The sequence below is a fragment of the Pantherophis guttatus genome, chromosome 1, assembly GCF_059756535.1.
Source record: "Pantherophis guttatus breed Tessera chromosome 1, ASM5975653v1, whole genome shotgun sequence".
In the NCBI taxonomy this organism is placed as follows: domain Eukaryota; kingdom Metazoa; phylum Chordata; class Lepidosauria; order Squamata; family Colubridae; genus Pantherophis; species Pantherophis guttatus.
Window position 1 is genome coordinate 46,933,677 of NC_142063.1, and position 72,089 is coordinate 47,005,765.

General features: G+C 37.9%; 3 protein-coding genes and 1 long non-coding RNA gene across 4 annotated transcripts in view; 2 read left to right on the forward strand and 2 right to left on the reverse strand.

Annotated features, from left to right (window-relative positions):
- The first annotated feature begins 5,627 nt into the window (after nt 1–5,627).
- Nucleotides 5,628–28,221, forward strand: NRDE2 (NRDE-2, necessary for RNA interference, domain containing). Its single transcript, XM_060687347.2, has 14 exons — nt 5,628–5,912; nt 7,652–7,751; nt 8,530–8,736; nt 11,600–11,746; nt 13,529–13,991; nt 15,415–15,820; nt 17,788–17,921; nt 20,633–20,756; nt 22,036–22,208; nt 22,632–23,018; nt 24,049–24,959; nt 25,689–25,827; nt 27,275–27,346; nt 27,578–28,221. Exons 1-14 carry the CDS (start codon nt 5,840–5,842, stop codon nt 27,701–27,703), a joined length of 3,462 nt encoding a protein of 1,153 aa, XP_060543330.2. The 5' UTR covers nt 5,628–5,839; the 3' UTR covers nt 27,704–28,221.
- Nucleotides 28,222–32,460: 4,239 nt separating this feature from the next.
- On the reverse strand, nt 32,461–46,017 carry PSMC1 (proteasome 26S subunit, ATPase 1). Its single transcript, XM_034418310.2, has 11 exons — nt 45,732–46,017; nt 44,152–44,205; nt 43,127–43,223; nt 42,401–42,525; nt 41,141–41,326; nt 39,950–40,078; nt 38,931–39,027; nt 37,077–37,266; nt 35,380–35,531; nt 33,910–34,064; nt 32,461–32,815 (listed from the first exon to the last, which is right to left on the reverse strand). Exons 1-11 carry the CDS (start codon nt 45,732–45,734, stop codon nt 32,681–32,683), a joined length of 1,323 nt encoding a protein of 440 aa, XP_034274201.1. The 5' UTR covers nt 45,735–46,017; the 3' UTR covers nt 32,461–32,680.
- Nucleotides 45,940–47,690, forward strand: LOC117665907 (uncharacterized). Its single transcript, XR_004591518.3, has 2 exons — nt 45,940–46,054; nt 47,579–47,690. It is a non-coding gene; the product is annotated as an uncharacterized LOC117665907 (long non-coding RNA).
- A 24,295-nt stretch (nt 47,691–71,985) lies between these two features.
- Nucleotides 71,986–72,089, reverse strand: part of KCNK13 (potassium two pore domain channel subfamily K member 13) — a 26,330-nt gene continuing 26,226 nt past the window's right edge. Inside the window, exon 2 of the mRNA XM_034418308.2 lies at nt 71,986–72,089. This exon is cut by the window's right edge and continues 2,656 nt beyond it. The gene's annotated coding sequence lies outside the window, so the exon portion shown is untranslated.

A 72,089-nucleotide genomic window follows, 5' to 3' on the forward strand; every position in this document is an offset into this window, starting at 1 on the left:
AACAAAACAGCAACAATAATAATTGTATATATGTGTATAGATAGATATGTGTATGAATATACCATTGATTACAGCTATACGTAAATCATTTTAAAGGTAATTTCTATTTTATTTCATATGCATATATTTGAAATATATCTAGTTGGCCAACGGTTGACTCAGTTAAGATTTAAAGTATTAGAATTGTTTAATAAAATAGCTTGAAAAAAAATTCACCGAGACTTTCAAAAAGCTTTTAGGAGCTTGCTGTGGATCCACAGTAATATTCAAATGAATTCTTTCTCTGCATTAATTTATGCAGAGAATATAAAAAATTATGCCAGAAAAATATGTACTGCAATTCATTTAAATAAATCAAATGTACAGTGGAAAAAAATTAAAATGTAATCAGTAGCACCCTAAATAATAAATACATCTTTGTAATTGTTAATTTGTATTGTTAGATAGGAATTTGTTGAGCATAATAGCTAGTGCAAAATTGTATTTACAAAGGTAGATTACAAAAAACAGTAATTTTACTGACTCCCACTGATGATTTACCTAGTTTGGGTAATGAAACGTTTTCAAGAAAACAATCATGCACCAAGAACCCCTCATTTCAACCCTGAGCTACACACATTCTTCTTTATTGGAAAGAACAGTAATTTTATTATATCAGTCCCATCAGGATTTTTTTTTTTTTAATTTAATAGAGTAACAGAGTTGGAAGTGACCCTGGAGGATTTCTAGTCCAAACTCAGGCAGGACCCTATACCATTTCATACTAATCTCTTCTTTAAAATCTCCATTGATGGGGCACCCACAACTTCTGCAGGCAAGCCATTCCACTGATTAATTGTTGTAACTGTCAGGAAATTTCTCCTTATTTCTAAGTTGGTTCTCATCTTGATTAGTTTCCATCCATTGCTTCTTGTTCTGCCTTCAGGTGCTTTGGAGAATAGGTAGGCCCACTCTTCTTTGTGGCAGCCCCTTAGATATTGGAAGGCTGCTATCACGTGACCCTTCATCTTTCTCTTCATTTTACTAGACTTATCCAATTCCTGCAACTATTTATTGCTTTCTCAGCACTCTTGCTAGTGTCTCAACATCTTTTCTATATCATGGTGACCAAAACTGGATGAAATATTCTATTCTGTGCTCTTACTAAGGCATTATAAAGCGGTACTAAAACGTCACATGATCTTGATTCTATCTCTTTGTTAATGCAGCCTAGGATTACATTGGCTTTTTTGGCAGCTGCATCACACTGCTGGCTTACCATTTCTGTGACATACAAACAGTTTTATTTTAATAAACATTAATTTAAACAATACTATGCACTGAGCATTAGCTAACCCCAAAGAAAAGAAAAAGACCTTAAAACAAGTTTTTTTTTCTTAAATGAAGATGGAGCTATCAGTGAATATCTTTTTTATTGTTTCTTTCTCCCATAGATGTAATATAGGTACAAATAAAAATATACAGAATTCCATACAGCCTCAGCCATATTACAAGAAAAATGTAGTCTTTTGTGATCACACTGCAAAGAATCAAAAGCCTGAGCAACCCTCAAATTACTTATCCATTGAAGAACTGAGGTGCAAAGATATTCAAGCATTTTAGGCACGCTTATTAGGCAGCAAGGACTGCGAGGGCAGGCACACACAGTATGACTGCCTTTCAAAGAATTTGAAAGTAATCCTCTGGAGGGCTTAAATTTGAATCCAGCATAAAAGTTCCACACAGGCACAGCATTCCTAATTTGCTAGATGTTTTCAAGGATAGAAGTATTACTTCTTTCTGTCCTTTTCCTCTCTCTTTTCAAACATTCCTTTTAAATGAAAATTGGGTGTGACGCTTCCAAAACTGTGGGTGTTTGGGCATATTTTGAGAAGAAGCAAGCTATTTATTAAACATGTATAAATATTCATGTCTTCCTTCCAGGAATCATGACTGGTCTGCAGCCTCTTCTCCCTACCTCCAGAAATCTCCTTCAAGGGAGAATAGCTAGGAGCAACAGCAGTGTTTTTAAGAGAGGTAAAGAGGCTGGCTGGGGAATTCTGGGAATTGAAATCCTCACATCTTAAAGCAGTGGAGGTTGAAAAATACTGCTATAAACAATGATCAAATGCCCATAGCTTTTACTGGTATTAACATGCTGTTGTGTGGAGAGGGCTTGGCAATGATTGGAGGGACAAGTATTATGAAATGTTTAATTCATGATAGCAGATATAAGTCACAAATGTCCTTTGTGAAGAGGCCAAAAGAAAAGCAATGAAGATGAAAACTCTGATGAAAAGTTTTAAGTGGCTAGACTTCCTAAGCCAGGGGTGTCAAACTTGCAGCCCATGGGCCGGACGCGTCATGTGCTGGCCACGCCCACCCGTTTAGCGAAGGGGGAAAAAGTTACGATGTCATGTGACAATGTATTGTTGCGAGTTTGACACCCCTATCCTAAGCTGAAGAGATAATTAAGAAGTGATCTGGATGTCTAGATTGACTCAGCTTTCCATCCTTCCCAGGTCCGTAAAACGAGGACCTAGATTGTTGGGGGCAATATACTGATATTGTAAACCACACAGAGTGCTGTAAAACATTATGGGATGGTATATAAATATAAGTGCTATTGCTATTGCTATTTGCTCATGAAATTTGCCCACAAAAGAAAAGGAGGAAAAGGATTCCATAAACTGAGCAGAAGACTAGCTAAGCAAGCAAGTTTCTTATTATGGGGTGAGAAGAAATGGCAAAACAGGTGTCAGCTGTTATTTCTTCCATTATACTATGGCTACTAAAGACTGACCCCAATTCCCTATCTTTTGAAGTGTAAAACATTTATCTGGATTTTGGTGTTACTGATCAGAGCAGAATAAGTTTTATTCTTATAGTTTGAGACAGAGCTTGTCATAAATTTGAATTATGCCAATATGCGTAAAATGCTTTTGAGATTATTACTCTAAAACTGTATTTGGAAACAGCTGATAAGGAGATTTAGTCAAGTGTCATACAGCATTGCAGTTATAAAAAATGAACTCAGCAATTTAGTGATTGCAGTAAATGCATGGGCTCCCTTCCAAACCTTGAGGACTGCATCAATTGCCAAGCTGAAAGGCAGGAAGCACAGATGTATGAGTGCTCAAACACCCACAATGTCTGACACGCAGGTTACACACTTTTCTGAGAACCAGTTGATCTGGGAAAGGTCAGCAGCTGTTTTCTGATGGTAAACACATAAAGCTAATCTGTGGGCTGGTGAAAAATTCCCAAAGCTCCTGTCTGCATTTCTTGGGGCAATCATCCCCTTTGGAAGTCTATTGCCAAACTAACAGTTAAATCTTATGATGATGTGTAGTGGAAGCCAGATTGGTTTGTGCAAGAATTAAAAATTATAGAGAGATATGGAGTATGCAGTTGATGTAAACTAGATTTAGTTATACTTTTTCCTCTCTCCCTCCTATATGACTTTATTTCCTACAATTTCTTTCTTTCTCTGTGTATTGCATAACATTATTTAGCTTCCAAAGTAACAGCTTTATGGATGTGCGTATATAATAAGTTATATATAACTGAATATTTGGGAATCAATCTATTGCAAGTTTACAAAGGGGATGAAGGAGAAAAATAACTTAAAATCTGAAAGAAAATTAAAGTTCAAATCTATTTGATGGGATAGGGGGATTAGTTATACCATGAATTACATGCCATATACAAAGAAAATACTGTATTTGGGTTGAAAATAAAGGAAAAGCAAATTAAACTTTCAGAGTGAAGTAAAGGGCAATGTCAATGTTAAATAGAACAAAGCAAGAATGGAATTTTGAAAAAAAAAATACACTTTTACATTGAAGACAAAATTTGAAATATGCCAAAAAAGATTAGTATTTTGCTAATGAAGTAATTTATGAAATCTAATACAGTAGTACTGGAACAGCCACCAAATTTTCAGACCTTGAGTTAATAGCTTCAGTAGGCCCTCTTTACATAATCATGTGTATTATTTCAAATGTGAAATACCCAATTAACATAATTCTCCCCTTTCCTTGCCAATCTGTTTTTTATAACCAAACCAAAACACCTACTTCCCATCAGTGATGAAAAAAAAATCTTAAGCATATTGTTTCTCATTTTAAAATCCCTTTAATTATGGCACAATCATTATCCCTAGTAGAAAAAAAAGAGGGGGATTGCTTCTGCTGCTCTGACCCTAAATACATTTACATTGTTTTGTAGAAAAAGATAATAGATTCATAAGCAAAATTAATAAAAAAGAGCAGCTGCTTTGTACATGTCTGGCTATTTGCCAACTCTTACATTTTTGTTAATGAGAAAGGATGGTGTAACAAAGCACATCTCTCATCAGTCGATATGCACAGCCCAATGGTTTACATCTTCCGTGGCCACTTTTCTGATCTGTGTCAGTTCACAGTTCACTGTGTAGTTTTCACACTGCACTGTGTAAGTGCAGTCAAATTTACCACTACCATTACATCTAATATGCAGAGAACAGAGAAACTTGTATAATAAGCACTATGTTAGAAAACTCTGGCTCAGACACCTGATAATCTGAACATGTTGTTCACCAATTAAAACAATTTTCAGGCTGACTATCCCTTTAGGGAAAGTGAAGAAGCATCTTAGGGTGGCAGATGTCAGAAGCAGAGCTCATTTAATCATGGTAATACCCATAATAAAACACACACAGGGACTCTAAGTAGTTTGTTCTACAAAAAGACAAAATTTCTAAAACACGAGAAAGGAGAAGCAGCAGATTCTGGATTCTGTATTTGCATAATGTAGCTTCTTTTTTTAAAAAATCTATCCATAGTTAAGGAAGTCCACACCTGCTTAATTTATGTCCAATAGACATATTAATGCACTGACTGAAAGACAAATAGAAAAATCACTGGAAAGGCCTGACCTAAATCAATTTTGTTGTTTTAAACTCTTCTGGGTAAAAAAAAAAAACTGTATGTATTTCAGTTTTAAAAGAAAGGTGTTGATTCTTGCAGATAATTTTCCATTTTCTCAACACCTCAGAGTGATTTGTTATCACACTACAGTATACATTATTAACACTCTAAAAGTAACACCTTCATGAGCATATTTTATATAGAAACTCATTCTCTCAAAATATTTCAGCTGGATGCCATCTTCTAACCTGTTAAACTCTCCTCTTACAGAATGTAAATTGTTGTTTAAAAATTCTGGAAATTTAATGTTACCTTCCCTTTAAAAGAAAATGCCCAAATTTTATTTTATTTATTTCGTCATGCATGTATTTTATGACAGGTACAAGTGTAAACATAATGATAAATACATGTAAAGGATACGAATAAAAGAAAACATTAGGACAGGGACGGTAGGCACGCTGGTGCGCTTATGCACCAACAATGTCCTTTTGATAAATAAACAATGTCCTTTTGATAAATCGGTGTCCTTCAATACACGCATACCAATTATAAATTATAGCAAAAAGATAAAGTTAAAAGTTTTTAGTTGTCTAAAATTTTGTAACCCTGGTAATGTACAACCTTCTTAAAAGTTTAGATGTACCCATCTGCTTAAATATGTACCGATTTCCATTCACTTAAAAAATAAGGTTCCATCCAATAATCTGAAAACACGAATATCCTAATTATCTTTTTTAGAATCTGCTTTAAGCCCACGTTGAATGGAGGTAATACGAAGAATCTTTTCACGAATGAATGGAGCAGCCCCATTTTGAGCTCACCGCTCAGCAAAACTACAGTTCCCAGCATGCTCAGGAAAAGGGTTCGCGCCATCTTGTCGCCTTCCTTGCCCTATTGCTGGAGGCGGCAGCGGAAGTCATCATTTTGGAGGTTTTTCGCGGCCTGCCGTGATGGCTCTTTTTCCTGCTTTTGCCGATGCTGCTAACGCCGAGGACGTACAAGCAAGCGAAGGCTCGAACAGAGGTAATGACGTTGCTCTTATTTATGTGCCTCAGTAACAAGCGGACAAAGAAGCCCTTCTTCGTTGAAACCATGTTTTGGTTTTTCCTTTCGGACACTTGTTTCTACAGATGCCCTTTGCAGAGACGCAGCGTTCGTCAAGCCGAGGTCTTACGAATGGATGGAAATACAACTCCCAGAATTCCTCCCCGCTGAGCCAGGCTTTGGTACGCTGGCCAGGATTTCTGGGAGTTGTAGTCCCAGCGATTCTGGAGCACTCTAATCTATTCCTGACAATGCTTAGTGTATGCAAAAAACCCATTCATTGGCAGTACAGCATATTGACATATTGAAAGGCCTTGCTGCTGCATCAGCCCAAAGTTACAATTAGAACAGAACAGAACGGAACAGCTTAGCTTTATTGGCCAAGTATGATTAGACAGTTAAGGAATTTGTCTCTGGTGCATACACTGTCAGTGTACATAAAGAGAATAAAATACATTCATCAAGAATAAAAAGATACAACACTTAGTGATAGTCAAGGTTACTAATAAGCTATCAAATCGTACTAGGGAATAAGTAAAAACAATATAAATTGAAAGATATAAGCACATGGTTATAGTAATAAGTGGGAAGAGATAGATACTAGTAAGGAAGAGAAGAATAATAGTAATACAGTCTTAGTAAATTATTGACTGTGTTGTGGGAATTAGTTGTTAAGCAGAGTAATGGCATTCGGGAAAAAACTTCCCTTGTGTCTAGTTGTTCTGGTGTGCAGTGCCCTATAGCGTTGTTTTGAGGGTAGAAGTTGAAACAATTTATGTCCAGGGTGTGAGGGGTCTGTAGATATTTTTGACTCGTGCAGTATACAGATCCTCAATGGATCTGTTAACAAAGCTGACCATAAACGGGCAGATACTCTTTCACTATTAAGGTGACAGAAAGGATCTGGCTAAACAGAAAACATGCAATGGGTTAGAGTTAGGGTTCCACAATCTTGTGGTTAGTCTTACAAAAGGGTCACATGGTGAGAATTCTGAAAAATCCAGATGGCCAATTTCCACATACTTTTGGATCCAGAGAGGGCTTTTTGAGAAGTGGATGCACTGCTGCTTCCTTAAAGATTGCTGGCTGCATTTCCTTTCACAATAAGGCAATAACTGCTTACAGATTCGGAAAACCATCTCCACATCCCAGCTGCCTGAAGGAGCCCGGAAGGACAGGGTTCCAGTTCATAAGTCGTAGAGGACATCCTGCATCTTCCCTTAAGAAATCCCTGGTGACCAAGCAGGAAGATATCCTAGTCGCCCAGCCAGGTCTCATGTAATACAGGCCAAGCATATTGACATTGAGAGTGCAAGGGATTTTCAGGTAGATCCGTGTCATAAGCAAGGAGCAGTACTGTGCAAAGCAGCATCACTTTTTCTCCACAGATTTTGGGGTTCTTACTGTATCTGAACTGCCCAAACTCAAGTGGTTGTTAGGGAGCAACAAGCTCCCTTTTGGCTGTCAGGATACAGCAGCCCCACTAGCCGGATCCATGAACGGACATGAGTGGATATGATCTTATTGCAGGCTGAAAAACATTTAGAATTTCTGCCTACCTTTGGTAAATTGTAGCCCCACTAAGCTATCAATCTGTGCAGAAACTAATTAGCATTTAAGAGGCAAAGGAAAATAAAAAAGATTCATCCATAACTGTAAAAAAAAAACTGGCAGTTTTATTGTTATATTAACAATCTGTCTTTCTTCTGAATCTTTAGATTTGAACTGGCTGACAAATCAAAGCTTCTGCAATGAAGATGCACTGAGATTGCACCAAAATGTTTTAGAAAATACCCACTGTGCTCCTCCGCTCCAAAGGTAGTATAAGACCTTTACCTTTGTTGTTCATAATGTACTTTTAAAACAGAAAGATATGGGCAGTTTTACCTTTCATTTTGGTTTCTTAAAAATTAAGAGCAGTATCTGCGGGGTAGGGGAGGGTTGCACATCATGTGGGTCAGTCTGACAAAAGCAGGATTGCGACAGATGATGAAAGTGGCAGGAGCCTGAGGATGCCCATGCTTATATAATTGCTATAGCATTCTGTATTTATGCACACTAAATCACAAAGATTATTGTTTAAAATTCTCTCTTTCCTTTAAATAAGATGAGAAATGCTAATTCTTTGATGAAGATGGAACAGTATGATCATTTGTCATTGCTGCTCAGATTAATGTTTTTTTCACTCTTAAAATTAACTCTTAATTTCATTTTTTTTAATACAAAATCTTTGTATCTTTGTTCCAGAGGTCAGACATTTTAGAAGATTGGTGGTTGGGATAATTGGATTTCAGGTCTCTCAAACTAGAACATACCTGTTTGTCAAAGACAGGCACATGATTTCATCGCTTTGTAAAAAAAAAATGTAGCATGTAAACTAACTGTGAACTTTATAATTGCAGCCTGAATTTTCATGTTTAACTTGTTTTGTGTTTGGAAAAACAGAACTTTAAAGTATGCTGTATAATCTGTGCCATCTTCTTTAGATTTCATCTTTCATTTAAAAATACATTTTGTAGCATACCTACTAGATCTTTCTATTTTCCAATAAGTATAGGAATATCATTGAAAATGTGATTTTTATCTGTTTTATAAGCAATACAGTCACCAGTTTTGAACTCCCTGGAGAAAATGAAGCCAACAAAAGTTTTCAAGCGTCACCTAAAAAGAGAAAGAAAAAGAAAAAGCAACGAGATCACAAGAAAAATAAAAAGAAAAGAAGAAAAGAATGGACCACTAGTGGGTCTGAATTTGAGGATGGGGGAGATGATAGAAATAATGAAAAAAGAGGAACAGAATTGAAGTACGTAAGTACATTTCATTTCTGAACTTGCACTTCTTGTAGATCCAATCATTTCTTCCTTTTTCTGAATAATATTACTGACAAAGATAGTTCAGATTTGAGAATAATTCATACATATTTTTGCCTTTTTGAGTCTGGTGCAACTTATTTTCAAGTAAATGTGTACAGGATTGTGCTTCAAATCAATGAGAATTGTCAATTAAGCATGCATTAAAAATTAGGATGTCTCGTATCCTTTCTTTTAGGGACAAAAAGACACAAGTAGACTGCAGTGTAATTTATATGGTCATTTTATTAGAAGTGTCTGAGAAGAAAAGAAATGGAAAAAAGCAGTGGTTTGTTGGATTGATGGGCAGGGAGATGAACAGGGATTGTAATCAAGTCAAAGTAAAAGGCAGTTTGTTTTGTTATTACATGTATACCAAGTCTTTCATCTGGGAATTCAAGGCATTATACTTAGGGGCAATCTATTGCTTTTTGTCACCAAAATAACAGCTTTGTAAAGTAAAATACACTGAGAGAAAGTAACTGGCCTGAAGCCAGATAGTGAGCTCAACAGTCAAGGTAGTCTCCCTAATCCATAATACTTTTATGTGGAGATACAAGCCTTGTTGGAATTTGGAATCACTAGAATGGGAAAGAAAGAATGCTGGTTTAAATAGGGTCAGTACACTCTTTTCAATATTTGGAAAATCTGTCCTCTGTTCAAAACGTGGAGCTTGGGGTTATTTCCCCCCTTCTCTCTTAATTGCCCTTGTGCTATGAATAACAAATAGACACAATACATTATTATAAACTGACTTGACTGTCAAGATCAAGCTATAATGATAACCATTTAAAATAAATGTATGCTGTATTATTAATGTTTAGAATAACTGGCAGCCAGTCTCTGTACCACTGAAATCAATGATAGGCTGTAAATTTTTGAGAAGCTGTAATTTGACTAATGTTAGTTAATCATTCATTCAGGCTTTGGAATGAGACACTATTATAATACTAAGTTATATTCTGTGAATAATAATTTTGGGTTATTCACATTTTTGTGGTTAGGCAGAAATGCGCCTAATATGAATAACCACAATTGTCACAAGCAATAGAACTAAATATTAGAACCTGCATTTATCTCCTTTAGAATCTGAATTCCAGGTTGGAATTTTAAGAAACAGTTTTATCTTCTTTTGCTACCCAGAAATATATTAGTGTTTATCAGCGTGTCTTAAATTCTTTTGCAAACTGTTCAGATTAATAGGAGCTAGAGCAGGGAAAGTTTCTGAACAGACTGAACTTGACTGAGCCGAGGTGGTGCAGTGGTTAGAGTGCAGTACTGCAGCTACTTCAGCTGACTGCTAGTTCAGCAGATCAGCAGATCAAATCTCACTGGCTCAAGGTTGACTCAGCCTTCCATCCTTCCGAGGTGGGTAAAATGAGGACCCAGATTGTTGGGGGCAATATGCTAATGCTAATGCAAAATGCAAATATGCAATATGCTATATGCTAACTTTGTAAACCGCTTAGAGAGGGCTGTAAAGCACTATGAAGCGGTATAGAAGTCTAAATAAAAAAAAAGTTTCGGATTTCTTAATGTATTATCAGGATTTTGGGGGAAACAGGTTAATTTAGCACTCATTTTAGAATTTCGGTGATTTGGATGACCTTTAACCTGCCTTTCATTTCAAACCCTTTTTCTGTAAATGTATTCTTTGAATATTTTGAAATAGCTTTCGGCACAATACTGGGAATGATTTCAAAATAAAACAAAAGCTAGCTTTCCATCAGTCATTTTATTCACATTAAATAAGTGTAGATATCAAGGTAATATCTCATGTTAATATTTTTGTCTTTAAGCTTTGTGATCCTTTTGTAATACTACATTGAATTGTCTCTTATATTTCTTAGCTCTTATTAATAGCTGATTATTTATAAAATATCAGAAAAAAAGTGTTGTGGTAAATATTGTCCTTCTGCAGTTAGATGCTTCCCCCCCAAAAAAGAATAATATATACTGATGGCTCTAGATAAATAACTCATAATGAAAGCACAGGTTGTCTTAAAATGCTAAGGCCCAATACTGTTTTAAATAACAGCGGGATGATAATTATGTTTGCAGCACTTCAATGCAAATCCAGCTAATTCTGAAAATGAAAATACAGAAATAGTAAAGAAAATAGTTTACATATTGAATGAATTGGTTCAGAATCCTATCTCTATTAACTTGCAAGATACTCCACTGAAGCTGATGTGTTTTTTCTGAGTGGATATGATAAATCCTACTGATGACATGATATGTAAAATTTTCACTTCATTCAGTAGTTTGGCTTTTCTTTCCCTTTTTCATCGGTCTTGAGGGATAAGTTGAAGCCTAAATTTTAGTTGGTTTAAAATATACTGCTTACATTTTTGTTTTAGATTTTATTTGATTTGTACTAGAAGTAGTCCTCGACTTATGACCACAATTGAGCCCCAAATTTCTGTTGCTAGACTAGTCAGATGTTAAGTGAGTTTTGCCCCATTTTACAACCTTTCTTGCAATGGTTGTTAAGTGAATCACTGCAGTTGTTAAATTAGTAGCACGGTTATTAAGTGGATTTAGTTTCCCATTGACTTTTGTTTGTCAGAAGATGGCAAAATATGATCACATGACCCTGGGATACTGCATTCATCATAAATACATGCCAGTTGCCAAGTGTCTGAATTTTGATCATGTGACTATGGGGATGCTTCAAGGGCGGTAAGTGTGAAAACTGGTCATGCCACTTCTTTCATTGCCGTTGTAATTTTGAACGGTCATTAAATGAATGGTTGTAAGTCAAGAATTAACTGTATTTATTTTTCCCTTCCCTCATTTTTACATTTATTTTTGCAGCTTAGAAGAAAAAAACACAAATGTGCCCTATTCCTCTACTTGGCTTGATGACGTTCAGGGTTTGACAACAGAAGGATTCAGAACAGATAAGAAGCCAGACCCTGCAAATTGGCAATATAAGTCATTATATCGAGGCAACATTGCAAGGTAATCAATCTGGTAGCAGTAACAGTTTAGATAATATTATCGAGAGTAAAATATAATTTAAGAATATTAATAATCTCCAGTTCAGGAAGAACTCGGGGCATCTTCTTTTATGCAATTTGTAGAAGGCTGAGTTATATTTCTCTTTCTTTAGTCCCTCTCTCCCTTATTCTGGTTAGATGTGACAACAAACAGCCCGTGGGCCCTGCTCAATTTTGTGAAACAAAGCAGCTCCATGATCTGGAAGTGAGAGGGGAAGTTAGGATTTGGGAGTTTGCTGTGTAGTCACAATAGGATACTTGACTGTAATATCTTTAGGTGCATTGTCCTGGTTGGTATTGATATTTAACTGACTGCAGAATTAAAAATCAAAGCTAAGCTGTTGAGCATGTGGATGCTTTAAAAAGAATTGTCCTTTATAAAAAAAATGTACATATTTTCATTTAATAGGCAACTCGTCTTGCACATAACAGAATCCCCTGAGAATCTTTTCCAGATTTATAATAAATCCTAAAAAATGTTTTGAAGCCTGTTGTCGCAGCAAAAGACATTTGCTCTCTAGTGCCATAATTCCGCCCAGTGAGTTTGTTTACTAATCACCACCTGAGTCCTGTTTTAATTCTAATTTAATAAGTTCCGACTCTGCAGAGCCAACAGTCGAATGGATTTGCACCTGGCCATTCTAGCAACACAGTTGACTTGCCTAAGTCTCACATTGGAAGGAGTCAGTTTTGCATCTGGGAATCCTCTGTTGTTGATTGTTCAGCAGCATTTTGCAACTTTCTAGCCTGGCCTTGTCCTGTTTTCCCTCCCCTACCTAATGTGCAGCAGAGTAGGATTCCTGCCTTTTAATAGTGGGAAGGTGAACAGTGGATAAGAAAATTGCCCTGAAAAATTTGGTCATCAGACTTCCAGTTTGTGACCAGGCAATCAACCTGGCAGTGTGATGGAATATGCATCTATAGGAGCAGAGGGGGAAAGTTTGGCAACACAGAGTTTTTCCAAAAAGAACCCTAAATTAAGAGACTGTGCAGTCTTGAACTGGAGGGAGTAAGAGGTTCAGAGTAGCCATCCCCAAAAATCTCTCAGATATATCCTCATCCTCCAGTAGTTTAAAAAGTTTTAACTGTAGTTTGGCAAAATTCTGCCCATTAGATTGAAGCAAATACAGGATTGAGCTCATTTAAATCTCAGTGTCTTGTCTTGCACCTAACAAGAGATAGTTTAGTTTATAGATATAGTATTCATTTGTAATATTTTAAAAATAATTTTGGAGTTTGAAAATATGCTGCTATACTGCACTACATTAAAAACAGCCCATTTATATTGCCTTGCTTCTTGTACTTTTGGTGCTTTCCACACATAATGAACTTACTTCTTTTTTTAAGGTAAAAATAAGTGATATTTCCTGCTTCTAAGTAGAAAAGGCAAGGCATAAATTGAAATAATCGATAAATTCATTTTAATAAGGGACCCTAGATAATTGCAAAAATCAAGGACCTGCCTACTAACGATTAACCCTCAGATTTTGGTTTATGAGGTGGCAGTCCTGCTGGTGTTTGCCATTTGAGGAGCGGTGCAGAATTTGTAGGAGTTGCTTTCCCACTTCATGGTTTGGTTATGGTGAATGTCTAATGTCTTACAGGTCAGTAGTCTCCAGAAGGCTCAGAGAGTTTGTAGGGGAAATATTCCAGAATAAAATCTTAAAGTTACAATGATTAGGGTCTGAGACTTTTCTCCCTCCACTGCCTTGGGAATAGCCAGTTTTAATTATTGCTTTTAAAGGTATAAGAGACGAAGCAACTTCTGCCTTGGCCTTCAACCTAAGGAGCAACGTATTATTTGGGAGAGCTCAGCAGCAGAAAAAACATCTTCCTCTAAGCGACCAGAACGCTACTTCACAAAAGGTGGTCGGAAACTCCTGAATGAAGAAGGCATTCATGTCAGTGGTAAAAATGAGGATTCCTCATCTGGCTCAGCCTCCTGGATACCAATTTTGCAACAAGATCCATCAGAGGCTCCTTCTACAAGCTGGGTAAACCCTCTTGGGGTTTATGATCTGCAGACCACGCTGTGGTTACAAGGAAAAGGACCCTCTGCTGAACATGGCTTACCAAATAAGAAAGATCCTCAAGAGAACCTCCAGAATGTAGACTCCCCCCTAATGGCAAAGGTGGAAGAATACAACTGCAAAGTCAGAGAGAATCCCAGGGATGTCAAAGCATGGATGGATTTGGTTTCTTTTCAGGTAGGCATGTATGTATTAAGGTTTAAGGTTGTAATGTAGAGTTCCAACCAAAGGCAATTATTTTAGAGGAGCAGATTGGATTTTGGAATATTTTCTGCATATTGAATTAAATGCCCCTTTCCCCCTAATTGTGCAGATTTCCACTCTATTTTTAGAAGACCAGGTCTCAGAAATTGACAGGTAATTAGTATGTTGTCAGTGCAATTTTCTACCAATTTCCGCACTGCTTTGCCACTCTATCTTCTGTGAAAAGAAGAGGATACAAGTAGTCCCAAAGGTGCTTTTTCAAGAAGCAAGTGGACTTTCTTGTTTTCCTTTGAAGATGTTTCGCTTCTCATCCAAGAAGCTTCTTCAGCTCTGACTGGATGGTGGGGGATGGAAGGATTGGAAGTGGAGAATCCAGTCCATCCAGTCAGAAGCTTCTTGGATGAGAAGTGAAATGTCTTCAAAGAAAAAATTCAGTTGCCTCTTGGAAAAGCATCTTTGGGACAACCATGACCTGGATGACTGAGAATCTCCATAGATACAAGTAGTCATCACTTACCAATCACTCCTTCAGTAACTGTTCAAAGTTGTGATGGTGCTGAACCAGTGACATGCAAAGTTTGATTCATCACTGCATCCCCATAGTGACATGATTGTGATTTAGATACTTGGCAACCAGCTTGCACTTATGAGAGTTGCAATGTCCCACAGTCACATGATTGCCATTTGTGATCTTCCCTGCCAGTTTTCCACAAACAAAGTCAATGGAGAGGTGGCAGGAAAGATTGCAAGTCATTCTGGTAAGACCTCTTAGCTATTCTGCACTCACAGTTTCCATACTGTCCATCCTCAGCCTTCCTGCACTCACATCACCACAGACCAGGTGATCTGTCCCCTGGCTTTCCTGCACTCACTCCTGCAATTGGCCCCTCCTACTCCCCCGCAACACCCCCCCAACACCCCCTCTGCTCCTTACCTGAGACGCCACCGCTTCCTACTGAACGACCCATTTGGGGTTATGATAGCAACTGGGGTTGCCAGAATTGTTGTCACTAAGTGATGTGATCATATTTAAGAACCGCATCGCTTAGAGACAGTAATCCCGCGCCCCATTGTAACCCAAGGACTCCCTGTGTGAAGAAACTTTAATGTAAAATTAATAAGCTTCAGAAATATTTCTTTAAAAGTCAAATGGCCTCTTGGAATGTAGCTAAGAGAACCAGATTGAACTGGCTTGCACAAATTGGAAGGAGGAGATTAAGCAGGCCTGTGCATGTGCCTTGGCTGTTGATTTCACTTCCTCCAGTACCCAGTTCAAAATTAGCAGTTGGATTGGCTGTGGGTTTTTCCCAAAGGACACTCAATTCCAATTCAATTTTACTTAAAATGTCTTATATTCTTTTTTCTTTCTTTTTTTTTTGTTCCTTTTATTTTTAAGGATGAGCTCATGAGACATCCTAGCTGTTATGCTATCAGTGACGGAGAACGGGAAATGAGAAAGATATCATCCAAGCTAATACTAGAGAAGAAGCTGGCTATTTTGGAAAGAGCGATAGAAAACAACCCAAATGAAGTGGACCTGAAACTAGCCCGGCTAAAACTATGCATAGAGTTTTGGGAGCCATCTGCTGTGGTGAAGGAGTGGCAAAAGTTGATTTTCTTGCACCCAAACAACCCAGCCCTGTGGCAGAAATATCTCTTATTCTGCCAAAGTCAGTTCAGCACCTTTACTGTCTCCAAAACACATGGCTGTTACGGAAAATGCCTGAGCACGTTATCAGCTGTGAACGATGGCAGTATGGTATCGCATCCTGCACTGCCAGGCACAGAGGAAGCCATGCTAGGTAAGAGGGCATCTGAGCTCCTTTAAGAGACCAATCTCCTCTCCTGTCATGACACGTTTGGGTCTTTGGGGTTTTGTATTTACTTATGAGGCATGATGATGAAGAAAAACATATTTTCTGATATGAGGGGTGGTGGGAGAAAATGTGAAAAAACATAAATAAAAAAACAGGTTTTGAATCATAGCCAAATGGTCTTTTTGATCTAAAAGTCCCCCGCAGTTGCTTTTTCTACACAGATCTCAACTAATTTCTTTAGAGAGACTTTAATACATGACTGTTTTCTGCTGTATTATGGGATCATTAATAATGATCTTGCCCTTGGCGGAAACCCTTAAATAAGCCTGCCTGCTCAACCGAAAGAGTTGTTCCCCTGAATCCTGCAGTCTCTTCCTTTGTTCCTAGCCTTCCAGTTTGGCAGTTGGGCTATAAGACTCAGAAACTCTTCACAGCATCGCTATTTGCCAAGCTGGTTAGTAGTTGTGGGAATTTGTTCTTCGTATATGGAAGATGCTATGTTGGGGAAAGTTGGGTTTATATATTTAAAACATAAACCCACTAGAAGCCAGGGCGCCCTCTGTTGGAGTTTGTTGACCTTGGACTAGAGTGTTGGACTACAGTTCCAATCACCCTCAGTATTCCCGGTGCTGTACTAGCTGGAGTTGACAAGAGTTATGGTGTAAGTTCCTGGAGGCCTCAGATCAGGGAAGCTGGGCTGGCTATTTTTGATATCAGTGAACATAGTTGAAAGATGAGCTTGTTGTTAGGTTAGCAGCAGTATTTAAAAATACTTTCAGGTATCCAACTGAATCCTTTCTTCTGTGAATTTTATTTCTTTTTGAGAACTACATTGGGCTCAATCTCAGCAGTATTTGCCAGGACTGGAGTAAATTAATTTTGACAGAGTATTAAAGTTGGTAGATATTCCCAGATGGGAAAGTGTTAGAAAAAATGCTATTGGGTGCCAGAATTAATGAAGGCTCCTTTTTAAATTGTGCCTCTAATGAGGAGTAGATCTTCCCTGACAGTCTCATTTATTGATTAAGAATATCGAGCATTTGTCAGTCATTTATAACCATATAGGTTTTTAAAAAAAACCTTGTTAAGAAGATACATCAGACTTTAAATGAGAGTCTTTGAACAGGGGATGATGAAGAAAGTTACACTGAAGGTTTCTGCCACTTAGTGGTTATTTCTTTTATTGCCTGTCATAGTGACAACCTGTCAGAAAGGAACACAGTGGAAGTTGGGTGCTTCAGGAAGTGTTTTAGGTGGGGTCAGTCTGAGTTGATCCAAATGCACCTACTTGGCTTTATTGTCAGAAGACAAGACTCACTGTTTCAATGACTCTATGACTTGATAGTTGCCTTGTATGCACATGACCACGAGTGCAGTGGTGTCATTTGACTGAAACAACTTTATCTTTGGGACCTATGATGAGTTGCTACAACTTTGAACGAGTGACAAAAATCGCCTGATATGGAAGGAAGTGGCTCCTTCTGTTCCTAAGTTTAATTCAGCCATTTCCCCCTTCATTTCTAACATATTAAATAAAAGTTTTTAATGTTTTCAGGTAAGTAACAAGATTTTTTAAAAAAAGTGAAATAGAAAATATGCATAATGTGCAAGTGGCTATACACCTACTGTATTCCAAAATATTCCTGGTCGCATTCATAAATTTGACTTCTGTTCTCAAAAAAGTTACTTCTATTTGCAGTTTTGTAAAATCTTGGAGTGATTAAGTTTGACAGAACTGAAAGAAAACAATGTTTAATCTTGATGGGCGATATTGATTTCTTAAAAAAAAAACATTACTTAAGTGGTTATATGTCTTCATTTTTTTAATGTAGTTGTTGTAATTCAAACTCTGGGACTTGCTAATAGAGATGCAGTCATAAATAACAAAAAAGGAAATTGTCATCTGTATGTGAACAGCTGTTACATGAAATGTTGTTTCTTTTTCTCCCAAGCCATTTTTCTTCAGCAGTGCCATTTCCTTAGGCAGGCTGGCCATTCAGAAAAAGCTGTGTCCCTGTTCCAAGCCATGCTTGACTTTACCTTTTTTAAACCAGATAATGTCAAAGACCTGCCAACAAGAGGACAGGTAAAAAACTAGCTTCTTCCATTCCTTCCAATTTCTCCTTCCCCAACTAACATATTTGAAACAAGTTAATAATCTGGTATGAACCCAGCTGATGATTTCTAATACCCAGAGGTCATGCTGTTGCTTTGTTCTATATATTTTTTTGTTCCACAAACATACATATCGGAATTCATGTTTTGTGTAGTAAACTACTGATCTTCCTGGATGTCCTTAACGGAGATATTAACCCTGATTTGCTCCTTGAACTAGAAAACATGTTAATGTTGAAAATACTTTAGGTCATGTACCATGGACCGTACGATCATGAATTGCATTGCTCAGTGACTATTTCTGCAATCTGATAAGCCTAGACCAAATTGACTTGCACCTTGCAAATGGGTCAAGCCCTATAGCAGGGGTCTCCAACCTTGGCAACTTTAAGACTTGTGGACTTCAGCTCCCAGAATTCCTCAACCAGCAAAGCATCCAGTTTGGCAGCAAAGCTGACTGAGGAACTCTGGGAGTTGAAGTCTACAAGTCTTAAAGTTGCCAAGGTTGGAGATCCCTGCCCTGTAGCTCATGGATGAGGGAAGGAATGAGAATCTGCGCATCACCAGCTTGGAGGAGGAGGCTTTGTTTAGCAATAAATAGCGTAATAACGTGAATGTAGTTTTTCAATGATCTTTTATGCATTTTAGGGTTGCTTTATATTTGTTTACAGTTTAAATGCCTACAAGGCTGTTTCAAATATATTAGTGGTTGGCAGGTTGTCATCGCCAACTTAGAACGGTGAAATAAAGACCAAACAAGAAATGTCACAAGGATGTATGACTTTAACTGTATTAATCCTTTGGTTTCTTTATTGATTTTTATTGCTTGAGGTAAGGGGTGATTATAGTGCTTTATTGTCATGGTAACTCCAAAAACAGAAAGATTGAAGATTATATAAGCTAAGCAATTCTAAAATCATTTTTCAATCAGGAATTGATTCAAACCTTAAAGTGGCTTCTAACCAGAATACCAGTGTAGATAACACAGTTAATACAAATTTCTATTTATGTCTTGAAACATAATGTTTCTTTTATGTGAAGAGTATAAGTAATGTTGATGAGCTGAGATGTCCCAAGTCTATACCTTGTCTTAGTCATAAACTCATTAGCTTGGTTTGTTGAACAACTAAGCAGTTGTTTACTGTTATATGACAAGGCTTGGGCTTGTCATATAACAGAAGATGGGGGTTGGAAGCATCTGGTTCTTCTTCTTCTTTTTTTTTTTTTGCCACACCATGTTTTATCTTTACATCCAGAAATGGCAAGCTATTCTTTTATTTAAAACATTCCAGGATCTGTGGTTGGTTTAATGCTATAAATCTGTACGATAAATTTGTCAGGAATCCCAGGGCAGACAAAGTCACATTTGATTGCTTTAATTCAGAATATGAGTGCTTCCAAATTCTGGTTCCAGGACTGCACTGTGGATGAAAAAAGGAGTAATTTTGTTACTATCGTTATATATCACTATCATTATGGTTTAACTGGGTATACTGGATGACATTAAGCAGCCTCACAACTAGAATTTTCATTTGCACTTTAAAATTGATATTTGAATCATCTTAAAAACCTTTTTTTTGTTGAAACTTTAGCATTGTCCTTTTCTACCATAATCCCCCTCCCTCTTGGTTTACTTAGTTCTGATTAAATTGTGTCAAAAAACTAATTGGCCAGTATTACACTTCCTTCAAAATAAAGAGCCTTCAACATTTTTATCTCTGCGAACAACTGAGATGAAATGCATGCTGGCTGGGGAATCCTGTATGTTCAAGCCCCAAATCTGGAGGGCACCTAAATTGGAAAAGACTGATAGAGAAGCCTTCAGTCTTTAAAATATCCCGGTGTTAGACCATCAAATTCTTTAAAGAACGATGCTATACTGTCATTCTCCCTTTCCATTACTCCAGCCTTGGCCAAATTGACTAATAATTCTGACTCCAGGATAAGTAGTGGTCCTTAAGTTAGAGAAGGTATTTATTTATTTAGATTTATTTATTTTTATATTATTTTTATATTGCTCTATCATCTATCTATCTATCTATCATCTATCTATCTACTTTCTTTCTTCCTTCCTTTCTTCCTTTCTTTTCCTTCCTTCCTTCCTTCCTTCCTTCCTTCTTCTATTGTTTGTGTGACCTGTCCTTTTATTTATAGTTAGATTATTATAAATAGCTGAGAACCAATTTGGTTCAGTGGTTAAGGCACCCGGCTAGAAAGCAGGAGACTGTGAGTCCTGGTCCTACCTTAGGCATGAGAGCGAGTTGAATGACTTTGGACAAGTTAGGCTTGGGTAACAACAACAAAAGCAGGCTGCAGTTATGGGGAAAGAAAAAAATAATATGTGTAGATATTAATCAATTTAATTTTTATGCAATTAATCAATTGTTTAAGGTTATATAGTGTGTATATATGGCTCGGGCAATTTTGAAGAAGAAAAGCTTTTTTTTAAAAAAAGTAATAGGAACATGTTCGGCAGCATTAATCATCTTAGGAAGACATTTTTCTTAACTTTTTAAATAACTTGTTCTAAAAATTTATATTAAAATTCCCAGCCATTCCGTGGAATATTTAATGAGAGATTTTGTAAGGACATTTTAAAGCGATTAATGACTTTTGGAGTCTTCTTTAAAGGATTGCGATTGTAATTTCGTGTATTTATTCATTTTCCACCCCCAATTTCAGAGGGAATTCTTTGAACCCTTTTGGGACAGCGGAGAGCCTCGAGTTGGAGAAAAAGGAGCTAAAGGTTGGAAGGCCTGGATGCATCAACAAGAGAAGGGGGGCTGGGTGCTCATCAACCCACCTGGTAAATACCTTGCATTTCAGATCTGAAAGGAGCCGGGGCACATGATAAAGTCACACTCTTCTATTGGTTCTAGTTTCCCCAAAAGAAATAGATCATTTATGAAATGTCTGCACTGCTTCAGTCACGCTGATATGATTCATTATGTCCGCAAGTCAGAACAGTGTTCTCCAGTTCTTTGCTTTCTGGATTTATGGAATTATAAATCCCATTTTACATCAGCCAGTACAGACAGTGTCTGGTTTACTGCAAAAGAATGGGAGTTGTACGTCAATATTTCTGAAGGCACTAGTTAAGTTAGGCTAAGCTGGAAAATAGCCATCTGCAATCATCTTGTTGAACCTAAGGGGGGGGGGGGATTAGTCCCAAAGGATGATTTGAAAAACAGAAGGGTTTCAACATTTCTTTGCTTTTCAGTGTCCTTCTGATTTTGGTAAGGATTGAGCTATGTAATTTGCTTTGTATAGGCAGAAGCAGTTAAGATTATTAAAGTGACTATAAAGGTTTTGGTGCAATTAAACACTTTTAGCAGTAACATCTATTCAGCTTGTGAATGACAGGTATATGAACATGTAGTGAGTTGGAGGACTAAGTTTCTTTGTTTTTTGCCATTTATTTGGTGAAGGACAAGGTGCTCACTGATTATGAACAGTACTGTGATCTTGATTTTTTTTTTTTTTTTGGTTCCTGGCTGACTCTGGCAACTGCCTAGACAAATTACTGCAATTTTCTTGGCAAGATTTCAGAAGAGGTTTGCTATTGCCTGCTTCCTAGGGCCGAGTGAGAGGACTGGTTTTGTGCTTCAGTCTAGACTGGAACTCACAGTCTCCTGGTTTCTAGCCTGGTGCCTTAACCACTAGAGCAAACTGGCTTTTTTTAAAAAAAGTCCTGAATTACTTCCCTTTGTTTAAAAATTACTGTATAAATATTTTTGCTTTTTCTTACGTTTCTTTTTTTAAGGGTGAAGTAATTCAAAACATATTACTCTTCTTTAAGAATACTCTTTTTATTTAGGTAAACTTGTTTGCCCTGGCCTGAGCTTATCATTCTCATTGTCCCTTTGGCATCATATCTCTAAAAGGTGATCATTCTATGGGAAATTCAAGGACAGGGATGTTGAAGAGATGTTGAACTTGCATGCATCCTCATCCTTCTCAGTCTTAGTTATTATGAGCAGGCCTGGCCATCGTACAACGAGTTTTTAAAAATTTGGAATAAACTTTTTAAAACGTACATATCCAGCTGCAATTTTGAAAAATTCACAAATGCGATTTTTAAATAGATGAAGATGAGGAAGATGTAGAGGATGAAGAAGAAATAAAAGATAAATCTCTACCAAAGTGGCAAAACTGGCTTCATATTGAACGTTCCCGGGAAGCAAGACACTGGCTGCCCTGGCGTCCAGAAAAAACCAAGAAACCATCATTAGAAGATTGTGAAGATCCAGAGAGGCAGGTTGGTATGATGTAATATGACCCACATTTATTTTAAGATAAGCTTTTTTTTTATGGTGCTGGTGGAGACACCTGAGTGAAAGATGGAAGTTGACACTGAATGACTATTTACATCTGCTTCTAGGAAGATGTGGGCTGGGCAAATCTTCAAAAACACAGGCCTTTCATGGAAAATGTGGCAGTATCAGCTCCTGTATTTCAAAGAAAATACAATGTATCTGCACCATTCTTTCTATAACGCCTCACTTATGTGTGTTTGGCTGATCAGCATACATCCAGATTTTGGAAGGATTGCGTATCTAGTGCTGATTTTGTTATTGTGTGTCAACTTGTTTTCTATTTTCTTCCGATAAATGTTAGGTTCAGGCCTGGTTTTGTTTCAAATTTATTCTTTACAATAACAGCACTTTTATATATTTCGTAGGTTTTATTTGATGACCTTGGACCATCATTGATAAGACTTTCCAGCCCTGAACTTCAGTTTCAACTATTCTCCTCATTTTTGCAATTCTTAGGAGTTCCATGCAGCTGTAGACTTTTGCCTTCTTCCTTCTATATAGCTATGGATGAAAATAACTCATTTGACAATGGATATAACAACCAAGGAATTCTGACTTCTTTGGATATGCCTCTTTTTGGAGTCAGTAACATTGGTCATATGGATTCAGTGGTCCAAGGAGAGAAGCATGTGACTCACTCTAAGGAAGGAGAGCAATTTATTCAGAATCTTTTCCATATGATGCTGCCCTTATTTTCAGGCAAAGACAGATCTAACCTATGCATTTTTTGGCTTCAGTATGAAATCACTAAGGTAATGCTCTTTCTCTTGTCTTATACAGATAGTAGATCAAATGTATACAGTTGACAGTTTTGGATAGAAAAGGATACCAATATAACTTAATATTCAACATCTAAGCCTGTGGCATTGCATATGCTATGGTGGGTTGTGAATGGGATGTTCTGGATGTGGCTTTAGAGTAGTGATGAATGCAGAGGTTATGTAGAACAATGGTTCCCCAACCTTTGTGGACTGATGGCCTGGCTGTGGGAGGAGGAGGGAAACTGGACCACATGAGCAGCCGGTGTGCACATGAACTTGCTTGCACAGCCGCACTCACGCAAGAGAGAAGAGAAGCCTTTGGAGCACATTCAGGCTTATCCACACAAAAACATTTTGCAAAAGCAGGGAAGGCCTGAAGCAGTGCAACATTGCTCCCCCGAAGCCTTTCATCCGTTTGGAAAAGCTTTTGGCGTGGAGAAACCAAAAGAGGAGCCTTTAGGGGCACAGTCTCGTACTCCTTCAAACTCACCGAGGCTGCCCAATTCTCCAAAAGCAGATGGGGTGTCAGTGAAGATGAGCAGGGTGCGCTCGTCCCATTCAGCCTCTGCTCTCATTGCTCCAGTTTTAGAGCATTGGGAACAGGCGGCTTGGCAGCTCAGCTGAGGTGGGGACTGGGCAGGCGAGCAGTGGGCTGACGTGCACACACAGCTCCTCTCATGTAAGAGAGAAGCCTTTGGGGTGCTGCTCGTGCGAGTGGGGCTGTGAGCACTGGTGCTCATGTGAGTGGGACTGTGCTGATGCTTGCCAGCCCACCATTCACATGGCCCAGTTGCGAATAGGACATGACCCAGGAGTGGGCCACTGCCCCCAGGTTGGGGACCCCTGGTGTATAACATTTGTAAAAATACAAAAAGTATACTGTAGATAGATAGCAAAGATATATGGCTGTTGATTGGTGGACCTAGCTAGAATGCATAGCAACAAATAAAATCATTGTATTGTATGCAAAGTACATTACATTTTTAAGCTGTTTCTTCATTTGATTGTGTTGACTTTGTAGGTCACTCAGTATTTGAAAATGGGAAAGAAAAAGAAACTAAAACTGCAAGGCAAGAAAAGCAAAAAATTAGCTAAAAATCTTCTTAAGGCACCTGACAACAGAAATAATGTTTCGCTTTGGCAACTATACGCTTACCTGGAGTGGCTACTTGGCAATATAGAAGATGCTAGAAAAGTTTTTGATACATCTTTGGGGATGGCTGGAATTAGTGGAATCCAAAACCCCCAATTTTGTCATCTTAGCCTTCTTTATGCTAAACTGGAAGCAGAATTACTAGTAAATCTAGAAGGAGCTGTAGAATCACGTGCAACATACATATTGACCAAACTGGCTGAAAAGGGACATTATGTTCCTTATCATGGACAAGTATCATCAGTGAATGTTCTGAAAGCTCGGAAAACGTATGAGCACCTACTTCAAGATTGTTTAACTGAAAACCTCACTTCTGATCAAGAACATGCTAGTGGTTCCAGCCATCTGGTTGGTTTGGTTGGTTGTTACACACTTTTCCAATATTTAACTCTTGGAATTGACTCTGCAATGTCAGTATATCATCAAGTTTCTCAAAAGCTGAAAGACAAGGATCCTGGAGAAAGGCTTAGTGGTCAACATTTCACTACGCCTCTTGAAGCCCTCTCCCTCATGCATGTAAGCTTGCTCAGGTTCCACATGAAAATCAGCGTGTATCCTTTGAGTCCTCTTCGTGAAGTACTGTTGGAGGTTTTGAAGAGATATCCCAGCAACCAGTCTTTTTGGAGCTCATACATCCAGATCCAAAGCAAGTCTCACAATGCTAGCAAAGCCCGACGGTTTATTGACGCTGTTACAAGAACTACACAATCGCTGGAGCCTTGGCTGTTTGCAATCCAAGTGGAGCAAATGAGGAAAAAACTAATTGAAAGGGTCCAGAGGTAATGTCATCTCTATAATGATGGTCAGATCAGTTGGAGAAGAGTTATGCATGAAATAGAAAAGGTGTTTTGGTTTGAACCTGAAACAACCGCATTCTGTCAGCCAGCCATTTCAGATAGGATGACTGAACCTAAGCGACCATAGCATTTTGGTTGTTCCCAGGTTCTGCCAAGACAAATTCTGGAAGTTTTATCAGTGAATAGAGCGATGCTGTTGAGGCTATCCTCTCTTTCTGCTTCGTCACCACTGCCATCCTTGAATTCAAGCAGAACCTATCCATTCACCTAGCCTTGGGATGGTCAGTTGTGTTGGATATGTCCCACTTGAATCCAATGCAGTGGCACCTAAGGGAGATGAGCAATGTATGGGCAAGCACAGGAGAGGATGGCATATGTTGGCTCTAGGCTATCCAATTGGCATGGTTTATCTAACTGGTCCAGCCAGCAGTTCTGTTCTTCTTCGTTGTTTAGTTGTCTTTCTTCCTCTTATGAACTGATGACTAGCTTTTTCCCCACTGCAGTCATTGCCAAGAAAAGTTATTATACATACAAAATGAAAGTATGAACAAGAAAAATAAATGTTAAATATAAAGCGAGATATCCTATGCAGTTTATCTTGGAGCCCTCAGGAGAACCTTAGTCACATAGAATCATGTTGCCCAGTTTTTCCTGTGTGCTGATGAAGACTCTTGATTCTCTTGTGACCATTCTGTTTTTGCTTTTCTTCAGGGAGCCGACTGGAGATGTGTATTCAACCATTCCTGAAATTGGGTTAACAAATCGAATCAAAGCTTTATTTGAACATGCAATTCAGACTGAAAATGGTGCTCATTGTCCATTGCTCTGGAGATTGTATATATGCTTCATGGTGAGTTAATCAACATTTGTCTTACGTTGTCTAATCCTGTAGGTAACCTCTGAATATATTACTGATTAAAAGCTTTTAGAACGGTACATTTTACAATTGGTTTTATGCCTATGAATGCAGTGGAAGTATATGGATTGCAAAATCACTGTAGAAAGTTGTTTATGTATTAAATATATTTGCTTGGATATTTTGTCTCATCTTTGTTAAAGTAAGGTAAGGGGCTAGAAAACTGACGGCCTGGGTTTAAGACCCAAGCGCTGCGGGATGGAGTGAGCTCCTTTCCTTGCTCCAGCTTTTGCCAACCCAGCAGTTTGAAAGCATGCAAATGTGAGCAGATAAATAGGTACCACTTGGTGGGAAGGTAACAACGTTCTGTGCACCTTGGCTTATAGTCATGCTGACTACATGATCATGGAAAATGTCTTTGGACAATCTGGCTCCTTCAGCTAAGAAACAGAGATGAGCACCACCTCCTTAGAGTCAGAAATGACTGGACAGGAGAAACCTTTACTTTTAAGTGAACCTGTAATTTTCCATTAATTTCCCATATTATTCCTAGACCTAGGAGCAGATTGTCAGGAGAAAGCAGTTAACTGTAAAAGAAAAAAATAAAAAAGAAAATTTGCTTCCTCATCTGTGAAAGCAAACATTAGATTGTCATTTTATTTATGTACTTATACAGTAGTGAGATTTGTACATTCTTCCTTTACCAATTACAATTCTAGTAATTGATGGGTGGCCTGTGGGCCATGTGTAGCCTTTCTCAGTAGCCCAAAATTGTGCCCAAATCACAATTCCACCTGTGCAGTATTTGGTTTAAATTTAAGTGTAGAAATGAGAACCCGGCTTTTTGCTCTCATTTTTTTTTTCTTTACATCCCCAAATGTAGGTATTTGTGGCCCAATTTCAGCCTTAAATTGTTTTAAGTTAGGGTAGGACAAACCATCCCATCCTCTTAAATCTTCAGAGATTCTCAAAATGACAATTTGGATCTGTCTTTTGGGGAGTGGGATTAGGGCAATTTTAAAGGTGGTTATGTGGGTATTTTACTTTCTACCAGAGGTTTCCTAATCCACACTTAAAATCCTGGGTGCGGGGACATCATAAAAGTTCACTCTGGTTCCTGATATTGTGGGATTATCTCCTGCTGTACCCATTTGGAAGGTTAAATTGCATCCCTTACCACAACCGCTCTCAGGCCAGAGAAGGCTGTTAAGGGCAACTCATAATGATATGAATGAGCCTTAGCAGACAAGATTGTTTCCTTGCCCTTTTTCTGGACCAGCTACATGGAGCATTTTGAAAAATTGCACTTCTCTTTTGTTGATCACAACTTACGTTCATTCATTTCTTTTTTTAAAATGTCTAAACTAAAATATATATACTGTAACTCAGCTTTTCTAAACGATTGCCTTTTTAAAATGCAGCTTTTCTCTTCCCTTTGCAGGTGTCTTTGGGAGATAAGGCAAAAAGTAAAGGCATATTTTACAGAGCGCTTCAAAACTGTCCGTGGGCAAAAGTAGGTTTTATTACTTTGTAATAATGATACTTTTTCCCCCCAAAACTACAATTTTTATGTTTGATTTTAAATTCTTCGTTATGGCCACCCAGAATTCTTGAGTCAGGGAGCATACAAGTTTGATAAATTATTGTTGTTCTATACTTGTTCTTTTATTAAGTGAAAACTAGGTCTGATTTATCATAGCACTGAGGTGAATTGATAATTCTTTATTGACCTCTGTATTTATAGGTGTTATATATGGATGCTATGGAATACTTTCCAGATGAACTGCAAGAGAACCTTGATCTAATGGCTGAGAAAGAACTGCGAGTACGGGTACCAATAGAAGAATTGGAGCTGCTGCTTGAAGACTGAAGAAAGATAATGAAGACAAATGATCAGCATGTTGGTTTAATGAGCCTTCAATATAGCTAGGGAGAAAATGTTTGTGACTAATTTAGCATCTGTAAAAATGTACAGAATAAGAGTTTATTTTTTTATCCAAACATGTATTCCATTAAGTGCAGGTATGGATAAGGCTCTTAAGTAATATTCGTAACTGCTCCATTGCTAAAAATACTAGTCCAGATATATAAGCCAAATACATCTAGGATAAAGTACAGTTGAATGGGTAGTTGTTTGCTTCCAGTTGATTCCGATTTTATGGATGGCTGTTTATTCAAGATGGAAACACCTTGGAATTGTACAGGTTGAGTTTAAACTTGCGGAAATATGCAGCAGTTTGAAGTTTAGAAGAAATCTTTAACTAATAAAGGCACCTGTAACTGAATTTTTAATCAATTTATTGTGACAAAGTACAGGTGAAATGTACATATCTTTGTAAACATAATTATATATAAAAGTTCTATTGGGATGTGGAATCCTTTAAAAATGTTTTGATTTGTCCTTCGTTACTGTATTGAAATTTATTGTTCATTGACTTACAAGAAGAAAAAATGGATTTTCCAATAATACTGTGTGGAACTGTTGCAATTAGCTTATATAGGCTGCTGCTGAAATAGGTTGAAATAACTAAAATTAAAACAGCATGCATATGGATTCTAAAATTTAAGGATTTACCCTTTAGAACTATATATCTGTCTTCTTTAGTTAATGTTTACAAGTTTTAAAAAACTAGAAATGCAGTAAAGCTAATCACAATGGGAGAAAATTCTAAAAGTTGCAGGGAAGGCCGCTTGGAATACAATCACCTAGTATTGCATTGATTAGGGCTTTCATTCAGTGTTTCCGTGCACTGCTTATGTGAGTAGATTCCAGTTTATATTGAAGCTGTGTTTGTCTGTGGTGGCCTGGAGCTGTGGTGGCGCAGTGGTTAAAATGCAGTATTGCATGCCAACTCTGCCCATAGCCAAGAGTTTGATCCTGACCGATTCAAGGTCGATTCATCCTTCTGAGGTCGGTAAAATGAGGACCCTGATTGTTGGCAATAAACTGACATTTGTAAACCGCTCACAGAATGCTGTAAAGCACTAAGATATAAGTTTAAATGGTATTTACTCACATCAGCAGTGGCTTTCAGTGGCTTGATCTAAAATGTACAAGGGCTTTTAGATTCAGCCTCACCAGAGAGCATTTTTAATTTAAAGCAGCATCTGGTGTATTTAGAAATGGTAGGGCTGATACGCCATACTTGTTCTGATACAAATGCAAAGTGTGGATGTCCCATACAGATAAGCTCGAGACTGAACAAAAAGTCATTATTAGTTAGTGGGTGGGGAGAAATTGAAAGATTTTGCCACTGCCTCCTTCCTCGGGCCGAGTGATCGGCCCAAGGCAACCCAGCTGGCTTAAATCCTAATGTGGGACCAGAACACTAACACACACACACACAATATCTCTCCCTCCTCCCTCTCTCTAAGCAGAGTATTTAAAACTCTTAAATTTTCCAGAAAAAGGAAATCTCTTCCATATTTTGGACTTCTAGCTTCTTGTTTCCAGGTAAGATGAGAGAAGCACCATGTGCTCAAGTTTAGGGAAATCCAAAAATAAGAGTTAATTTGAAGCTAATTCTCCATTACAGCTTTTAGTTCAGTGAAGAATTGAGGGCAGCTCCAGCCAGTCCATTTTACTGCTGTACAGGTGCTTGTCTGTCCAGTACATGAATGGTGAGCAATGCCAAGTCTTCCCTTATTTTGTATAGAGGCTCTGGCCCCTTCAATAACAAGCCTGGGAACTCTTCCTTTTTTTAAAGTCATATATCACTCGAGTGCAATGGTAAACTTTCACATGCTATTGGAGTCACAGCAGTAATTTCATATACCCAGGCACTGAAACAACTCTGTTTTTGAACCTGCTAAAACATCTTAAGTATATTTTAGATTTATAACTACAATAAAATAAGGTGATTGTTCAATGTATTGGAAAGAGGAACAAACTAAAACTTTTGGTTAATTATTCATTATCCTGAGAGACAATTCCTGCAAGGTACAATTAAAACTAACTTGCATGCTGTTGATAGATGATCTGGTGAAAATATTCAGTCAGGCTGTCATGAGATCCAGTGTAAAACCCTATCCGGGCCACAAAAAAGCCAAAATAGTCTTCCCAGAAATGTTCTTTTGTTGGAAAGCGAGTTTGTTTCACCCACTAAGGTTTTTTTAGAGGGTTCTAAAAAGTACACTCTTGCTTATGAGCATTTTATTTGTTTGGAAAAGTGCTTGCATGATATATTAGCTGGGTCTGGGCTTTTTGACTTGTAAATAATTCATAAAACCAATCAAATAGCTACATTCAAGTTAAACTCAAGTTCAGAAATGCATTTGGCACCTATAAATAATTTGGGCTACACATAATAATGATATTGCCAAAGTTAAACAGTTCAATCTGTTCAGATGTATTCACAGCCAAAGAAACTTGAGCATTGAAGAAATCTCTGGCATTTGAGCCAGTTACGCTGGCTTAAACTTGCAATGTGGATATCAGCCTTTACATCTGCTAGGAATATATGCAAATAGAAGATATTTTTTAACTATTTAACAAGCTTCTACCCCTGCAATTTTTTAGAAAGCAAATTAGTGAGATTGCTTCCATCATCTCATTTTCCCAGACACAATATCCCCTAGATAAGGCTATTTTAAAATAAATCACAGGCCTATAATTACTTGCCGTCTTTAAATCATGGCTGCGGGGCACCTAGATTTTCCTGGCAAGGTAAGGCTAGGAGCTGGAAATATATAGCAGGCCAGTTCTCCTTTTACAAAAATGGAGACACTGAAAGTGGGTTGAGCAGAGATTCTAGGAATAGCCAAGTGGACATCAATGGGCACCATGCTTACCTTTGTACTAGAAAAATGGGCAAAGAAAGCTGTGGCCAGGAAGCCCACAATCAAATTTGATCTGAAATCTAATTGGCAAAAGAGCACCTATTTATGACTCTACAATACTCTACCGGCAACATTTATTTCTGGTCTCCATATTGACACAGGCTGCCTTGTTGAGCTGGACATAATATGAAAGCAACATCGGTCATACCAAGGTTTAAATCATTCATGTCAGCTATGAGAACTACCCCTCAGGCTTACAACATTCTTCATTCAGAAACAGGGCATCTGCTATATTTTATCTACTGTATGACAGGGACACGAATATGACCTCAGTTGTTTTGAATAATACATAACATTGGTGCACTGAACAGCCTGCTACACTTTCATTTTAGTTTTCAACCTGCTTTTACATTTCCTAAGGGGGAAAAAACTCTTTGTCAATGATATCCACCTTCACCACATTAAAAACTACCTTAGTTATTTACCATCTGCAGCAGAAAATGGAACTACTAGGGATTTACTATTCATCTAAAGCAGAGTAATTCAACCTGTTGAATTTCAGCTGTTGTAGTATAAAACCCATTCCAAGCAAGCATGGTAAAGTAGGAAAGATAGATTTAAGACTACTCTCTCAATGAAAAAATCATATTATATAGCCCTGTATTTGGAAAGGGCCCTGAGCAAGGTTATGCATTGCTTAACTACTGGTTTCAAATCTTTTTAATATAAGAACCTTCCAATATTGAATTTGTCTTGCCAGTTTCTCATTGGTAAAATGGAAATGCATGCTAACCATTAGAACAGGGGTGGACAATTAATTTTCTCAAGGGGCCACATGAGAAACCGGCTAATGTAACCTGACTTGATGTCCTCAAACTCCCTCACCTCAACTCCTCAGGTTGCTCCAAGCAAAAGGTGAGCACTGTGCTGGCACAGAAAAGCGCTTTCTCCTTGCCCTCCAATGGCTGCCAGCTGACCGAAGCGCATGATGACTGTGCAGAGCTGGATCTGACTTGGCTTCTTCTCCTGCTTTCTGTGGTGCACATATTTACATTTGATTTCTAATATTTGATTGGCCTCATGTGGGCCAGAGAGGAAGAGCTAAGGGGCTGGATGTAGACTGGGGGCAGTAAATGCCCAGCTGTGCACTAGAGTGAATAAAACTTTATGAATAGAGCTGGGAATTTCAGAATATCTCATTTAAAGATAGAATGGATGTTTAATTTTTCACAATTAAATTTATTTCCATAATTTTACATTTCCCTGTCAAATTTAGAAAATGTTCTCATATACAATGGCTACTTTCACTTCTTTGAACAAATTTGATTACCTTAGTTGCAAGAACTGAATCAGCACAACTTGACTATAGAAGTGGAAAGGAGGAATTGGCTCAGTTTTTAAAGATGATTTACCTTATTTGTCCAAATAATTTTGGCAATGAAATCTCATTGCTTATTATGTATGTGTGATTTGGCAAACCATAGCCTTAGGGGACTGAGAACTAAATGAAACAAGAGTCTTCTCAGACATCAAAACCATTTTCACTGCAGATAGCAGTTCTGTTTCAGAACTTTCTTTCTGATAACTGCATGAATTTTCCATGAATCAGGTCCTTTTGCAGTATTTCCATCACTATTTTTCTAGTACCTTTCTGGATATATATGTAAATTCAAGGAACGTACATTCAGCTGCACTTTAGACTAAATGTCACAACCAATTATAGAACATTTGCAGAGTCTGCTAAAAATGTCTAGACTATTTGCTAAAATTGTAGACTAAGAGGCAACAGAACACCTGGGGCACACATTAAAAACCTTCTTTGCTTAAATTCTAATCCAATCATCCCAATTCACTTGGAAATCAATTTTTAATGACAAAGTATTTCACAATGAATGTATGCCACAATACACAGACATTCACAGTAAGTGAATGATTATACTTTCAGCAGGAAAAGCTTCTTTTTGTATTCACTAACACCTTGCTCTCTAATGCTTTTTCCACATTCTGAAGAAAAAAAAAAGGTTCAAACAGTTAACCCCAACCTAGGACCAAAACAAAGGTGGGGAAGTTAAAGGTAGAGGCCTTCCGGAGTGCCTTCCTGTTTCTTATAAAGAACATTTTCTTTTGATTTTTTGAAGTCTTCGTTTGTTACTTTCATTCTTCGTTCACGCAGAGCCATCAAACCAGCTTCCGTGCAAATGGCCTATTAGAAATGGAAGCATTTGATTAGAAAATCAGGAGTCTGACTTGCATGAAGTGCTAAGAACCAGTAATGTTCAAACAAACATAGGGTTGAAAGAAGCAGTACATATTCATTAATTAGAAAAAAATGTGATCTGACTAATGCACAGCAAACATTACTAATATTAGATCGGCTTTCCCTCCCTAATTGTAATTCCCCTGAAAGAGTGTAACATGCTAGTCACAACAGAGGTCAATAACGTTTAACAGATGCATAGGCAAACTTCCTTAGCTACCAATATTCCTAGTGAAAATAGCCCCACCAATTCTTTACAAGTTTTTTACATCAAGCATGCAACTCTCATGTTCATTTTCTTTTCCATTGATGATTTCCCCCTTCCCAACAATGACCAATAAAGCTCTTCTAAATATTTATGGGGGTGAGTGGGTGGAAACATCCCCTTCCCTCAGAAAAGATTGCCATAACAATGAAATATTTACTACAGGTAGTTCTCAATTTATGAACAGAATTGAGCCCAAAATTTCTATTGCTAAGCGAGACAGTTAAGCGAGTGGTTGCCCCATTTTACAACATTTCTTGCCACAGTTGTTAAGTGAATCACTGAAGTTATTAACATGGTTGTTAATTGAATCTGGCTTTCCCATTGACTTTGCTTGTCAGAAGCAAAAGGTGGTCACATGATCCAGAGACATTGCAAGCATTATAAATATGAACCAGTTGCCAAATGGCTGACTTTTGATCGATCATTGATCACAGGGATGGCAATGGTCCTAAGTTTGAAAAGGGGTCACAGGTCACTTTTTTCAGTGCTGTTGTAACTTCGAATGGTTAGTAAACAAATTGTTGTAAGTCCAGGACTACCTGTATCAGGAAGTAGAAAAACCAGTGTTTTTTAAAAATGGGTGAAAAAGAGAAAAGAAAGACAGTGACTGAGGCTTTCTGGAAGCAAAACTGCAGAGCCACAATTTCTTTAATGACAGGTTAAACAAAGGACATTTGTAGTCTTCATTGGAAAGGGATGCCGTATACTGCATGACACAAATGCTCAATTAGTTTCGGGGAGGGGAGGTATAATTTGTTATCAAGGATTTTACCTTTATATCTGCCCCAGACAGATCATCTTTAGCCATTATCAACTCATCTAGAGTAACATCATCTGCCAAAGTCATTCTGCTGGTGTGAATCTGAAAGATGCGTTTCTTTGTTTTTTCATCTGGCAGAGGAAATTCTATCTTCCTGTCAATACGTCCTAGAATTTAGAAAAAACAATTAGCAGTTTCAATTTTTGCCTGTGGAACCAAAAATAGAAAGCTTTCCTTGGAAAATAACACCATTATTTAGCCTTGATGCTACCTCAGAAAATACCAGTGCATTTTTGGACAGTTATGTTAGATGCATAGAATTTCATTTTTATTTCCTCCCTACTTCACAAATACAATTATTTCTCCATACTGATGGACCAAAACATTTCTTCTTCCCTCAAATTTCGTAAGCCACACAAATATTTATATTTCAAATTATTTTATGTACTGTTCAATATCAAGTTACATGAATAGGCACTCCAGAAACCTTCTTTCTTAATCCCAATCACATATTGATTAAATTAGTATCAGTTGTCGCACCATGTTTTTTCAGTCTTGGCTGCAGAGGTGGCAAACTGACAATTGGAAAAAAAAAAAAAGAATTTGAGTAATAAGACCTATCTCCCACACTTACAAGCTCTTTGTCTGAAATGGTAGTCATGACACTTCCCCAAAATTCCACATGTTCCCACCATCCCCAAAAGAATGAAGAGTCTTAAGGGAGATCCTTTCTTTGTGTGTGTTTATGTGCTTACACAATATTCTAAAATTCAATATATGTCTGTTTCTAGTCATTCCATCTGGTCCAGCAATCCACACCCTGGATCCTAAGTGTGTGCTGGCAGAGGAGAACCTTTCTACCATGCCATCCATCCATCTTCTTTCTGGAGATCTGACTGGTCCCTACCCTGCTGGCCTTTTACCAGGTCTTGAAGAGTTGGTTCTGTGCTTGAGCTTGTTGCCTGGTTGCGTTGATTGATGTTTTTGCAATGTTCCCTTGACTGCTATGTGTTTTATGTTTTTATATAGGGTTAGGATTTTTGTATAGGATTTTATTACTTTTAATATTGTTAGTCACTGAGAATTATATATTTGTGATAGCCATAAAATCAAATACATACATATATATGTGCACACACATCCTTACAAACATAATAATAAAAGCTTCAGAAAGAAAGCTATAAAATTTGTAGAAAACGCAGTAATTCATTCTCTAGAATACTGTTTTTCCCCTGATTAGGCCAAATTGAGTGAAAAGTGAACCTTTTGAAAGAGCAAAACATTTCAAGCTTTTGGATTCCCAAGTTTTTTCAAACCATTCCCAGATCAGCTTGGATCAACCCATTCTAATGAAAAACACAGAACGCTCTAGGAAACACCATGACGTACTGTATAGGGAACACACCACATTGTTCTACATGAAACTAATCATTAGAAGCAGTTAGATTTTAAGTAGTTAAATATGACCATCATATTTTTTACCTGGTCTGATTAAAGCTGGATCCAATGTTTCTATTCTGTTAGTAGCCATGATCACCTTTACATCTCCACGTGAATCAAACCCATCTAATTGGTTCAGCAACTCCAACATTGTTCGTTGGATTTCCCTTTCTCCCCCCGAGTTAGAATCGTACCTTTCGAATAGGAAAAAAAATACCTAAGTTGAGGTTAGAATACCCATAGAACACAATCTTTTTCTTTACCTACAGTAATCCACTGAGAAACCACAGGGCAATGAATTACATTTTGGTAGAAGCAAGGAATACACAGAACACTGTTCACCCAGGATAAGACATCATTTCTGAAGTTCAATTAAAAACTCTCTGATTAGAGTACAACAGGTTCTGCAGCTGAGAGAATGCTATGAGCAGCATTTAATTTCCTTAATAACACTAATTCATAATAGCAGTTTTGTATTTGTAGCTATTTTCCTGCTCCAAGTGATTCCTATTAAAAGATGAACCTTAAAAGATGAAATTATTATAACCACATACAGAATTCATCATCTCTTTCCTCTCCATGTTCACTCAGTCAATACTAAAGATTATCTTTCTTCAACAAACATGATATATTTTTATTTATGCACATATTTGCCACAAAGTAAACTTCAAAAAAGGACAAAGCTGTAAAAATTAAGTCAATCCTAATGAATCAATAACAAATATTCTGTAAAATAAAGCGCCTGTTCCTCCATCTGCATATACACATAAACAACTTCCAGACACATACTCTGCCTCCTTATAGCAGCAGGAAAAAAAAAAAAGAGGAGGAAACAGAATGAGGATGGGCTATGGGAAGAAAGAAAGAGAAGAAAAATGGAAGATGAAAATTTATGCAGACTTAAACTGTAGTAAACGTTATTGAAGTGAATGGTTTGTACTCTATTCTTAGGAAGGTGTGTTTTGGATTTCTAATCCTCTAGAAATGTTATGAAATCCAGCCAGTGTCTTTCTACATTCAAGGGGAAGGACGGAGTGATGCCCTCAATAGATCCACTGATTGGCAAAAGTAACCACAATGGGATTTCCCTTTCTCCTGCCTCCTCCATTCCAACTATTCCCTTTACAGAAGTATATCCAACAAAGTATTTCCCACCCATCTCCCTTTCAGGCCTATCTCTTGTCCCTAGGACTTTATTCTTGGCAAACATAAATGTTCCACTCCCTCAGTGCATGGAGTGATCAACAAGTTGGACGGGGATGCAAAACATCCAAATTCAAATCCCCCTACTAAACCTAATTTGCAAGGTTGCAGTGAGGATAAAAGTAAAGGAATGCTCCTAGTCTTGAATTCCCTCCCCCCCCCAAAATATATAGGAATGAAACACAGTAATAAATTATATAATATTTCACAAACAATTATAGAGTCTGAATTCATTAAAAAGAAAAAATGCTTTCTAGCTACCCATTCCACATTAGCCCTGCTCCCTTTGTTTTTAAAAATGTCAGGTTTTAGCAATACAGTTAAATATCTTATAAATTAAAGAATGATTAAACTCAGACATTTTAGTCTGAAGCATGCTAGCACTAATGTGCCCCTACAAGTACAAGGGTTGACCATTGTCTTACAATTGAAGATGGCAGCATACAAACCACTTCTGAAAACCAATTTAAAGAAAGGAAAGAGTGTTAAAAGATATGCATATGATGCTCAGCATGGAAATGACTATGACATCCTACCTTTTGGTACCTATGGCATCAATTTCATCAATGAAGACAATTGACGGGGCATGCTCCTCAGCTACTCTAAAAAGTTCTCGAACAAGCTTTGGTCCATCTCCCAAATATTTCTGGATAAGTTCAGAACCAACCACTCTCAGGAAGGTGGCAGAAGTCTGATTTGCCACAGCTTTGGCTAATAACGTTTTACCTGTTTAATTACAAAATGCCAGAAAGTTAGCACATGCTCCAACTTATGTTACACATACATGCATGAAGGCAATCTCCCAAATCTGTATATTGACGAAAGTCCTCAGCCTTCTACTAGAGATCAAGTTTGGCATTTTAAGTCAATAAACAATGGAGTTATACCTTGGAAGTGATTATATGCTTGAGACACATAAACAAAATTTTCCTATTTGAATTCACTGTCTGAAGTGCAGAAGGAGAAGCAGGAACAGATAAACTGATTTCCTGTCAATTTAAAAAGATGCTCAGAAAGTACTCTTTGTCACTTTCATATTTGAAATAAGAAATTATTTTATTCTTACATGGTGAATCTATGCAAAGAAAGTAATAGAATGAACAAATCAACCATACTTCCTTAAAAGACAGCAGTTTCAGCATCAATGGGCTGACAGATCTCACACACTATGTCTATGCAAGTTAATATGAGAAGCATAGTTTCACTTGGGGTGTAGAATCATCCATAATGTCCTAATTTTCAAAAACATTTCTCATAATTTTCCATACCTAATATGAGGGGAAAATTTCAGTTCATTATTTCTATCTACTTTCTCCATGCACACACACACATATCTCTAGCACTATCATTTTCCAAACAGATAATGAAATCTGATTTGGCTTGATAAGGTATCTGCCCTCTGGTTCCCCATGGATACACCATGCTTTCCTAGATAAAATTTGCCCCAAAACCTGATTCCCCCCTTTTTTTCTTAAAATTGAAGAATTAAAGCCTGATTGGGCTTTGAGAACACTGTGGAATGGATCTAACAAGTACCTGGATGTTAATCACAAATTGATTACCACTTTGTATAAATTGGACAAAGAGCCAAAATGAAAATAAACCATCATACAGATTTACTAAACTAGTATCAATTCACTTAAGATTCCAAATTGATCAGTGATTCTAAATGTCCATGTTTTAAATTAACCAATTGTTTTACCAAAAAATCAAGTTAGAAATAAAAAGCTTTCTTATAGCTAGTCTGATATTATTAATTATGATAATTTTAAGGTCCTTAAAATTGCTATAAGTATATTGATCATTTTTTCTTTTAATTGTAAAATAGTGAAGGTTTACAGGAACTGAAATAGCATTGTTATTGAGGAAGGAGTTTTCCCCGAAGTCTAAGCTAAAAAATACATCTGAATACCGGAAGAGATATGGCTTTGGCTTCTAAATTCAAGTTTAGAAAAATATTCTGCTACAATGTTCTCTTCCTGCTACCTCAGGATGTTCTACTGGATCTTGGCTGCTATACTCTTGCCCTCATGGGAACTTTTTTCATTTCTGTCACTAGTGACTCATATCACTGTTTGAGAAATACCGGTATCAGTTAGTTTCTGCATCACATATCCTGAAAACACTATCTGATTTTTTTCTGACGGAGGTAAACAAGCTAGAAGTAAATACGTTACGCTTTAGCTCTTCTTCAAGCATGTTTGAAGACCATCAAATCATAAAGACCAAATTCAAAAACAGCAATAATATGTTCATTATAGCTTTCATCCAATATGATGAGACATATGCTACGGCAGATTGATTGTCTTTATTGATATAAACACTTCAATATATTATTCTATAATAAATGTATTGCCACATGCTGATATAAAAATACAAGAAAAAAATACCTGTGCCAGGAGGCCCATACAGAATGACCCCTTTGGGTGGCTTTATTCCCATTTCTTCATAATACTCAGGATGAGTCAAAGGTAGCTCCACAGATTCCTAGAAGGAAGAAATTACATATACCTTGAAGGGTTGATCAAGCCTTTTATCAAACTAAGGCTCCTCCTAGTTAGAAAATCACAAATCAAGGCACTGCTATAATGGCCAATATTAACATTTAATTAATATAATGTGCTTGCCATGGAGATGAACACATAATATTTTTCAACCTGAATTCCTCTATTCTGGAATAACTGTTTCCTACCTCAAACCTATTGTTCATTTGAATAAGGTGCACTTCAAATAATTACATTGCCTTTTTTTTTTACACAACTCCTTCAAAAGCTGTGCCTGGCTTTCACCATACATGTATCATATTTCAGTCACAAAATGTTTGAAAACAAAAGATAACTCAAAATGCAAATAGTGTTGAAAAAAGGAATTACAGACCTGTAAATTATAGAATCAATAAAATTTATTTTCGGTGAGATTGAACCAACTCTAAAGGAGGGAAGGAAGGACTAGCTCATCTAGTCACATATCTTTATGCTACATGCTGCATGTTACTCCATCTTAGAAATTTCTTTAAAAACATTCCTCCTATCATTTTGATTGACATACCTAGAGATTAGAGCTGGTCTAAGAATTTAGGCTCTTAAACTGGGAAGCCTTGAGGAAAGTTATGAGGTACTGGGTCAATGAATAGATCTCAGCATGGGACCTGCAAAGACTTGTATGAATGGAAAATATATGCATACATTCCTTGGGCAGAAAAGCATCTTCCTAGAGAAGACATGGTGGCAGTGACAATTATCAAACTATTATTTCAAATAAGCAGTTATTGAAATAAGCAAAATACCAAAGCCATTTAAATAAAAGCCACATGGAACAGAAATAGAAGTATTGCAACTCTAAGGCATCATCTAGTAATAAAATGTTCTGGCATTTTTCCACTATTGGACAATGCAAGAAATATTAATACCTTGATTTCTTGAATTTGGTTATCCAGGCCTCCAATATCTGCATATGTCTCTTGTGGGGCTTTTTCCACTTTCATCACTGTAACTAAAGGATCCGTGTCATCCATTAAGACACCAATCACAGCATGGACCTGTTAAAAGCAATGGGCAGAAGCATCCAATAGTAGGAAAGCATTTAAGCCGTTGGTCTGTTATGGGTTTAGCATAAAGTAGAAATTAGAGACTAATAGGACATTTCACAAGGTCAAATTCAGCTCCTAAAATCTATTTCTCAGAGACTGGCACTCTGTAGCTTCTGGTTAAATGTAGTTAAATTGATGGAAGTTTCTTTCCCAGACCACTGGAAAAAGAGATGGCTTCCTGGCAAATCTGAAGGTTATGGGGATGCACCTCAACCTTTTTGGGAAGGGATGAGCAAGTACCGTGGACAAGCCAGGTCACGTGTTATATTCTCTATATAATGACTTTATTATATATTCTCTACATTATGACAGGTTGCACAAATACAAATAATTTTACAGGTCAGCAGATAGACCTGGTCTCAACAGCCACTTCGGTGTGACTCAATACGTGTCTTAGTCTGGACACAAAGTAGTAGATAAATGATGATCCTGTCATCATTTGTATTTATTTTTTGTCCAAGAATGCTACAACCTTGGTTGGTTCTGATAAACAAAAAGTCAGAATTGCAACTTAACTTGCTTCATTTCATTTTCGGTGGGGGGCATTATCACCTCTCTTACTGAGGTTGTTTAAATTTTGCTGAGTCTGTAGCTTTTTAAAGAAAATCATAATCAAAAGAAACAACACCCCCCTCCTTGCAAGCTGTAAACCTAGCATACAGCTTGGAAAGGAGGCAAGAAACCAACAGGCCCACCATATTGGTTGGAGGACTGGTAAATTTCCATTAATTTTTTCTTTTTAATCTGAATACTGTAAGAATGTTATAATTTATGAATAAATGCCTGAGTGGTTTCTTTTTCTCTGTAGAAGGGAATCTCCTATTGTTACTGGTTATATATGTTATATGTTACATATGTTACTAGTTACTGTTCTGAGAGATCACATTGTCTTCATCAAGGTAAAATTCTATATCTTAATGGCTTTTAGTTTAATCTAGATAATATTAAGATGTTCATAACGTTTATCTACTTTCAGTGCTTTCAATCACAGACAAAAAAAGCAAGAATTACCTTATGATTAAGTAGAACTGAACATCCTGGCTCTAGCAAATCCTTGTCTACAAAAGAAAGAATACTGACATAGTGTTCTGATCCCACTGATGTGGACACAATAGCATGATTATCATCAATTATCTCCTCCAAGGTCCCTACAGACATTGGAGTCCCTCTCAGATCATCCACCTTTGACCTCTCTTCCTGCAAACAAGCACACAAAAAGAAACTATGATTATGTATTACAAATTGCCAGGCATCCCAACAATCTCTATATCTATTACACAATTAAGAAATGATAATTTTATGGCATCCTCAACAATCCCAAAACAGAAGAATTGTCTAAGTATTCTCACTATTAATAGTATCTCACTATTAACATCTAAGTATTAAGCATCTAATATCTTAATACTTAAGACCTCACACAAATGCTATTTCAATTACATTCTCAGAAATGACTTAAAATAGTCAATTGGTATTATCTACCTCTACAGTCAAACTAGGTCTGGTTTATTTCTACCTTTCTCATAATGGAGAATGAAAACTGAGATTCCCACAAGGATCATCTATGAAACTGGGACTGAGATTTAAATGATCTGTATTAGGTCAGCAAGATTATTTAGTCAAATTACTTGATGACACCAAACTATTTAAGAGAGTTAGTCTAAAAGATTTTTCCAATCCATGAGGAAAGAGCATTTGAATGGCATTTAAATGGACATATATTAGTACATAAATTTAACAGACATTTAACTATAAGTAGGTAGTAAATGAAATAAACTCTGCATTATCTAATGGGGTGTGAGATGAGAAAGGAAAAGGACTTTAGGATTATGGTGATCAATAGAATCAAAGTGCTGACTATAAATATCTTGTTGAAACAGAATTATAGAATTCAGAGATTTTTAGGTTCTTTTATGATGTTACTGCAAACATGCCACCACATTATTACTCAAACTAACTTCTACTCTATATATATATTTCTATATATAATCGGGTACAACTCAAAAACCACCTTGCTTAGCAATGAAATTATTGTCCCAATTGTGGTTGTAAGTTATATTCTACCTTTATTTAAAATTCAGATCAATTGGTATGAAAGAATACCATGGCATTTTAGAGATTTAACATTTGTTCTTTTTCATATAGTCTTTTTTCATATGGGTGAATGAAGTGAAGTTAGAAGATACAAAATAGAGGATAAGTAAGTTGATAACCAAAAAAACCCACAACCTGATAAATGTAAGCAGGTTTTTTTTCTATTCAAAGCATACATACCTCTTGCTTTTCTTCCAAAGGTTTCATCTGTTCCTGGTTTCTAATGAACTCTTCCTCCATCAGAAGATAATCCTTAATTCTTTCCAGCTTCAATAATTTGAGTCTGCACTGAGTATGAGGAGTGACTACAATTAAATGAAAGAGTTTCTAAATGTAGGGTCTGGAATAATACATTCAACTTGTTTAGGTGAATTGAAAAAAGGGACAGCGAACTAAAATGATTTTAAAATTCCTATCTTTTTTCTGGGATGCTCTTGTTCCTATTATTTTGGGCACTGCTTTTTGATGGAAGAATTTTGTCTTTTTGCATGGAACTGATGTAGCAATATGTGAGACTAAACAAAATCCAAGGACATGATTTAAAGAAATTCTTGAGAGGGCTGCATCTTATTCCAAGGAAAGGTAAATCATGTTTTTATGTTTGTAAAATAATCAGTTCCTGAAATCAATTAAAAAATGTGGCTTCTTCCAATTCTATGATTTAATGTTTGGATCATATGAAATAGTAGCCTAAAGATGAAAATATCTTTAGTGTTTTTTCTATTTCAGAACAAACCACTGTGTAACCTAGTTCAGTCCCAGTTACTCTTTAACCCTTCAATGTTTCAAGCTGAGAGCTTTGAAAACTAAGTTGCTCATGTACGAAATGGGGGCTTTTTGCATGCTGAAAAAACTACCTATATCTTAGCTATAGCTACTCGGGGATATGGCACAAACCATGCTTACCCAGTGGAAGTTTGCTGGCAGCATCTGGTCCCTTTGTTTTCTTCTTCTTTTTCCCCACTCGTGTTGGAACTGGAGGTTCATATTTCTTCTTTTTGTCCTATAAGATTCCAACACAAGTTCCAGAAGGTTTTGTCAAATATTTCAAAAGTTCTAAATTGCCCAATATTTCATAAATCATCTAAAGCAAACTTTAAAGTCATTATATTGCTTTCTAGATAAATTGGGATTTAACTTCCATAATTCTCCATGGCATAGAGCCTGATTACTTGAGGGACTGCCCGTCTCCCATAGTGTCTGCTCAGCCAATTGGTGTGTTCCAGATTGAAATGTCATCTATTGGGACCACAGAAACACATCTTCTTTGTAGCAGGGCCTGACCTCTGAAATTAGGATGGCCTCCAATCTATTGTTGTTTAGAAGAAGTGTGAAGACCTATCTCTTTGCCCAGTCCTTTGGCAAGGGAGGGTGAGACCGCTTGTTTCATTCCATTTGGTCTCCCCCACTTTCCATTTTTATTTAATAATTTTGTAGTTGTGAGCTGGCCAGAGTTACTGGGAGTCTGGCAACATATAGGCTTAATAAATTATAATTATTATCAGTGTACCTACAGGGATGGCTTAAACATTGAATTATGAACTATGATTTGTCTTAACTATGGTTATTAGAAATTATTAGACAGTTTCAAATTTTGAGCAGAACTATAATTTCTATTAAATCATAGGGTCCAGATTAAATAAATTATAATCAATAAAAATGAAAGAGAAAGGCACATAAATCATGGCATATTTAAATTGACTACTTATCCATATACACTACAGTAATAGCAACTACATAATTCTGAAAACTAGATCACTGCAATGAAAATTTAACATCGGTTCATAATATATTAAAAACACAATATTTTATTTTCTGAGTTTTTATATATTAAGGGCAACTGAGGAAAAATATATATTTTTAGCATGGAAGATGTTTTCTACAAATATTCTCTTAACAAAACACACCAGGTAAAAGTTATTTTTCCTTACTTTGTCATCCTTCTTGCCACCTCCAGGACCATGTCCACCACTCTGACTCTGACCCTACATTTGGAGACAAAATATCAATGAAACTCAGAAAAGGAAAAAAAAAAAGGCAACTATACCATAAACTATATACAAACTCAAAGTCAGTTTTTCCTTCTGAAACAACTGTCAAAAGAATGAAGACAGAAGTAATTCCCCTTTCATTCTTCTGACATTGTAAAAAAAAAAAAACTGTTCCAGAAAACTCTCCAGAGCAGGGAAATGCTATAAAAATAAGGAAATGTTTTTGATATGCAAGAAATCCATACAGGCAATACTGATTTCTCCCTGGGTCCAATTCATTTTAATGACCTTCTAAGCATAAATAAGACATGACTTTCTAAGAGTCCTTTTGATGATTACCATTTTAGCAGAAATTCTGAAAAACGGAATCATATTCCGTGTTGTATACAAAGCGGTAAACAAATGGTAATTAAAACAGGAAGGGGGGGTATACTTTAAGCATCCTAAATTATCTGCAGCAACCAATTTATCAGTTAATTTTTCGGCTGAAAAATCTCAGACAAGAATATCTGTGCATTTAAGGTCACTAAGTAACACTGAACCTAATTAATGTTAACAAATAGCAAAAACACCCTTAAGAGTCATTGAACTGCTACACATATAGCTTGAAGCTGGCTGGCCCAAGGAGCAATAAGCAAGAATTTTCTGTTTTGATGTTGGTTGCAATCTTGCAATACAACCCTGGTTTAGAAAGAGAAACTGTAAATATTCCCACATCACACAAGGATGTCTGTAAATATAATGCATATTGTGTTTATCTCTGTGTGTGTACATATGGAAAAAGTATATCCACACCGAGATATGTGTGTATATATCATATATACATCCCTGACTGCTCTTTAGAAGGCCAGATCCTGAAGATGAAACTCAAATACTTTGGCCACCTAATGAGAAGGAAGGACTCACTGGAGAAGAACCTAATGCTGGGAAAGATTGAAGGCAAAAGAAGAAGAGGACGACAGAGAATGAGGTGGCTGGATGGAGTCACTGAAGCAGTAGGCATGAGCTTAAATGGACTCCGGAGGATGGTAGAGGACAGGAAGGCCTGGAGGAACGTTGTCCATGGGGTCGTGATGGGTCGGACACAACTTCGCAACTAACAACCATCATATATACATATATACTCATATATATGAGACCTGCACATTGGACAACCGCCCAGCAGTTAGAGGGATAGTAGTTAAAATGGTGGTGACGGGAAGAACGCCTCATTTTCTTTTCTGACTGTCGTCCGAAAACAGTAAGAAAATCATACATTCCCTACATATCCGAGGCTATTTTGGCCTAACCGCCCCCCGCGCCCCCCCCCAAATACCGCTTCCCCGCACTTCTCCGCTATGGAAACGAAGCGATCATGACATCGCATAACAGCGCCCAAAGGACCCAGGCCGGGAGGAAAGGATACCCTGGCTTAAGGGAATCGGTCTCACCCAGGGGACATTTGGAAGAGGCTCCAAACGGGCCTTAAGAAGCCCCCCCGCAGCCCCCCTCCCCCCACAAGCCCCCTTTTTTTCCCTCACCATCCTGCTCCCTCAGAGTCCAACCCCGGAAATCGAACGGCTTCCTAGAGGAGCCGGAACGGAAGTAAGCGCGATACGGGGCGCGAGGAGGGTCAATTCTCTGTTTGGGCGAGAGCGAGAGAACGAGAGAGAGAGAGAGAGAGAGAGAGAGAGAGAGAGAGAGGACGAAGGCGGGGTTAGGTGATCGTCGCCTCCCAGAGGGCGGAGGCGGGAAGGGAGAATTGAGGATGGAAAGGGTGAATTGGCCTTTTGGTGGGTAGGGAAAGCCTCTAAGCCGTTGGTTTATGACGGGTGTGTATGTGAGCTGCATCTAACGATTCCTGGTGAGATAACAAATCCATATTAAGTCAGTAGGGGTGTGGGGGGGGGGCGTTGCTGCTTGCGGCAGAATGACTCCTTTTTCGACATCTACGAGACGAAGAGATGAATGATAAAATAAGCTTTCATATATTTCAGATACCGTGTCAGTGGTCCGTGACAGCTTACGCTCTAATTCCTTTGTCTTGCTTTGAACCGCGGAGCGATAGTAAGCAGGCACCTAAACTGAAATAATATTTTAAAGATAATCTCTTGAGAGGCAGATATGTCCATTGATGCTTTTGGTAGCTGCCTGCCACAAAAGGAAGGTTAAAAGCCAAGATACCCAATGGCATAAGTGGAAGTAGGAGAAGCTTCTTTTCCTTTTCCTTTTCCTTTTCCTAAAAGACTAGAACCAGAGATCAGCCAATGAAATTGAATCCTGGAAGAATCAGGGCAGACAAAAGGAATTTACACCACGTGCAATTATACTTTACAATTCACTACCGTGTGATGTAGTGCTGGCTACCAATTTGGTTGGCTTCAAAAAAGTGTTGGACCCTTTCACTAAAAACATGGGAGTCAATGACTCTTAGCCTTTTGAGGTCAGTGTGACTGCCTCTGAAAGCCATATGCTGGGAGACCTGTGGGCAACTGTGAAGTTGGTTGGCCACTGTGTGAACAAATTGCTGGATTCGATGGGTCAGAAATCTGATCCAGTAGGGTACTAGTTATAGTCTTACATATAGGTAGTCCTCAACTTACAATAGTTCATTTAGTGACCATTCAAAGTTACAACGGCACTGAAACAAAAGACTTATGACCATTTTTCATACTTATGACCATTGCAACATCCCCATGGTCACATGATCAAAATTCAGACACTTGGCAACTGACTCATGACAGTAGCAGTGTCCCAGGGTCATGGTGATCACTTTTAGTGACCTGAGAAGCAAAATTCAATGGGGAAGTCAGATTAACAACTGTGTTAGTAACTTAATTGCAGTGATTGACTTAACAACTGTGGCAAGAAATGTTGTAAAATGGGGCAAAACTCAACAAATGTCTCACTTAACAACAGAAATTATGGGCTCTATTGTGGTCGTAAGTCGAGGACTACCTGTAGTCATTTTTAAGCCAAACCTGTGGTAATTCACCTTTTCTCCCCAATGGAACTAATAAAGAGCCTCCAAATATGCAAAAATGATTTTTAAGTTTCTTATCATGCTCTATTTCTCTTCTTAATAATATGATATAGTTGTTAGAATAGTAAAGTTTGACTAGTGAGATTCAGTTCCAAGTACTGACTTAACCACAGAGGTCATTGGATGAATTTGGACCAGTTATTCTCTTCCCTCCCTATCTATCTCATAGGATTATTATGGAAATAATATCAGAGAGACTACCAAGTATGCTACTTTGACCACTCATAAGAAATGTGACACTTAAATACAAAAAATAATATTGGCACATCTATTAAATTGTCTTGTCTTCCTCACTATTGCCCACAATTGCCTAATTTTGTTCTCCCTATTTTCTCTCCTGAACAGGACTTCTGGAATTTGAATTTTAAGTACACACCTATAAAATTGGCCATACTTCCACTATACTGATTGCTGTTAAAAGTGTGATAAAAAAAATAAACCAGCAGAGGTCTCTTTATAGCTACATTGGACATTGCTCACTGCTTAGAAATCAAAGTTGCACAAATCAAACTATTTCTCTTTTCACTTTGTAAAAATAATAGTGCCTGGTTTCTGGTATGCTCCTTGTGTGTGAAACCTCTTCTGCTTCTGTACAGAAATAAAAGGCTGTGTCTTTTCTTGATCCTATGTGGACATTGCTTTTTATGCATCGGGTTCCCATACCCAGCCAGCCTTCTGGCTAACATAGGTAACCCTCTGGGGATCCTCTGTCTATCATGTCACCTTAAACAGGGTCTCTAGGCAGCTATCCATGGACACAAAAAGGGCAGAAAAGTTATGATGCTTCACAGTTCTGACTCCTACAAAGTAGGCCTTAATAATAGCTCTAACCCATTTTTATAAAAAAATGTAGACACTTAAGTGGCACATTATGAGCAGTACAGTATATAAACTGAGAATCTAAGGTAAATGTATATATTTGCAATATTTATATCCCATCTTTCCTCCAGGAGCATAAGCCAGCAAAACCTGTAAGAAAACAAAAAAGAAACCACAAGCTCAAATTATTTAAAATGGTTAAAGCTAGATTTGTCAGGCACAAAAGACCAGGATCACCCGTAAAGTTTCAATTAAACTGATTCATTATTTCTCATGCCTATGCACAGGAATCAACTCAATTAATGGTTAGCACCAGTGGTGAAATCTAAAATTTGTTACTACCGGTTCTGTGGGTGTGGCTTGGGGGGAGGGGTAACGTGACTGGGTGGGTGTGGTTAATTTTTTTTTTTACTTTTAAAACCATTTTTTACATGTAAAACCATGTAAAAAAATGCTTTCAAAAGGCTCTGATGATCCCAGTTGAGTTGCCTGATCGTCAGAGGGTTTTTAAAAAACCCTCTGCTGATCAGGCAACTCAGCTGGGATTGTGAGAGCTTGGATCTTCAGAAGCATTTAAAAGAAAAAAAGCCTCTGATGATCGCGTGGCTCAGCTGGGCATGGGGGGCGGGGACAGGGATTTTTGCTACCGGTTCTCCGAACTGCCCGCCGCCATCGCTACCTACTCGCCCGAGCCAGTCCGAACTGGGAGCATTTCACCCCTGGTTAGCACTATTTTGGTGCTAGGTAAGAGTCAATGGAACTCAAGAGGTTAGACTTGCTCTGCTTGTGGCTTTGTAGTGACTCTAGGTTTAGCCTTCTTTTGACTCTGCCCGCAGGGTCTGCCACCTCTTTCTCCTACAAGTTATAAGAAATGACTTCCAGCATATCCAAAATTATTATTAGGATCTTAGCTCTTCAAAGGAGTAAATGGTCAAACAAAAATGGCATTGAATTAAAAGTAATATCCAAGTGCAGTTGACATTTCAAATTTAGTAAATGGAAAAATAATATATTTTCCGTTGGGAGATACAGTTCTAAAAATGCCTGCAGAACTGTATTGGGTACTGCAAAATGACTTTGATAGAATGTATGGCACTATTTATATCTAATTAAGTAGCAATAGCTCATGATTTGTGTTTGTATTCTTCTAGATGGAAAATAGAATTTCCATTATAATTCATGATTTATCTTGTTCTGCAAGTGTACATGCATAAGTAAGAGGAATTTTTTGCACTAAAGAGCTTTTAAATGTACAACCAATATAGTAACAACTATTAAACAATAAGATGTGGGCTGCCTAGCCTCAGGAACAACAACAAAAAAATTAAAAAATGGATTGCTAGATTCAAGGCTAGAACATTTTCTGAAATGGCTTAATATATTTTGATGCACTGCTCTAAAGCCATTGGAAGAAAGGTGAGAAATATGTTATAGATGTAGCAGAGGATAGAATAAGTAACTTTTTTTTCAAATCATTCATGATATGTGGTATGCTGTCTAGTATTTTCAAAAGAAAAACAAGTATATTTTTTGGGCTCTGGGTGGCATGCGTCACCTTTCCTCAATGGCAGTAGTAAGTACCATAACATTTTCTTCTTATCAGATTAGCTCATTTGGGGACCTCTTGCTTTAAGATACAATATCTGGGCTGCAAACTGTAACTCTTTGCTGCCACCAGTGTTTGTCCAGTTCTTTTCAGTCTGGATTTGTTTTGTTTTATTATTTTATTTTTTATCACTTATTTGCATTCAAATTATTGCCTTATTATTCCTGTTTTTCTTTCACTGAGAACCGATGCACATATATTTCTATATCTAAAGCAGATCTTACCCTGACAACCTGCTCTTCCTTCTCTTTCTATTTCCCTGTCAAACTAATAATCTAGTGCTTTTTTCCCCTTATCATCCAGCTCCTTCCTAGAACCTTTCTTTCTTTCTCTTCCTTAGACAGAAAAAAAATAATTTAAATCCTCAGTGGCAGTCAACCACTATTATTGTTGTTATTCAGTCGCTCACTCTTTGTGTCTCACTCTTTGTGACCCCATGGAACATAGCATACTGAGCCCCACCCCCTCTGTCCACCACTGTCTCCTGGAGTTTGCCCACATTCATGTTAATTGTGTTGATGACACTATCTAACCATCTCATCTGCCATCCCCTTCTCCTTTTGTCTTCAGTCTTTCTCAACATCAGGGTCTTTCCCAATGAGTCAGCTAGGTCAACTTGAAGAACCAAGGTTCAGAATGCAAAACAGAAATCAAGGACACCAGAACATGAATCTGAAGTTGACAGGATCATTCCGAAAAAGAAGCGAGTGACCCTTTGGAGTTCCTAATGTATCATTGAGCTGGGTGTTGGATGGGATCAGTATACACATCAGCTAACTCCTCCAGCACCTGCTGCTGTTCGTTGAGTCAACCTCAGGTTGTTGGTTGATTGCTTATTGAATCCTGAGGTTGACAATTCTGCTGAGCAGAAACCATAATACCATCAAGCAATTGCCGAGAGAAAATGGATGATATTATCAGCGGTTTAAAGTGACTGTTTGTAGAGATTGTCCGACATTTTGAGGAGAGCCATTTCATGTTTGGTGAAAGGCTGCACGCAGACCTACAAGTGGCATTGCTCACCACTGCTCATGGGGATATATGCTTATATAAGCCCAACTAGACCAGAGAAGTCACATGATTCCAGATACAGATTGCATAGAAAGAGATTGCTTTATGCCCTTTTTTCATGCCATATTACGTTAAGTGTTAGCTTCATGTGACACAGACCTTTGGTCTATCTTCAGCCTGTTGATTGTGCAGACACTCAGAAATACATTTTATGATTAATAAATTGTAACTCTATTGTGGCACATCAAACTTGCAGGGATCACACCAATCCTTAAATAAATGCATCTTTAGTTTTAATGAACCCCTGATTGCAGTGCTATCTCACAGTAATACGTTGACATACATATATAATTATATTTAGTGTTAATAATGCAAACTGAATTGGCTTAATGAGTTGACATTTTCCTCTCCTGAAGTAATCTCAACACCTGGTTGGGCACATGATGAATTCTTGTGTCTGGGTGCCAGCTTGGGATCACTTTTTAGTAGGGCTTTCATGCATGGGCTGCAAATATCCATACGATCCCTAAATGGCAATGGCATTTCTATATCTTTTTGCTACCATTGTGCACTCATCTGAATTTTTGTTACTCAGTAGAAACCCTGTCTTTGAGGCTGGTATTATAAAATGTGAATCTACTATTATGTAAATAAATGGAACTGATAGTTAGGAAAAGTGCTTGTAATAGTTCAGTTGGACAATTCACTATCCTTCAAGCTATGAAAATGAATCCATGAGAGATTAGAGCCTTAATTAAAATCAGACAATGACATCTTCAGGACTAATGCCAGATTGGACTGTATTTCCTGTGATAACTCTTGATTGTTACTGGAAACTGCTATACTGCTAGTTTTTGCTCACGAAAGCTTGCAGATCCTTCTGCATCTGATCAGGCAAAGAGTCAAAGAAGAAGTGTGCTAGGGAAGATAAATATAGGAGATTAGCAATTTGATAGACAAAAAATAGACAAAATGAGAAACAGAAGAACTTTCTATCTCTCTATCTAGACGACCCTTCCTTTGTAGTCGGAAATTGTAAGGTACTAAAGAGCAGTGCAACGGAAATCAGTTTTAGGAAAATAAAAGAAAGTTAATTAAAATAAGACATGTGGTTGACTTTTGAGTAGTCCTGTTTACCTTAATAATAGACTACCCAGAACCATTGTAATATTTGGTGAGTGCACAAAGTAAAACTATATTAAAATATCATGTTACCTAGGTAGAAAGAAAACTTGACAATGATATTAGTCATAGTTAACAGCTATACTTCCCTTCTTTCATTTATGTGCTCTGATATATATCCCTGGTTCTGGTGAGAATTACATGATACACAAAGAATTGTTCTCATTCTGAACTGGTTTGTTCTGACCTAGGTTTCCTGAGAAAGCAGTGCTGTTCCTTATTGCCCACAGCCTTCATTATGGCTGTTGATGTTTGGGTAGAGCTGTTCTTTGGTTTATGATCTTCCTTCCTTCCTTCCTTCCTTCCTTCCTTCCTTCCTTCCTTCCTTCCTTCCTTCCTTCCTTCCTTCCTTCCTTCCCCATCCTGTTTTCTGTCATTTCTGAAAATTAAAATCACATTTTTTCCCAAAGTTACCTGAAACACATACACCCTTCAAACCCTGTAGCCAGCAATAAAAAACAGACATAGCAAACCATCTCTATTGTGAGTCTTTTTGAAGGAAGAATAAAAGCTAGTAAAAATTTTAAAACTCTTATCAGCAAAAGGCTTAACTACAGGTCTGAAGCTGAGGAAGACGTATCCTTACAATGTCTGCAAATATGTGCAAAGTATGTTCTGCAAGACAAAGTTTGGTACATGTCCAGAGTAAATACTCTAGCCATGTCTAGAACATATTCTTGAAGGGCAAATGTCTGTGACTTAGTCCTAGCAAATCTGGACCAAAGCAGGAACTTTTATTCAAATAGCATGAAAGCTGGGGGGGGGGGTTGGATGTACTGTAGAATTGTCCTCTAAGTCTTTGAAGCAAAGGGTTAGGAGAGGAGACTCCATGCTTGTGTGCTTTGTAGGGATTTTTGTGTATGTGTATGTGTGTGTGTGAAAATTACACAAGATGCAGTTATGCTGCCTTTAACTGCCTTATTACTGTAATTTGGCAACCCAGTAAATGGTAAGATTAAGACAAATAGTACATTGGATTAACTGTAAATTCAGTTACTCTAATTTTTTTTTAGAAATTTCAAGATATTAATATGACACACTGTTTGAAAGCCTCTTAACTGTCTTAAACTGCATCTGTGGGGAAATAACATACTTGTTCATCTCCTAAATCTGGACCCCAAGGAATGAAGACCAGAAACTTACTCTCTTCCCTTCAACACTTCCATAATTCTCTGTATCTTGGTAGCGATACAGTTGAGAATTCTGGGAGTTAAAGCCCACACATTTGAAGAGTGCCCAAGTAAAAAAAATGACACAAAGAACAAGGTGTTTTCTTTTTATTCTGAAGAATTAACATTGTTTCTGCAAAAATAAATTCTGTTTTAAAGATATTTAAAAGTAACCTGAGAAGTTAATATTTAAGAGTGAGTCTTAATACGTTGTATATCTTGGAATGGGAGAAAAGAATGGCTGCTTCTGCTAATATTTGACTTTAACACAGTGTTGGAAGAAATTTCTTTCTGGATTCAGTTCCAAGTGGGGAAAAAGACACTGGATTCATGGAAGTTGCTTGGAAAGAAGGTTTATTGATGAACAGGATCACATGCCTTGGAGATCTTGGGCGAAAAAAGGGAAGAGATGCTGAGAGTCCCTGGGTTTTATACCCTCTCTGGCTTTGAACTTCCTGGGGCACAGGAAAAATATCCTGATTGGTTGCTGTCATGGCTAGCTTTGTAGGTTGTCTGTGTGCTAAATTGGTTGAATCTTGTTGGATGATACAATGAAAGGCAATTAAATGGCTCTGCCTGAAGGAGGTAGATCTTTGTTATGTAGAATGGACTGGCTCAGGCTTTAATGGCCCATTAACAAAGGTGGTGGGGGAGCTGAGTTTCTGCCTTCCTTTTTCGGGAAATATTCTGTCCTTTTAATATTTCCTAAAATATTTCATTTTGGGGGTGGATTTTAACTTCCTACAACAGTATTTATCAACCTTGGCATGTTTGACTGGGGAATTCTGGGAGTTGAAGTCTACACATCTTAAGGCTGCCAAAGTTGAAAAATACTACACTAGCATATATCCACCGACTTACCATTCCTATTGATTAATCTTCCTAATAATTGTCTGCCTTTTGCCTTCTGTGTACATGCTGCCAATTTCCTAGGACCTCTTATCATCTGGAACTCAAATATGAAGCACATAAAGAAGCATACCTTCTATTTAGGGGAAGCAGCAACTATTCTTTTAGTCTGCTTTTTCAAATACCTGGCACCTTTGTTATTTCAGGGTGCTGTCCGGAAGAAAATTTTCTCTGTATACCAGAAGTCTCTTAAATTGAGGGCTTATTTTGAATTTCCAAAATTCTCACAATAAAGCTTATCACCAAAGTTTTTTTAGTAAAAGCAATTATAATGAAACAGAAAATGTACTTTATAGACATTTTCATAGACTGATAAGCAATCAATAATTGGGAAGCAAATTAGAAATAAAATGAGTGTATTTTATGAAATCAAAGAAATGATGTACCTGAAGGGTCTGTACAGTATTTGGACTGATTTTTAATTTATTCATAAATACATCCTGTAATATCTAGTTAAAATACCTAATGATGTTGTATGTGTTTTTGTGCTGTTGGAGGAAAAAACAAAGCCAGGCTGTGAGATAGACCTAAAAAGGAAAATTCATAATGCTAAGATAACTCCAAACTGAAACCCATAGGTAAGAGATAGATGAGAGTAATAGTTCACATTGTCTGAATATAAAATGCGCATAGCAAACAAAGATGAAGAACAGCTTTTTAGGAAACGGGACTGTTTGCACAAGATGCAGATGAAGCCAAATGATTTTTTCTTCTATCTCTTTTACGATAATAATTGTAAAATGCTTTTCAAATATATCATCATTGTCATCATATAATAGCTAACTGAATAATCAAGATAAGTAAGTAAATAATAACAGCAGCAAAGTTTAGAAGCAAAGTTTGAATGAGCTGAGGAAAACAATATTTTATACTGCAGAGTATAGAGGTACTAATAGAGATTGGACTAACTTATAGATTTTTATTTTCTTATTTATATTTTGTGTTGATGGGACATTTATATCTTTGCATTTTCCTCCTTTCTGATACTATTTTAAAACACTTCAAGTCCTTTGAAATAGGTGATATGTCTATACATCTGGTTGATTGTATCACAAAATAGTGGGTTTTTTTCAGGATTTTTGACTCAGCACAGATAGGATGGGTGTTAAATTCTGGTTGGTTGCCTGTAGTTTGGTTAGTTAAAAAGGAATGGCAGGAAAAATGCTGGCAGGGAAAGGGGATAAACAATTCCTCAAGCAATTTTATTTAAAACGTAAGACGTAAACAGGGTGGACTATAAACATTTCACAAAGCACAAGTTTAAAATTCTTCAATCGCTTAAAATTCATAAGGAACCTGTCGTTGTAACCCATTTTACATGCTATAACATAAGAAACAATGTTTTATTCCAGCTTTCAAGAGCAATATTATATTTCTGTTATTTATTTTCCATTAATTGTATTTGGCTTGCTTAATTCCTCCCCCCCAGTGTTTTGTTTTTCCCGAATCATGAAGAATCAGTTCTGTAAATCTGTTTCATCTTTTGCTATCTGTCAGTTGAGTCTATAATTTTCTAATGAAACACTGTTTTTTCAATTGTTTATATGGATATAATCTTTAATTAAATTGCCTCTATTAAATAATCCATCAGTAGATTACACACAGTCTACAACCAAATAAGAATTTCTCCAACTGTTCTAATTTTCCCTCTTCTGCCAAAAACTTATGTACATCTGAAAATGCTTTATTTTTTATTTTTTTAAGAAATGCAATGAGGGTAGCGCTTTCAAAATTTATTATTTAATTATTTATATTATTATTAAACATTATCAGGTAGCTGAGGAATGCTGATAAGAACCACATCATAGCTGCATAGCAAGCTGACCCAGAACAATCACAGTAAGGTTGACCAAGTAGATAGCCATGTTTGGTTACATGTGTGAGCAATGAGCTACTCTCTGACATTTAATGAATCATCTTGTTTTCTGGAATATTCTTTTTATGTTTAAATAATATATTTGAAAACAGCAAAATAATTTGCCTTGTTCTTTTAAAAAAATGCTCAATTTTCACCTAAAAATAGGGGGAAAGGAAATATCTCTTAAAAATCCAATCAATTACTTCAGAAAATCTTAAGTCAAAAAGCCTAGAAACCCTTATGTTTTTATAGTTATTCTGTGGAAAAAAGAAAATGAAAAGGCTATTTTAATTGCTTTGGAAAATGGAAGTAATTGTTACAAGGGCCCTTTAAACCTTTGTTCTCCTGTCTATCCTGGAGTCCAATTGGTTCACTTCTGAATTTCCGAAGCATGCATTCTCTGTCATACTTTATCTCCCTCGTTCCTCCTCATTGTCATTATTTCTTCTCATTATATCCATTCTCACATCCTCTTGTTTCCTCTGCTTCCATCTTTATCAGGAAAGCCCACTATTATCATATTTAAATTGTTAAATGATTTTTTTTTAATGTTTAACAATTTGGATAAACTATAGAAATTCTGATCATATCCAAGTTCTTAATGTACTTGAAGAGATTTTAGTGAAAAGAGAAAGTTAGCATGATAGCACCATTGCAAACTATTTATGAGGAAAATGAAATTTGGGATGCACAGACAGGGATTTGCAGTCCTGAGAATTTTTGTTTGATGGTTCAATTCTGTGACTATCTACCTCTGAATAGTACCTCTGTTGATCAAGAATCCCCAACCCCTGATCCACAGACTGTACTGGGAACTGGAGCATGCATGTAGCAGGCGAACGCATGGAGCTTCATTGCAGGCTTGCGTGTGAAATCATCCCCTTGCTCCCTGTTGCTGCCTGTCTGCAGAGCTGGAAAGGTTTGGGACTGCTACTGTAAATAGTTCCTGACAATGTATGTCCATCTTTAAACAAACTATAAAATGATTAATGATTGAATCAGAGGGATCTACTGCTACTTCTTTAGGCGGCGTATTGTTCGGTGGCCATGATGTTTTGGCCTTAATTGTGGCCACGGAATAGAGATGGCATAGCAGGACAGCCCAGACTAGTTGAAGCTTCACTGCAAACCACAGTTTTTGCCCTATGGACAACTACTTTTCCTTAGAATTTGACTTACATAATTTTTACAATTAATCTTCACTATCACTATGTGAGATAATTCACCATAACTTCCATTTTATGCATGTAAAACTGATACAGTGCAAGAGTATAAATCTCAGAATGGCTTGGAATGAAGCCTAGGCTGAATTGTCACCTGTCTTGTAAAACCTTTATTATTTACTTACACTTAAGCCAGAACGGATGTCATATTTTTTTGCAACATCAGGAAACAGGGAAAGGAAACACAAATCAGTGTTTTTAGTTCACATTTTCATTGTTAACTTTTCCTAGAAGAGGAGGAGGTACTCTGTTCCTTAGACTTGTAAAGCTTATAGAGGAAAAGCAGACACATTTCCCCACCAACATGCTTCTAGGGTGCAAGAACATATTGGCCAAGATAGACAAAATGACCTCATTTGCTTCCCACCCCTTCTTTTCACACTCTTATTTTCTCACATACTGTCTAGACATTCCTCAACATTACATATTAATAAAGAAAATTCCAGCACTATCCCAGAGTACAATATGCATTTCAGTGAGCTACAGCAATAAATTCCAGATTTACCTGGGTTATTGAAAATGAGACTCTTCTGGACAGAAAGCTCTGACATTGTTCTTGGGATCTGTTGGAGCTGCTCTTCCAGTTTAGGAGTTACAGGCCTGAGTGTTCCTACTACCACTGGGACCATTTTGGCCTTTCCTTTCCACATCTTTTCTAGTTCCTTTCTACATCTTTTCTAGTTCCTTTCCACATCTTTTCTAGTTCCTTTCCACATCTTTTCTAAATCTCCCTCAGGCTCTGCTTCCTCCATCTTGGGTCCTCTACCAGAGGCTTGGGTTCTGCACAGTATCTTAGCTGTTTTAGGAGTTCTGTGCAGTATCTTCATAAATCATCATAAATGTATGAATATGTATGGGTATTATACATACATACTGTACATACACACATTATTCTTTTAATAAGGTTTTTGCATTAGTTTTACTTATTTAATATAATCTTTAATTAAATTATTGAAAAAAACATGAACATTATGCAGCATATTTGGGTTCAGTCCTGGCATTTTGAGGAGGGAATGGACCTCTGCTTCTTTATTTGCAGGTGGGACCATCTCCTCTGGCATCTCCTGAGAGGTTTTAACCAGCCAAGACAGCATGGATTTAAAGTTCAGGTAGAAACACCCTAAATTCAAGGATTGTGGCTATTTCCTCAGAGTCCACAGAATCAAATACTTACATGTCAATCTGTGTCTTAACAAAGTCCATAGGATTTACGCATCCAGAATGAAACTCCAAGTGGAGCTAAATGATTTTAGCTAACATATGCCATAAAATACCCTCACAGTGGCCTTGCATGTGATTTTCTAACTCAGTCCCTCCCACAAACAGGGACCAAGTCCCTTTAAATACAGCTCAGATGGCAATCTGAGAATGCAGTAAAAGCAATAATTTTTTTTGCTATTTTTATCACCATGGTGTTATCCTTAATAAAGTTTCTTAATTATTTTGTTTGGATTTACTCTTTGTTGTCCTCCAGTGACACTCTAACTATCTCTTCAACCAGTTCATCTCCCAAAATTTTTCTGAAAACAAAATAGTTTTTTGGAATTTGCCTGCAGAGCGAAACTGCACAGGTGCAGTTATTCCTACTCCTATCCCTATCCTCTCATTCCAAGTGGTACCGAAGGCTTCATCAAATTGTGCACCAGATTATTGGGAATTCCACCAAGTGTCCTCTGGAATTAATTGGGTCCATCAGGTATCTGAAATGACCAGATGAATTAGGTGCTACTGCTCTGGTATGAGGAACAGATCAATGGTGGGTTTCAACATTTTTTACTATCAGTTCTGTGGGTGTGGCTTGGTGGGCGTGGCATGGCTTGGTGGGCGTGGCTTGGTGGGCATGGCAGGGGAAGGATACTGTAAAATCTCCATTCCCATCCCACTCCAGGGGAAGGATACTGTAAAATCCCCATTCCCTCCCCAATCCAGGGGAAGGTTAATGCAAAATCCCCATTTCCTCCTGATCAGCTGCGACTCGAGAGGCAGAGAATAGATGGGGGCGGGGCCAGTCAAGGTGGTATTTACTGGTTCTCCGAACTACTCAAAATTTCCGTTATCGGTTCTCCAGAACTGGTCAGAACCTGCTGAAACCCACCTCTGGAGCAGATCAGAGTGATCTGACCATTACAAGGGACAAACAGAAATATTTCCCAGATCCAGTTCATATTGCCACCACTTAACACTGAAACACATGTTATTCCCATTGTATATCATGCCCTTAATGACTTGGGTTAGGTCCATGGTTGCCATAGTGGCCTTGAACTGACTAGGAAATGTTATCAGTGCTAGTGAGTGTGGGATTTATCCCATTTATATACAATAACTTGCTCTGCCAGTGTTGATGGGGATGTTTCTTTTCCTTGGTAGTTCCATCATTGGAATATTTTTTCTACTTGATTGTTTCTCTGCTGGTTTGTCTCCTTAATCAAAATTCTGTTGAGATCCTAATGTTCTATGAACTTATCTTATTGTCAGCCTGCAAGTGTAAATAAAAATGATATCAGAAGAACACAACTAAATAATGAGCTGTGATGGCACAGTGGTTAGAATGCAGTACTGCAGGCTACTTCTGCTGACTGCCAATTGCCAGCAGTTGGCAGTTCGAATCTCACCAGGTTCAAGGTTGACTCAGCCTTCCATCCTTCCGAGGTCGGTAAAATGACCCACTGTCAGGGTTCTGACAGATGCCCTAATTAAATCATGAGCCTCAAGCCAAGCTTCAAAACTAATCCAGTTATTTATTAGGAGCGCCATGCCAGCACAGACCAGGTGGAGCCAATTTTGACCTCAGTTAATTTGCACTTTACCTCTGACCCTGTTTCCCCATCCCCCCAATATGTGTCATTAGTCACATTCCCCAACAAAGCAATTTCCTAGGTTGTAAAAGTCACTCCCTCTGGCCACTGTGGGTTTCTGTGGAGACGACCTCGGGGTATCGGTTGGAATGTGCCTTGTTTTGACTGAGATAATAGCTCCTTGATGCAGCTGTAATGTTTGCTTTCTCATCCCCCTTGCCTATGGCAACTTGAGAGCAGGTCAGGGATGCTTTGTGAGTTGACACCCAGATTGTTGGGGGCAATATGCTGACTCTGGAAGCATGAGGGCTGTAAAGCACTATGAAGCGGTATAGTGTATAAGCCTAAGTGCTATTGCTATTGCCATTGCTAAATTAGTTGATTCTTTTCAGAGAAATCATATAACTAATAGCTGTTGCTCTCCTCACCAGTGCATGACTAACAATTGAACATTTCAAGTAGCCTGAGTTACCTGAAATATTCTTAAGAGCTGGAAATTCAGTGAAGCTTCACATAATTTAAAATAGATCTGCAAGTTTTTCATTTACCAGAATTACACTCTCTTACTGACATGTAAATGACAATCTAAGCAACAGAAAGAACTATTGTGGGAACCATTACCACACCTCCAGTAGTCTTTATTGGCATACTAGATTCAATATAGATATTCAGGAGGCTTTTTGGCACAGTTTTTGGATTGGCTTTAGTTTACCAACATTGTCTTATCCCAGCCACCATAGTTTGAAGCCTAGCAAGTTATATGTATCTGGCCAACTGAGATTTATAGAGTAAATTGTACTTAAATAAATAATATTTTGTGTAATTTAATGTTTTAATTTTAGATTTTAATCTTGCCTTTATTATTTTTATAAATAATTTAAGGTGGTAAACATACCTAATATTCCTTTTTCCTGTTGTGGCCCGCCAGCGGCCTGCACGGATTGTGGCTGATCCTGACGACTAGGAGGCTGGTGTGGTGTCGCGCCAGCAGCCTGTGTAGCCGGCGCTCAAGTCGGACAGCAAGGAGGCTGAAGAAGATGTGGTGCCAGAGGCAGGGATTCAGCCAGGGCCTTCAGATCCTCCAGAGGCTCCTTCAAGTGAAGAGAGTGAAGTGGAGGAGCCTCTTCTCAATGCACGAGCACGCAGAGCTGCCAAAAGGCAGGAGTGGTTACTCAGGAGGAGGTCTCCTCGAGAGTAAGGCTTGCGGCTAATTGGCCACTCCCTTAGCCTGTTTAAGTTTGCACACAGCTGGCAAATGTTGCAGGAAACAATGTGTGTTCGTCCGGTCGTGCGTTGAGCATTTGAGAGTGAATTTTCTTTGCAAACCTGGTTTCTGGGCTAATTGCCAACTCTTGTAAGCCTTTATCTAATCTTTGGAATTTCTGGTAGGCTGTTAAGGACATTTTTAGTAATAGCCTGCATTTGAAAAAGACTGTGTTTGTAGTAAACGGGGTTGTTCGGAGTTTTGTATGTGCTACATTTCTTGGGTTCCGTAGCTGGGGCAGAACATTTCCTCCTATTTTCCGCACAACTCTGTTATGTGGGTTGGGCTGAGAGAATGAATGACTCAAAATCACCCAGCTGGTTTTCAGGCCTAGGGTGGAACTAGAACTCACAATCTTCTGGTTTCTAGCCTGATACTTTAATTACTAGACTAAAATGGCTCTTAAACCATTTATGAACAAAATCGTAATGCTTTATTTTTTAAAATCTTAAATGAAGGAAGAAAAATGATTTTTAAAGTCTGTTTTAATTTAAATATATTCTCAGGATTTCATTCTAGCAAGTAATAAAGCAAATACCATAACCTACAATCATCTCAATTCCAATCAGGTGGAGTACACTGTGATATGAGAAGCTGCAAAAATCCATTTTGCTCTTGTACATCAGATCATTAACCTACCGACAATTGAATGGGGAGTAAAAGGGTACCAAGATGTGCAAAGGAAATAAAACAGTAAATTTTCAGGAGGGTCCATAAAAATTCATCAGTTTTAAGGCTCAAAGTGCATTTGTCTGACTGTGATTTGGACATTGCAAAACTAAATGCTTGAGACACAAAAGTCTTTTGCCATTATTCTCATCAGCGACAAGTAGGTTGAATTGTCAGTTCTTAATCAGGCCTATGATTAAAAACTGTAACTTAAGCTATAAAGTATATAATAGGTGGAAAAAGGACAAAGCATGGCAGATTAATAAGGAACAGAAATGGGTTATTAAGTTTCACAACAGCAGGGTGTTAACGTAGCTCTGCTGTGGTGTGGGTCTACGTATTTTATTGTGAGATAAGCTGCTATCACTATTTATTTTTTGTACCACTTTTTTACTGTTATGGATTGTGATTTTTGTTTGCCATCCCGAGTGCTTTGATGGGTGAGTGACTTCATAAATATGCTAAAGAACAAACATCAGCAATTAACCACATGGAAATTAAATATAGCTCCAAGTGATCAAATATCTTATGGGTGTGAACTAACCCTATTTAGGCAGCTCCACTGTATGAAGAAAAAACTCATAGATAAATATCCCGTTTTACCTACCTGGTTTTTGGAAAAAAACAAATAACAGCAAAAGGTAATTGAAAAAGCAAGTGATTCTATAGGGGACCTCACTGCCAATGCCTGGTGATCTGACACCTTCCAAACAGGATGTCAGGCCTGGAACCCATCCTTTACATTGGAACTTCAGGCCTGCCATCATTTAGTGCTTTGGGAAACTGGGAAGGAGGACTGTATGGAGTAGGGCAGATATCTAGCCATAATAATGTTCCTTTCTCTCAGAGTCAAGGACATTCTGCCCTGCACCTGGAGTGGTGTGACTGGGAGGCATCTCCAGTTGGGACAGTGCATTGATTGGATCATGTGATGGACATGTGAGTGTTGGGGCAGGGCCTTGGACTTTCCTTTGGGTGGGGAAAATCTGGAAACTTTCAGATTCGGGTTTCCCCAGATGTGCCAATATGACATCTCTAATATAATGGAACTTTGAGGAACTTCTAGCCTCAGAGTCTTCTTTCATTGGGGTGTTACTTGGAACCCTGACACAGAATTGATTTCAGTGGCCAAACCACAGGCAATATCATTTGCTTGTCTCATGCAAAAAAAGGTTACTGATATAATGGAGATTGCTAATGCTCTCTTGGCACAAGGATTGTGATATCACATACTTCTTGGGGAATGAGTTGATGGAGACTGTCTTCTCAAAATGACAACAAAAGTACATGATCAACACAGGTTGATCATGTACTTTTGGAATCAATAGTAAGATGATTTGAGGGGATTGCTGATTAAAATGTTATGTGAAAAGGACCACTATGTTATGAAACCCCAGAAAATCATGTTAAATAAATAGTGTTAAATTAACTATGGATACATGGTAATATGAATACGGTTCATTTAATCTTTTGTCACAATATTTCATCTGAAACTAAAGTAATCAAGAAAATAAGGGAAAGAGGTTTCAGATTAATAAGTAACGTTGATGAAACCCTTGCTGTTGATAATTTATATAATTTCTCCTTCAACCTGACGTTATTATGAAGTTTTCCTGGCAATAACAGAGGTCAGGTTTGCCATTGCTCTCTTGCAGGATGTTTCTTAAGTCTCCCATACAAGTGTTAAGCAAGCACAGTCCTACTTAGCAAGTGTTGCTATTAGCTGGCAAAGTTAATTTAACAGTTGGATAAAAAGACTTTGCAGTTTCAGGTCTCTTTCTTTCATCTTAGATCATTCAACTTTAACCATTACAAAATTGTTTTTGAGACATTTAGTTACTTCTGTGTGACTAAACTCTGGAACAGAGACCTATAAATAGGTTACAACTGTAATAGCAGTAGGCAGGCTTTCAGCGTATATACTCCTTTACTAGTTCATTTTGGTCTACAATAAAAAAGGTTATCTTTTATCTATGAATCATCTGCCCGATAATTTCTGAATAAGAAATTAAATCTTTGGAGAGCCAAGATTTTCAGCTGTGCTTATATGAAACTTGAGTTTATTTAAAATTAGCTGGATACCTGTGCTTCGCTATGAAATTATGTGATGGGGCTTGATAAATTGACACAGCTTGAAAATTAATGAGTAGTTATGATCGGCCTCTCCGCTCCCCTTGTCTCCTTCAGGCTTGCCCCACAAAAACGTCTCCTATCATATCCCCTTCTCTCCCTCAGGCTTGCCACATAGAGGTCTCCCCTATCCTATCCCTTCTCTCCCTCATGCTTGCCCCACAGAAGCCTATACTATCCCCTTCTCTCCCTCAGGCTTGCCCCACAGAAGCCTCCCCTATCCTACCCACTTCTCTCCCTCAGGCTTGCCCCACAGAAGCCTCCCCTATCCTATCTCCTTCTCTCACTCAGGCTTGACACACAGAAGCCTCCCTTATCCTATCCCGCTTGCTGCTGTGACAGTAAAACTGAAACTAAAACTCCTCTCCTCTGCTTGTGTTTTGCATTTGGAACAGATTTCTTTTCAGGTGGGGAGGGGGAGTAGAACTCCTTAGCATCAGAGCATGTTAATAATAATATAGGAAATACCAATGCTCTGATGGTCATTTCGAAAAGTCCTTTCTTAGTGAGCACCTAGAAGCCAAGAGGAACATAGGTGGCAAATTTCAGGTTTGTAGGCTTTATGGTTCTGGAGATTTCGTGATTATGGCGTGAGTGGTTTTCGCTTTTATATATATAGATACTTTTAAAAGGGGAATATTGTTTTCCTCTGTGTGAGGGCAGAGCATATATTAAATCATTTACTGATCTGTGGAAACATGTCTGTCTTTCATCTAATTTAATGTCTGGGCAAATAATTTTAGTTTGTCATGACTTGATAGAAACTTAAGCCTGAACAAGTAGGAAAGGCCTGTACAACATGGCTTTTGGAATTTTTCTGAACCCTTTTTACTGGCAAGAGCAGAAACTCTGTATTTTCTTCTATATAATAAGGAAAAGCTGGTCACATAGCAAGAACTGATGGCAGGTGGACCAAGACAGTCAGAATGGATCCTATTTAATAAAAAGCGTCCACAAAAGAGACCTAAAACCAGATGGATCAATGACATCAGTATATATTACAGGCAAAAGAAAACTCAGGACCATATTGGTTGGAAATATGAGGAAGAGGCCTTCATCCTGCAGTAGATAGGCAATGGCTAAAATGATGATGAATAAGGAAATGTGTTGGTCTGTGTGGTGGGATTTCTAATCTGAATAGGTCCTTGTTTTGTTTGGGTGTGTTTTGGAATGTATGTAAGTCTAATCAGGATGGATCCATGTGTTTCATGTTTATTCTTTCTTCACGCAAGTATATACTGGAGTGATTGTGCTCCCTCTGCTGCTCTGAGGAGGGAAGGGTCAACTGCATTCTGTGTCACTCCCCAACTATTGCTACGGTATACTATGATGTTATTTCCAAGAATTTTTTTCCACAGTCCAAGCTGAATTTGGCCATTTTCAAATTCAGTATTTCTTTTGCCATCTTCTCATATCAAATTATTTTCTGTTTTCAAAGAGTTGTCTTGTTCAGAGATAGACTCCTAAGACTTTTTTCATAATTTCTTTGTAATATTCTATTAGGTTGGAAAATATGAAAATCTGATCCCTCATATACCCCAATTCTCAACAGCAAAAAGCCAAAAAAATCAGATTGTTTGGAGTTTATCTTGTTCTGGGTTATTTCATGGAGTGACGCCTCATTCATTCTAGAACTTGTTGAACATAGACAAGGTGAACACTCAGCCCACCACCCACTACTCATCCCTCACCTATGTACTATTAGATAATCATAACTTTTTTGAAACATGCTAATATATTGAAGTTATATGCCAAAGTCCCCTTTGCAAAAGAGAACAAAAGTTCAAGTTTGTTATCAAGGTTAGGATAGAAGCGGCGGGAGGGAACAATAATTTGTTTAAGCAAAACAGTTTCTTCAACCCCATGCCTTCTCATTAAAAAGTTTTGCCTTTAGATATGAGATTGATGAAAGATGTAAGCTAATATGGAGGCTGGGAAAAGGCCCATGGTGAGTTTGTCTCTAGTGAAAATAGAGAAAGGCAATGCTTGAAAACAGGGCTAAAAGGAATGGAGAAGAAAACTGCCTAAATCTGTACTGAAGAATGAAGCTCATTTCTCTGGAATGAAAGTGAGGGAAGGAATGCTGGAATTGGGATTCAAAAGTCTCCAGAAAAAGCAAGGGAGTAACATTAAATTGTTCTTAAGCATATAATTAAAAGATGAAAGTCTGGAAGAAGCAAGCCTTTTCTAAGCAATATTCAATCAGATGGTCCTGAACAGGGTTTAGAAAGATAGAATGCTCCCTCAGAATCTTATGCTATATTTTCTGGGAGCTTGATTATTTCTAGCAATTATCTCTAATAGCTAATAATTATGTGTGTGAAGTTATACAGCAGTAAGCCTTAGGTCCTGCCCATTGTGGATCTGTTTGTCTCCACATAACATTTTATGGAAGACTGATATTGAAGATCCTGTTTGCGATTTCTTGTGCTCGTTGACTTGAATATTTGACTACCTAAAAAGTAGTCAGTTTTAAAAGTTCCTTTTTAAAATGCTTAGATTTCCTGCTTTGGCTTGCAACTGGGTACAGCGCGGAGACGGCATTGGTCGCATTGGTGGATGATCTCTGGAGGGCCCGGGACAGGGGTTGTTCCTCTGTTCTGGTCCTGTTAGACCTCTCAGCGGCTTTTGATACCATCAACCATGGTATCATGCTGTGCTGGCTGGGGGGATTAGGGGTGGGAGGCACCGTGCTGTGCTGTTCTCCTCCTATCTCTCTGAGCGGTTGCAGTCCATGTTGGCAGGGGGGCAGAGGTTGACCTCAAGGCCCCTTGTTTGCGGGGTGCCGCAAGGGTCGGTCCTCTCGCCGCTCCTGTTCAACATTTATGTGAAGCCTCTGGGTGAGATCATCCGTGGTTTTGGGGTGCGATGCCATCTGTACGCTGATGACACTAAGCTGTACATCTCCACCCCAGACCACCCCAATGATGCCCTCGAAGTGATGTCCCAGTATCTGGAGGCTGTGCGGGTCTGGATGGGGAGGAACAGGCTTCGACTCAACCCTTCCAAGGCCGAGTGGCTGTGGATGCCGGCGTCCTGATATAGCCAGCTGGTGCCATCGCTGGCTATTGGGGGTGAGTAATTGACCCCCACAGAGGGGGCTTGCAACTTGGGTGTCCTCCTGGACACACGGCTGTCTTTAGAAAAGCATATGACGGCCGTGGCCAGTGGGGCTTTTTATCAGGTTCGCCTGATACGCCAGTTGTGCCCCTTTCTGGATCGGGACTCCTTATGCACAGTCACCCATGCCCTCGTCACATCTCGCCTGAACTACTGCAACTCTCTCTACATGGGGCTCCCCTTGAGGAGCACCCGGAAGCTCCAACTGGTCCAGAATGCGGCCGCGCGGGTGATTATGGGAGTGACGTGGCACCCCCATGTAACACCTCTCCTGTGCAAGCTGCACTGGCTCCCGGTGGTCTTCTAAGTGCGCTTTAAGGTGTTGGTTCTCAACTTTAAAGCGCTCCATGGCTTAGGGCCAGGGTACTTACGAGACTGCCTGCTGCTACCGATAACCTCCCACTGGCCAATACGCTCTCACAGAGAGGGCCTCCTCAGAGTGCCGTCGGTCAAGCAATGTCAGCTGGCGGCCCCCAGGGGGAGAGCCTTCTCTGTGGGGGCACCTACCCTGTGGAATGAACTACCTCCTGGAATACGACTGATCCCGGACCTCCGGACCTTCCGTAAGCCCCTGAAGACTTATTTATTCCAGCAAGCTAGCCTAGCCTAAATGGTTTTTAATGGGATTTTTAAATTTTATAGACTTGGGGTTTTAAATTGGGAGGCCGATTGATTTAATCTCTTTTAATTATCTTAACTTTTGTATTGTATGCATTTTAATTTTGGCTGTTCACTGCCCTGAGTCCCTTTTGGGAGAAGGGCAGTATACAAATTAAATTAAATTAAATAAAATAAATAAATAAACTCATGAAAATGGGAGTGCTATTTTTTTTCTGGGCATGTACCTTAAAGCTATAAAGACTAGGTGATACTACAGAATTTATTTTTTGTTATTATTATAACCTCATTATTTTAGGCCTAAGTGTACATAATTAACATCAATAAGTGCTGGTGATGGGACTTCCGGTTGGCACCGCAGGCTCCGTGGACGGTCATTTAGGACCGCCAGCCCTGTGTCTCCGTAAAAGCCGCTTTGACAGCGCAAATCAGCTGTCAAATGGCTGAAAAAACTCTCCTTTGGGAAAAGAAGGAGAGGAGAGCCGGTGGGCGAGAGTAGAGCACCCCCGAAAGTCCTCTGGATCATTTCCAGAGGCTTGGAGGGTGAGAGCTCCTCAGTCAGCCTGCCAAGAAGCTCCGGAGCCAGGACGACCCTGCAAAAGCAGGGCGAGAAGCCGCAATCTGATCCTGCTTTTAAAAAGTGAGTTTGATTGATCCCAAGCGCAGGCAGAGTGGAAAACAAGAGAACAAGCCTTAAAAATACAGAGCTTAACTCCAAAGTTACTTTGTTTCAATTTGAATCTTGAGCTAGAGGCGGAAGATGGCGTCTTTGTTAGGGCTTTGAAAGTGAAAGCCTAAAACGAAAGTGCTTGAGAACTCTGCGCTGGGACAGTGGATTAGCTGCCTATTAACTGCTGGGAACTGAGAGTGCGGAGGGAAGAGAATAAAAGGAAAAAAAACTACTTTGTCTGGCAACTTAGAGACTATATTTTAACATCTTTAAAGACTTTGTTGCTTTTAAAGAAAAGTGGGGGGGAAAGGAAAAAAAATGGCTTCTAGACAAGTGAAACGAGGAGTTGTTAAAGGAGGGGGAGGCTCCACTGACACAACAAGCACAACTTCCGGCTGATTCACAGAGCCAGACCCAGAGTCAAGACGCAGCACTTAATGATTTTAAGGAAGCTATGAAAGAAGCCATGAATAATCAAGCAACAGCAATGAGATAAGCAATGAACAATTTAACATTACTTGTTGAAGGGAAATTTAAGAAAATAGAGGAAGACATAGGTTCGATCAAGGGAGCAGTTGCAAAGGAGCATGATAAGAGATGATATTGTTTTTGCTGTATCAGGACTCTCAAATCTTGTTATCCAGCTTGATGGGAAAGTTGAAGAAATTAATGAAGCCAATTTAAATCTGGAGAGCAAAATGGGTGATGTCATGACCAGAACAGAGAAAGTGGATGATGAATTGGTAATGTTACAATACAGATCTATGGAGTTTGCTCTGAGACTGAGAGGCCTGAAGGAAAATAGCAAAGAAAATTTAAAAGACATTTGTGCTGATGCTATGGCTGAGATAATTAAAGAAAGACCAGAAGATGTGGCAATTCAAATTGATAAAATTTACAGGGTTAATTCCTGGTTGGCAAAACAAAGACAGCTGCCACGAGATGTGGTGATTTACTTTACAACTAGGAGGATCAGAAATGAAATTCTACAAGCTTCTTACAAGAATAAAGTTCAGGTGGCTGGGCAGGAGGTGGTGGTTTTGAAAGAGATTCCTCCAAAGATGTTGAGAAGCAGGAAAGACTTTGGCTTTCTGGTAAATGAGTTGAGAAATCAACAGGTGGCATATAGATGGGACGTTCCAATTGGTTTAATAGTGACTTATAAAGGAGAAAGATACCGGTTAAACACAGTTTGGAAGGCAAAAGATTTTTATGTAAATGTGTTACAGGCTGGATACCCACCCTCACTGGGGGGGGGGGGAGGAAGAAAATGGAGATGTTACAACAAGAAAAAGATGGAAAACAGATACAAACCTACGCTGAAGCTGTAGCTGTAGGAATTATTATGGAAGAAGATTTGGATCTTGGGGGTTTACCCCCAACTTTGGAACCACCTAAGAAGGGAGAACCGAAAGCACAACGACTGACCCGATCAACTTATAAATTGTAACAACAACCACCAAAAGGGCAACAACCTCAAGATTCACTTCAAGAAGTACAAAAAACAGAAGCAGTGGGGGGAGCTAGGCCGAAGAGTAAGGTGGAGGAGGAGCTTCAGCTGATGCTCACAAGGCTTCGAAAGGCTAAAGATGGCAACTAAATTCCTATCTTGGAATGTTAATGGCCTAAACTCATCACAAAAAAGAAAGTATTTCACTACTTGAAACAATTTAACAACGATGTTATTTGCTTACAAGAAACACATATTAGATTATCAGACCAAAAATATTTGATAAATTCAAGATTAGGTACAAATTTTGTGGCATCAGCGCCAGAGAAGAAAAATGGACTAGTCATATATGTAAGGAAAGAACTATCAGCTAATCTAATTGAGGCAGATGATCAAGGAAGATATATTGCAATTGAATTATTGACAGAGTCTGGAAAAATGCTTCTTATTGGTATATATGCCCCTAACCAGCAACAAGACAAGTTTTATAAATTTTTACATACTAAAATAATACAGTGGGACTATAAATCTTTTATACTAATGGGTGATTGGAATGGAGTAATTGATATGCAGAAAGATAAAAAAAGCTCATCAAAGACTTCAGCACGTGCAAAACTACCTAAATCTTTTTTTGATATGATGGAAGATATAGAATTGAGAGATATCTGGAGAGAACGTAACCTGGAGGAAAAAGATTTTACTTTTTTTTCTGATAGACATCAATCCTTCTCCAGGATTGATTTTATACTAATCACAAATGTTTTTATTTCCAGGGTGAAGAAGACAAAGATATGTCCAAGAACTTTAACTGATCATAGTCCGGTCTGGATTGAATTTGAACAGGAGAGGGGAGAAAGGAGGTCTTGGAGGTTGAATGAAAACTTATTTAGATATGAAGAAAATGTAAAGGAGCTTAAAAAACAAATGAGAGAATTTTTTGTTATTAACATGAATAAGGGTACTTCTATGGAAATGGTCTGGGATGCTAGTAAGGCTTATATGAGGGGTATCTTAATACATATGAATAATAAATATAGACTAAAACAACAGAAGAAGCGTAAAGAGAGAGAGGAAGAAATAAAAAAGAAAGAACAATTACTTATATCTAATCCAGGAGATAAGAAAGTAAAAGAAACAATAAACATATTACGAGGGCAATTCAATATGTTAATGGCTGATCAGGTGGCAACTAGTTTACAATATGCTAAACATAATACATTTTGTAATTCCAATAAACCAGGTAGGTGGTTGGCCTACATGTTGAGGAAAAAACAGAAAGCACGAGTCATTAGTAAGATAGAATATAGAGGTAAGGAAGTTTACCAACAGAATTTGATTAAAAAGGCTTTTTTGGAATTTTATACAAAGCTATATGCTAGTGACTCAATACAAGGTATATAGATATTTAAAGGAAGGAAATATTTTGGAACTAACGTTGGAACAGAGGGAAGGATTGAATCAATAATAACTTCTGAGGAGATTATTGCGGCAATTAAGCAGTTAAAAATAGGAAAAGCTCCAGGAACAGATGGACTAACAGCTGTTTATTGTAAGAACTCGGTGGTGGCAGCTAGAATTACTACAAAGCCTATGGCAAAAATAGTAAGGATCTGTAAAACTCAGAGGATTGGAAGGAGAAAGATTGGAGACTATTTGTTGCATTGTGGACCCATGTTTTTGTTGCTTCATGAATATATATATTAATTAATTAATTATATTATATATTGTCTTTTAATGACACCGTTATCCCTTTCATTGGGATGGAGTCAGGGTAACTGAATGGAACTGAGTGTTTACTGGCCAGACACCCTTCCTGTTGCCAATGCGGAGTTCGCAGCAATTTTCTCATTGTGCCCAGAGAAATATCTGCTGCTACCTAGAATAGAACACAGCCTCCTCATTGTGAGGTGAGACCTCCACCTCTAGACCACTGCACCACTCTGCTTCATGAATAGAATGCTGTGAAATAATTTGATAGATAAAGTCTTCTTAACATCTCTATGCTTCTGTTAAGAGGGCTCATTGTTCTCTTTCTTAAACCATCCATGTTAGAATAGCTGGCTATGATGGCACATCAGAAATGTGGCATTTTAGTCATTATGCTTCAATGCTCAAAAATAATGGGTTTCATTTGCTTTTCTGATTTTTTTTTCTATAGAAATATTGGTGCATTTTAAAGATAATTTCCCTTGCTTTACGAGCCTAGAAGCCATTGTTCAGTGCAAATGACAGCAAAGGCTTTTATTAATTCTTTATATATTGGATTTTATCATATCTATCTATGCCTAAGTTATGCCATATAAACATTATCAATTTTAACAACTTTGAACAGGAATAAATGAAGCTAGAATGTGACTCTTATT

Bases quoted from the DNA above. Each gene is read 5' to 3' on its own strand.
- PSMC1 (XM_034418310.2), bottom strand. The intron at 35,532-37,076 runs GTAGGATGTCAT...CCTATTCGAAAG, and splicing joins GATGCCATAGGTACCAAAAG to GTACGATTCTAACTCGGGGG. The intron at 32,816-33,909 runs GTAAAATCCTTG...CATTTCTAATAG, and splicing joins TGTCTGGGGCAGATATAAAG to GCCATTTGCACGGAAGCTGG.
- NRDE2 (XM_060687347.2), top strand. From the start codon at position 5,840: ATGGCTCTTTTTCCTGCTTTTGCCGATGCTGCTAACGCCGAGGACGTA. The intron at 7,752-8,529 runs GTAGTATAAGAC...CTGTTTTATAAG, and splicing joins TGTGCTCCTCCGCTCCAAAG to CAATACAGTCACCAGTTTTG. The intron at 20,757-22,035 runs GTAAATACCTTG...ATTTTTAAATAG, and splicing joins GGTGCTCATCAACCCACCTG to ATGAAGATGAGGAAGATGTA.